At 40.9% G+C, this 72089-nt stretch overlaps 5 protein-coding genes across 10 annotated transcripts in view; 3 read left to right on the top strand and 2 right to left on the bottom strand.

Annotated features, from left to right (window-relative positions):
- The window catches only part of ttc9c (tetratricopeptide repeat domain 9C), a 24559-nt gene extending 12287 nt beyond the window's left edge, over positions 1-12272 (top strand). For all 5 annotated transcript variants that reach the window (XM_062965482.1, XM_062965480.1, XM_062965483.1 and 2 more), the window contains 2 exons: positions 8539-8721; positions 11867-12272. In XM_062965482.1, coding sequence (XP_062821552.1) covers positions 8539-8721; positions 11867-11967 — 284 coding nt within the window. In that variant the 3' untranslated portion in view covers positions 11968-12272. The remainder of the gene's footprint in view (positions 1-8538; positions 8722-11866) is intronic.
- Positions 12273-13643: 1371 nt separating this feature from the next.
- On the bottom strand, positions 13644-25758 carry LOC103281597 (uncharacterized). The gene is made up of 4 exons (XM_008123503.3): positions 25414-25758; positions 20720-20963; positions 19293-19538; positions 13644-16170 (listed from the first exon to the last, which is right to left on the bottom strand). Exons 1-4 carry the CDS (start codon positions 25741-25743, stop codon positions 14882-14884), a joined length of 2109 nt encoding a protein of 702 aa, XP_008121710.2. The 5' UTR covers positions 25744-25758; the 3' UTR covers positions 13644-14881.
- A 4573-nt stretch (positions 25759-30331) lies between these two features.
- zbtb3 (zinc finger and BTB domain containing 3) lies at positions 30332-40208 on the bottom strand. 2 transcript variants are annotated; one of them, XM_062965472.1, is made up of 2 exons: positions 40056-40208; positions 30332-35470 (listed from the first exon to the last, which is right to left on the bottom strand). In XM_062965472.1, exons 1-2 carry the CDS (start codon positions 40191-40193, stop codon positions 34130-34132), a joined length of 1479 nt encoding a protein of 492 aa, XP_062821542.1. In that variant the 5' UTR covers positions 40194-40208; the 3' UTR covers positions 30332-34129. The 2 variants fall into 2 exon arrangements, with proteins under 2 accessions (XP_062821542.1, XP_062821543.1); XM_062965473.1 differs by having other exon boundaries at positions 40052-40104.
- Positions 40209-40309: 101 nt separating this feature from the next.
- On the top strand, positions 40310-56601 carry polr2g (RNA polymerase II subunit G). Its single transcript, XM_062965486.1, has 8 exons — positions 40310-40454; positions 42480-42589; positions 50280-50439; positions 53294-53344; positions 54683-54748; positions 54938-55009; positions 56092-56125; positions 56440-56601. Exons 1-8 carry the CDS (start codon positions 40443-40445, stop codon positions 56451-56453), a joined length of 519 nt encoding a protein of 172 aa, XP_062821556.1. The 5' UTR covers positions 40310-40442; the 3' UTR covers positions 56454-56601.
- Positions 56602-60278: 3677 nt separating this feature from the next.
- cunh11orf98 (chromosome unknown C11orf98 homolog) lies at positions 60279-71236 on the top strand. Its single transcript, XM_003229429.4, has 4 exons — positions 60279-61023; positions 67877-68001; positions 69896-69993; positions 70759-71236. The coding sequence occupies exons 1-4, from the start codon at positions 60988-60990 to the stop codon at positions 70893-70895; spliced, it is 396 nt and encodes a 131-aa protein (XP_003229477.2). The 5' UTR covers positions 60279-60987; the 3' UTR covers positions 70896-71236.
- The last annotated feature ends 853 nt before the right edge of the window (positions 71237-72089 follow it).

Genomic DNA, 72089 nt, shown 5'->3' with positions numbered 1-72089 from the left:
TGTCTTGATAGATATGAATATTCTTACCTACCTATATATAGGGCTTGCAAATATTACAGGGGATGTCAAGGACAGAACGCCACAAGATTCAAAGTAACAGAGTTTATTAGATTACAGAACTCAAAAATGCCCGTAAAACACAAGGGCCAGGCAGTTTTTGCCTTTAGGAGCAAAAAGGGGCAAAAGTAAATGTTCAAAAGATAAACCGGATTAAACCGGAGTTTAATCCGGGTAAAAACAAACTGCTTGCTTCAGCCTGGGTATTAACGAAACGAAAGCCAAGGAACAAAAGATACAAAGAATGCAACTAATTGGCAGCAGATTCCTCTCTGCTGCCAACACTGTGCTTAGAGTAACTTGCGTCGCTCCCCCACACACACAGCAGACAGGATCTCCAACACGAGTAAATCAGCCAAGGATTGTAGCAGTTGAGTAGACCAGTTCCGTTCCGTAGATCAAAGCCAGAAGCAGACGTTTGTAGTTTTTCCAAGTCCAAGAAGGGGGGAAGACAAGCCGTGGTCAGTTCAGTCCGAGTTCTCAAAGCAGGAGATGGCGTCCGTCAAGAAGACGACGGAGGGTCAAGCTAATAAGAGTAAGCACAGGTTTGCACAAACAAATGCCCACACAATCCCTCCCGCCGTCTGACCCTGGATTCCAATCAACTTACGTCACAGCACAGGAAAGCACACAAGTCTTCAGGGAAGCGTCCCGCACACACACGGATCCCAAGCGTTTGCCCAGATTACCTTGCCCAACGCAATTTGCAATTGCTCTCAAGCCCCATTTTATGCCAGTTACAAATCTTCATCACTGTCAGCTGTCCTCCTTAACCCGGGCGTTTCCTCATCACTTTCCTCGTCAGAGCTGGAACACCTCTGACTACGCCCAACAGCATCTCCAGCTGTGGATCCCGTCCCATCCCTCCAGCTAAACCATGGGTCTAATCCTGAAGGTCCCCATTCATCTTCTGTCCCATCATGGCCAGTGGCACCCACTTCCTCCCTTACCCGAGTCCAATCCATCTCATCCTCCTCTGAGCTAACCAGCCCCTCCTCCATTCTCTCCGTAAACCCTTCGAAAGACTCCTCGTCAGATGGTGCTGCAAATATGTCTCGCAGTCTTTTTCTCTCTCGCTCCTCGAGAGTATCTGACTCTCGAGGAGTCTTACGCCCACGTCTGTCAGTAACAGAGCCATGAGGCTCAATCATAACACTATCCCCTCTCACAAAGGCCTCCTCCCCCGATGGCGGAGAAGTGGCAGTGATACCCTCCGCTATAGCACCACGACGACTAGAGGTATCAAGTTTCAACAGCGAACGATGAAAGACTGGATGGACCTTTAAACTAGACGGTAAACGCAAACGAAACGCAACAGAAGAAATCTTTTTAACGATAGGAAAGGGACCCAAATACCGAGGCGCAAACTTTCCCCCAGCCTGTTTAATATGTTTGGAAGATAACCACACCAAATCCCCTTCTTCCAACTCCTCCCCTGCCTGCCTGTGGCGGTCAGCCTGAGTCTTCTGCGTTGCCTTAGCTTCCAACAGTAAGCGACGGGCAACATCATGCAGTGCAGCCATTTCCGAAGAGCGGTATACAGGGTCCGAAGAGACCACATTGGTCGACGGCGCCACACCTCCCCGTGGGTGAAAACCATAAGTTAGCTCAAATGGCGTATGCTGACTAGACGTGTGCACCGCATTGTTGTAAGCAAATTCCGCCACCGGTAACCACTTTACCCAAGCCGTGGGTTGATCTAAACAAAAACAACGCAGATACTGCTCTAAGAGCCCATTAACCCGTTCCGACTGTCCATCCGTTTGCGGATGGAAAGCTGAAGACACGTTTAACTTAGTCCCCAAACACTCATGGAAGTGTTTCCAAAAGCGTGACACAAATTGCGGAGCCCTATCTGAAATAATCACCTCGGGTGCTCCGTGCAAACGATAGATGTGCTTTGTAAATAGTAAGGCCAACGTAGGGGCCGCCGGAATGGTTGAACAAGGAATAAAATGAGCCAGTTTACTAAATAAATCCACCACCACCCAAATACAAGTATAACCCCCAGACTTAGGCAAATCTGAAATAAAATCCATGGAAATGATTTGCCATGGCCTCTCCGGAACAGGTAAAGACGATAACAACCCTCTAGGGCGCCCAACAGGCGTCTTACTCTGCTGACAAACGGCGCAGCTGTCACAAAAGCGCAGAATGTCTTGCCGCATCTTTGGCCTCCTGGTGATAAGCTGTACGGTCTTGAACCTGCCAAAGTGCCCAGCCATGGGTTCGTCATGGTGGGCTCTAATCACCTCCAACCTGAGGGTCCCTACTGGTACGTAAACCTGCCCCCTACGCACCAATACCCCGTCTTGATCCTGGAGATGCGGCAGTATGGTACGGTTACCTGCAGAGAGCAGCATCAGTTGCTCCTGAGTCCACACATCATCCTTCTGAGCCTCAAGGATCTGGTCATGTAACCCAAGCTCATTATCTACAACACACAGAGAGGCAGTAGGCAAGATGGTCTGACATACTACCTGCTCATTGGTCTTAAATTCCGGCTTGCGGGATAAAGCATCGGCCCGCAAGTTTGCCTTCCCCTCCACGAACTGCACCTTGAAGTTAAACCTGGAGAAAAACAAAGCCCAGCGGATTTGACGCTGGTTTAACTTCTTTGCTGTTTGCAAGTGCTCTAAGTTCTTGTGATCAGATCTGACCACGATCTGGTGCCGTGCCCCTTCAAGCCAGTGCCGCCACACCTCAAACGCCACCTTAATCGCCAACAACTCCTTCTCCCATATGGTATAGTTCTGCTCGAAGGGTGTTAGTTGCCGCGAGTAAAATCCACAGGGACGCAAGGTCCCTGAGGAATCCTTCTGAGACAATACAGCCCCCAACGCGTAGCTAGAAGCGTCCGCTTCTACCACGAACGGTCTGTCAACATCAGGATGGGTTAGTATGTTGTCCGATTGAAAACTAGACTTTAGTTGTAGAAACGCCTCGTGAGCTTCCCGCCCCCACACAAATGGCTGTTTCTTGCGCAGAAGCTGCGTCAAAGGTACCGTGAGCTTTGCAAAATTCGGAATAAACTCCCGGTAGTAATTAGCGAAACCCAAGAACCTTTGTACATCCTTCTTAGTCTTTAGCTCCTGCCATGAGTTGACGGCGTCAACCTTATGTGGGTCCATTTTAAGTTCCCTACCTGACACTACATGACCTAGGAACTCCACTTCAGGCACATGAAAGACGCACTTGGAAGCCTTGGCGAAAAGCCCATTAGCCCGCAGTCGGTGCAGAACCTGCTTGACATGTTGACGATGTTCTTTCTCGTCCTTAGAAAAAATCAAGATATCATCCAAATAAATCACTAAAAATTGGTCAATTAGGTCCCTGAACACATCGTTCATGAACCTCTGGAATACCGCAGGAGCATTACAAAGCCCAAAAGGCATGACTCGGAACTCGTGGCATCCGAAACACGTGTTAAATGCCGTCTTCCATTCATCCCCTTCCCGTATACGGATTAAGTTATAGGCCCCCCGCAGGTCAAGCTTGGTAAAGACCTTAGCCCCTTGCACCCTTGATAACAGTTCCGAGATTAAAGGCAGCGGGTACCTATCCCGAATGGTGTATTTGTTTAGGATCCGATAATCGCAGACCAACCTAAGTTCCCCAGTCTTTTTGGCTACAAAGAATACCGGTGCCGCAGTTGGAGAACTAGATGGGCGAATAAACCCCTTGGCTAAATTTTCATCTAGAAACTCCCGCAAAGCTTGCCTTTCCGGTACAGTCAAGGCATACAGCCTCCCTGCTGGCAGTTTCGCACCTTCTGCCAACTTGATGGCGCAATCATATGGCCTGTGCGGTGGTAATTTGTCCGCTTCTCTTTTACAAAATACATCAGAGAACTCCCCATACTCAGCAGGCACTCCCTCCATATCAGAATGAGTAACATTTAGAGTGCAACAATCCTGCCTCTTTAAGATCACTTTACGTGTTGCCCAATCTACATGTGGGTTTACTACAGCTAGCCAATCCATCCCCAGGATCACATCATATCTAGGCAAGCTCGTAATATCCCACACAAACGTTCCCGTTACTCCCTGCACCTCCCACGTTACTGCTGAGGTTTCATGGTTAACCACCCCAGTCTCCAGCAGTCTCCCATCTGCTCCTTCCACCCACACGTCGCATGCCTTGCGCACTCTAGGAATGCCATGCTTCTTAGCAAACTCAATATCTACATAGGAGACCGTAGCCCCTGAGTCCAGCAGTGCCAAAGTAGAAACAAGTTCCCTTCCCCCAACAGATAATGTAATGGGTACGAAAACATGCTTCCTCCCCTCAGTTGACTGCTTGAGGAGCCCTAGTGCGTTGGACTCACGTCGCACTAGGGCTGGCCTTTTCCCGAAAGCTGGGAAGGTTTCACATTACAATTTTTGGCAAAATGCCCAGCATTCCCACAGTACAAACACAAGCCCAGCTGCCTCCTACGGCTCTTTTCCTCTGTAGACAGCTTTTTAAAGACCCCAAGCTCCATGGGCTCTTCCCCCATCACCACAGGTGCCCTGGTTACATGCATGGGTGGCGCACACATTGCTTTTGAGTGTTTACGAGCCTCGAACCTTGCGTCTAAACGCAGCACCTTAGCTACTAAGGCGTCCCAGCTTTCAGCCGGCTCCAAGCGTGCTAATTCATCCTGGAGCATATCACTTAACCCGGCAGTAAATAAAAGCATGAATGCATTTTCCCCCCAATCCAGCTGGTGGCGATACAGGTTAAACTTATTTAAGTAATCCAAAACAGTCCCCTTTCCCTGTTTCAACCGATACAGAGCCCACCCAGCGTTCTCCGTGCGGAGAGGATCCCCAAAAGTATCAGTTAACAACTTTTTGAAATTATTCAAATTGTCCTTGACTGGGTCATTTCCCAAAATTAAATTAGTGGCCCATTGTCCTGCGGGACCGGTCAACAAACTCAAAATAAAGGCCACCTTGCTAGTGTCTGTAGGAAAAGCATGAGCACTGAGCTGAGAAAAATAAAGCTCCACTTGTGCCAAAAAGGTTGGCAACTTGCACCTGGTTCCGTCAAAGCGTTCAGGAGTCAAAACATGTCCTTTCACAGCCTGAGCTGTTTGGATAACGGTAAAAGCCGTTTGCAATTGGTCTACTTTGGCCCTTAACTCATCCATCGTCTTCCTGACGGGTTTATTGCTGCAATAAACTTTTTATGGGCGTTGGGCAATCTGTCAAGGACAGAACGCCACAAGATTCAAAGTAACAGAGTTTATTAGATTACAGAACTCAAAAATGCCCGTAAAACACAAGGGCCAGGCAGTTTTTGCCTTTAGGAGCAAAAAGGGGCAAAAGTAAATGTTCAAAAGATAAACCGGATTAAACCGGAGTTTAATCCGGGTAAAAACAAACTGCTTGCTTCAGCCTGGGTATTAACGAAACGAAAGCCAAGGAACAAAAGATACAAAGAATGCAACTAATTGGCAGCAGATTCCTCTCTGCTGCCAACACTGTGCTTAGAGTAACTTGCGTCGCTCCCCCACACACACAGCAGACAGGATCTCCAACACGAGTAAATCAGCCAAGGATTGTAGCAGTTGAGTAGACCAGTTCCGTTCCGTAGATCAAAGCCAGAAGCAGACGTTTGTAGTTTTTCCAAGTCCAAGAAGGGGGGAAGACAAGCCGTGGTCAGTTCAGTCCGAGTTCTCAAAGCAGGAGATGGCGTCCGTCAAGAAGACGACGGAGGGTCAAGCTAATAAGAGTAAGCACAGGTTTGCACAAACAAATGCCCACACAATCCCTCCCGCCGTCTGACCCTGGATTCCAATCAACTTACGTCACAGCACAGGAAAGCACACAAGTCTTCAGGGAAGCGTCCCGCACACACACGGATCCCAAGCGTTTGCCCAGATTACCTTGCCCAACGCAATTTGCAATTGCTCTCAAGCCCCATTTTATGCCAGTTACAAATCTTCATCACTGTCAGCTGTCCTCCTTAACCCGGGCGTTTCCTCATCACTTTCCTCGTCAGAGCTGGAACACCTCTGACTACGCCCAACAGCATCTCCAGCTGTGGATCCCGTCCCATCCCTCCAGCTAAACCATGGGTCTAATCCTGAAGGTCCCCATTCATCTTCTGTCCCATCATGGCCAGTGGCACCCACTTCCTCCCTTACCCGAGTCCAATCCATCTCATCCTCCTCTGAGCTAACCAGCCCCTCCTCCATTCTCTCCGTAAACCCTTCGAAAGACTCCTCGTCAGATGGTGCTGCAAATATGTCTCGCAGTTTTTTTCTCTCTCGCTCCTCGAGAGTATCTGACTCTCGAGGAGTCTTACGCCCACGTCTGTCAGTAACAGAGCCATGAGGCTCAATCATAACAGGGGAAATGCACACACACACAGAGGGATTTGCAAACGTTTCAGGGGGAAATGCATATGTGAAATTAGTGTCTATAATTACAGATTTACATCTAGCTCTGCATTGTTTATACAAGCATTGAATGTTTGCCTGTTACTATGTTGGAAGCTGGCCTGGGTCCCCATGGAGAGATAGGGTGGGATCCAAATGAAGTTTTTATTATTATTATTATTATTATTATTATTATTATTATTATTATTATTATTATGTTATTGTTGATACCATATTGTTTTTGTTGCCCCTACTTTTACACTTATAGAGCTAGTTTATTGTTTTTCTTTGAAATACGCTAAATATTAAAAAACATTTAACCTACTGATGCCTCGATTAATGAAATGAAATTTTATTGGTATCTATTTTTATTTTGAAATTTACCCATAGCTGCTGCATTTCCCACCCTCGGCTTATACTCGAGTCAATAAGTTATCCCAGTTTTTTGTGGTAAAATTAGGTGCCTCGGCTTATATTCAGGTCGGCTTATACTCGAGTATATACGGTAAACTGTTTTTATGTATGCTTTTATATTGTAAGCCGCCCTGAGTCCCCTGATGGGTAAGAAGGGCGGGTAGAAGTGATGCAATCAAATCAAGTCTGTTGTCTGTTGGAGGCAAGTGTAAATGTTGCAATTGACCACCTTGATTAGAATTGAATAGCCTTGCAGCCATTCCCCCAGGCAGGAAGCAGCCAGACTTTGAAGCTGCACAACTACTAAATGCTAATCAAGGTGGCCAATGGCCATATATTTGTAGAAATGCTCTGACTCACTGCCTGCATATTATAATTTATTATGCTTTATTTTATATAATAAAAGAACATTCCTAAAATAAAAAAAGTCATACAACAGACCATAGGATAATTCTGCCTGAAATGCAGGCATTTATATTCTACCATCTAAGGAAATACATTAAAAAGTATTTTTAATGTACTAAAAAGCAAAAATATACTATTCTAGGAGTAAGAACATGATTTATTACTAGCCTTAATGAAATATAGACTTATCATAAATGCACGTTATATTATTCTTCTATATCTCTCTGTTAACCAAATGATGACATAACTGCTTGGAAATCCTGACTATTAGTATTACTACTACTACTATTATTATTATTATTATTATTATTATTATTATTATTATTATATTTTCCAACTGTTGTACTGGAACAACAATGATTGTTTAGTTTAACTTTAACAGCTTTTGACAGTTCTTTGTTAGAACATTTCCAATGTCAGCTGCTTCTAACCTAGCGATTTTACTTGAAGTGTTTAATGCCAGTGCTGATGCTTTTGTGCTTTTGCTTTTTGGTGTGTTTCTTTGCCAAGTACTTTTGCATTTTTATTTCGCCAGTAGCTGTGCCCTGCCACGCGTTGCTGTGGCCAATTGGAATTGCAGTGAGTAGACTCGCTGCTTGTAAGCCTGGGGGCAGGCGCAGATGGAGCATTCCAGTTTTTGGGTTTTTTTTAGGCCCCATGGAGGTTGGGGATGTCTAGTTTTGTTGTATGAACCTAGAGATGTGGATGATGGGTTCTGTTATCAAATTTTGAGGTTGGGGGGCCTTTAGTTCTGTTGTTTTGCCCGGTGGAGCGATGCCATTCTCCTTTTATATATATAGATTTGTTCAGATTTATTTATATACAGTAGAGTCTCACTTATCCAACGTTCTGGATTATCCAACACATTTTTGTAGTCCATGTTTTCAATACATCGTGATATTTTGGTGCTAAATTCGTAAATACAGTAATTACTACATAGCATGACTGCGTATTCAACTACTTTTTCTGTCAAATGTGTTGTATAACATGATGTTTTGGTGCTTAATTTGTAAAATCATAACCTTATTTGGTGTTTAATAGGCTTCTCCTTAATCTCTCCTTATTATCCAACATATTCGCTTATCCAACGTTCTGCCAGACCATTTATGTTGGATATTATGTCAAATGTGTTGTATAACATGATGTTTTGGTGCTTAATTTGTAAAATCATAACCTAATTTGATGGCAAAATTCACACTTGCCTCCAACAGACAACAGATAAACCTCACTTGCCTCGTTTCCTTTGAAGGTGTGTTGGTTAGTATAGTGATCTTGTGCTTTTTGTGTCCCTGTAGCCTGTCTCCTCCAGATGCAACACGTCAACTATGAGCGAGTGAAGGAGTACAGCCTCAAAGTCCTGGAAAAACAGCCGGAAAATGTGAAAGGGTTGTATCGTGCCGGAGTGGCGTTCTACCATTTGCAGGATTATGACCGGGCACGGCAGTATCTCCTGGCAGCAATGAGTAAGCAGCCCAAAGGTGAGGGAGATGCTGGACTTCTCCGTGACCGTTTTGCCCATGCTTCTTGGGGTTTCTAGACGTAGAATCATCAAATCCTAGAGATGGTGGAGGACATGGGCAGGGCTGTTGGTCACATTCACAGCACTTTGTATAACCTGCAATGTCATTGGAGGGTCATTGGTGTCTCCTGAGTAGGGGCAGTTCACCCATAAGGCAAATTAGGCATTTGCCTGTGGCACCATTTTCTTTGGGGTGCCATTTTGGAGCTCCCGCATGCGCCCCCCCACCGCCTCCTCCCAGGTAGTTTCACGGGATTGCACCGCCCACACGCATCCGTCACTCAGTCTTGGAGCAGAAAGCCCCTCCTTTGGTGCCCGTGCTAGGCCTTCCAGCTGGCGCGGACCCACCTTTGGGGACTTCGGAGATTGTGAGGTCTGTGGGATATTGGAAGCTAGGTAAGTGGGATTTATATAGCTATAGAACAGGGGTCCCCCCAAACTAAGGCCCAGGGGCCGGATGCGGCCCTCCAAAGTCATTTACCTGTCCCCCACCCTCCGTTTTATAATATAATATTTTTATATCAGTTTTAATAATATATATATACATATAATATTGATAAAAATATTATAATGTTATACAATATAATACTAATAATAATCTATATATATAAAAGGGTAATGACATTTCGGCCTAGGACAAAACAACAAAACTACACATCCCAGAAACACTAAACTTGGCAGCACAACCCCTCATCCATGCCTCTACGTTCATACAACAAAAAGAAAAGAAAAATAAAGTCCTAATTAGAGGGAGAGGTTTTTATCCAATTGCTGTCAGTTAAAAGGTTAAGCTCCGCTCACTTGGCCTCCTAGCAACCCACTCAGCCCAGGGGACAGGCAGAGTTAGGCCTCACTTAGGCCTCTTCCACACTGCCTATAAAATACAGATTATCTGACTTTAACTGGATTATATGGCAGTGTAGACTCAAGGCCCTTCTACACAGCTATATAACCCATTTATAATCTTATATTATCTGCTTTGAACTGGATTATCTTGACTCCACACTGCCATATAATCCACTTCAGTGTGCAGTCGGACACAACTGGACTTAATGTCAGGGGAAAACCTTTACCTTAACTACCACCAATTCCTCAATATTTTATTTCCCATACTTCGCCACAGCAACGCGTGGCCGGACACAGCTAGTACCATATAATATTAAATTATATGTTATATATTACATATAATATTACACTACAGCGGTATAGTTCAATGTGCTATGCTAATAATATAATATATTGTTTGTACATACAGCTGCTCTGAATCCCCTTTGGGGTGAGAAGGGTGGGATATAAATGTAGTAAATAAATGCAGTAAATAAATAAATGAATAATTTTAGACTCAGGCTCGCCCAAGGTCTGACATGACTTGAAGGCACACAACAACAACAACAACAATCCTAATTAACTTGACTATCTCATTGGCCAGAAGCAGGTCCACACTTTCCATTGAAATCCTGATAGGTTTATGTTGGTTAAAATTGTTCGTATATTCAAATATTGTATTGTTCTTTCATTGTTTTTGTTTTTTGCACTACAAATAAGACATGTGCAGCGTGCATAGAAATTTGTTCATATTTTTTTCAAATGATAATTTGGCCCCTCAACAGTCTGAAGGATTGTGGACCGGCCCGCTGCTTTAAAAGTTTGAGGACCCATGCTGTAGAAGGTCCAGGGTGGGAGAAAGAACTTGTCTTTGAAGCAGGTGTGAGTGTTGTAATCACCTTAATTAGCATTTAATGGCCCTGTAGCTTTAAGGCCTGTCTTCTTCTTCCCTGGGAGAATCTTTTTTTGGGAGGTGTTAGCTGTCCCCGATTGTTTACTGTCTGGATTTCCAGTTTTCAGAGTGTTGTTCTTTATTTATTGTCCTGATTTTAAAGTTTTTTAAATACCGGGGGCCAGATTCCCTTTCGGTGGCCTTTTAATTATCTGCCTTGATACCCTGTTTCCCCGAAAATAAGTCAGTGTCTTGTATTAATTTTTGCTCCCAAAGAAGCGCTAGGTCTTATTTTCAGGGGATGTCTTATTTTTCCACAAAGACTAATTCACATTTATGGTTGAATTTTTAAAAATAAAAATTTATTATCTACTGTACAGTAGTTGTCATCACAAAACAGCATAACCAAACTGTGAATCCTTTCAGGAATTTCTATATTTTATTGCTATGCTGTTTTAAAATTACTGTTTTAAATTTCTGTTCATATGTAAATTTATGTTGTTGTTGGGTTTATCCCTATGTAAGCTGCCCTGAGTCCCTTCTGGGAGATGGAGGTGGGATACAAGAATAAAGTTATTATATTATTATTTCTTGTTACTACCTTTATTTCCATGTACAACAATCTATGGTATGTACATTTACCGATCCTGCATGCTTCCAAACAAAAACTTTACTAGGTCTTACTTTTGAGGGAGGCCTTTTATTTAGCAATTCAGCAAAATCTCTACTAGGTCTTATTTTCTGGGGATGTCTTATTTTCAGGGAAACAGGGTATCATTCTACTCTATTTATTATTACATTTATTATTTTACTCTATTATTATTAAAAGGATACATAAGCACATTTACATTGAAGAAGATGAGAATAATGATTTAATCAGAGTTAGACCCAGAATATCAAGGTAGGATAACCCACAATATCTGCTTTGAACTGGGTTATCTAAGTCCACACTGCCCTATATCCCTGTTGAATGTTTGGTGCTAAATTCACAAATATAGTAATTCCTACATAACATTACCATGTATTGAACTGTTTTTTTCTGTTGATTTGTTGTATAACATGTTTTGGTGCTTAATTTGTAAAATCTTAATGTAATTTGATGTTTAACAGGCTTTTCCTTAAACCCTCCTTATTATCCAACACTTTTATTTTTCAGTGATTGGTGGGGGGGGGGGGGGTTGCCAAAATTCTGTTCGCCTACACTTGAAAATTACCTAGGGCCCGCCCTGCTCCTGAGTAGTGGGAACTATAAGGAGTGTGTCTGTGTAAGTGGGCACTCCAGCCATATACACACATACATATTTTCACTGTTATTATGTGTATAGATATGGAATCATACCGATTTGTCTTTGACTCTTTGTTTTCTCTTTCTGTTTCACAATGAAAGACACCAACGTGAAGCGTTACCTGCAGCTCACGGAATCCCAGCTGAGCAGCTACCACCAAAAGGAAAAACAGGTGTATATGGGGATGTTTGGCAAGAGGTGATGGGTTCTCCTTGGAAGCATCTATCGATACAACAGAGTGAGTGCCCAGTTGCTGATGCTTCTCTACGTACGTAGTTATTGGATTTGGAAGATATGCAGTGCCTTGAGAAATATGTATTTCATGACCAATGTAACTGTTAAAAATATATGAACCCGTTATCTGTTTCGGTGGAACAGATTGTGCATCGATGGTGACACCCTGAATTTCATTCTGTCCCTTTAGTGCAGATGAAGGCTGTGATCAATTTTCTGTTTTCATGCTTCCCCACCCCTTGTCGGTTCATAAAATAGCATGATAAATTTAAATTTGCACTTTGTATTTTTTTAAAAAAAGCAAGAGATGTGAGTTGCAATTCAGTTCAGCCCCTCGGGCTTTCATTGTTGGTTGCTCTTCCTCTGAATGATTTAATTTTTTTTCTTAATCCCTCCTTATTATCCAAGATTTTTGCTTATCCAATGTTTATTTTATTTATTATTTATTTGCGACATTTATATCCCGCTCTTCTCACCCCGGAAGAGACTCGGAGCGGCTTACAAATCAAATGTACATACAAGATATTATTAGCATAGCACAATATAAGCATTAAATTACTATATTGTACTATATCATTATATGGTAATATTATTAGTAGAGTCTCACTTATCCAACATAAACGGGCTGGCAGAACATTGGATAAGCAAATATGTTGGATAAGGAGGGATTAAGGAAAATACTATTAAAAATCAAATTAGGTTATGATTTTACAAATTAAGCACCAAAACATGTTATACAACAAATTTGACAGAAAAAGTAGTTCAATACGCAGTAATGCTATGTAGTAATTACTGTATTTACGAATTTAGCACCAAAATATCACGATGTATTGAAAACATTGACTACAAAAATGCGTTGGATAATCCAGAACGTTGGATAAGTGAGACTCTACTGTACTGTACATCGTGATATTTTGGTGCTAAATTCGTAAATACAGTAATTACTACGTAGCATTACTGCATACTGAACTACTTTTTCTGCCAAATTTGTTGTATAACATGATGTTTTGGTGCTTAATTTGTAAAATCATAACCTTATTTGGTGTTTAATAGGCTTCTCCTTAATCTCTCCTTATTATCCAACATATTCGCTTATCCAATGTTCTGCCAGACCATTTATGTTGGATAAGTGAGACTCTACTTTACCATTATTGCTTCTGTGCCCACTGGCTACCAGTATTTAAAAAAACCTCAAAAATCAGAATAAATAAGAAGCAACACTCTGAAAACAGAGGAGTTCCAGACATGGGAACCAGGGGCAGCTAACGACTCTGAACAAAGGATTCCCCCAGGCAGGAAGAAGCCAGGAGATGAAGCTATTCAATGCTAATCAAGGTGATTAACTACAACATTCACACTGGCCTCCAACTGACAGGAGTTCTTCTCTCACCCTGGACTTTCCACAGATATATATATAAACCTTCCTTGCTTGGTTTCCCACAGACCTCACAGCCTCTGAGGATGCCTGCCATAGATGTGGGCGAAACGTCAGGAGAGAATACTTCTAGAACATGGCCAGACAGCCCGGAAAACATACAACAACCCTATTTTTGAAAGCCCTAGTAGGCCATATGCTCAATAGTTGACAAGTTAGGAAGAATTGCCTGTGTCTACGTTTATTCTACCACAGAAGGAAAGAGGAAATGCCAGAAGAGATCTTTATTAGAAAACAAAGGTATTCCATGGTCTCGCTGTTCCTCTGAGAACTTGCCTCCACAAATTAAAATATCCCAAGAGCATCAGAGCTCAGCGTCACTATTTTGGTTCAAAACTACTAGTTATCCCAAGACTTCAGTTCATGTGACAACACAGAATGATTTACCATATATGTGAAATACAAATCCCAAATGTCAAGGTCTATTTTCCCCAAACTCCACCAGTGTTCACATTTGGGCCTATTGAGCATTGGTGCCAAGTTTGGTCCAGATCCATCATTGTTTGAGTCCGCAGTGCTCTCTGGATGTAGATGAACTACAACTCCCAAACTCAAGGTCCCACCGAACCCTTCCAGTATTTCCTGTTGGTCATGGGACTTCCGTGTGCCAAGTTTGGTTCAGTTCCATCGCTGGTGGAGGTCAGAATGTTCTTTGAGTGTAGGAGAACTATAAATCCCAGCAACGACAACTCCCAGGTGACACAATCCATTCCCTCCCAACCCCGCCAGTATTCAAATTTGGGCGTATTTGTGCTAAATTGGATCCAGTGAATGAAAATACATCCTGCATATCAGATATTACAATTCATAATAGTAGCAAAATGAGAGTTATGAAGTCGCAACGAAAATGTTAGGGTTGGGATTCACTACGACATGAGGAACCGTATTAAGGGGTCGTGGCATGAGGAAGGTTGAGAACCACTGATGTAATGGCACACAGGTAACTCAGCTGTTAGACTGAAAAAACGTAAAATAATTTTATGATTGGGGGTCATCACAACATGAGGAACCGTATTAAGGAGTTGCGGCATGAGGAAGGTTGAGAACCACTGATGTAATGGCACACAGGTAACTCAGCTGTTAGACTGAGAAACCATAAAATAATTTTATGGTTGGGGGGTCACCACAACATGAGGAACTGTATCAAGGGGTTGCGGCATTAGGAAGGTTGAGAACCACTGGTGTAATGGCACACAGGTAACTCAGCTGTTAGACTGAAAAACCGTAAAATAATTTTATGGTTGGGGGTCACCACAACATGAGGAACTGTATCAAGGGGTCGCAGCATTAGGAAGGTTGAGAACCACTGGTGTAATGGCACACAGGTAACTCAGCTGTTAGACTGAAAAACCGTAAAATAATTTTATGGTTGGGGGTCACCACAACACAAGGAACTGTATCAAGGGGTCACAGCATTAGGAAGGTTGGGAGCCACTGGTTTAGGGAATTACTTGGTGGCCCTGGAACCCCTGAGTGAGCGTGACATGGCCTTCTTGAACTCCTTAAAGGAGCGGCTGCGGTGGAGCTTGACTCTGCGGACCGGCACGTCGGTGGAGTCCGCGGTGTGGGGCCACCCGTCCCCAAGCTGCTGGAGAATCCAGTCTCCATTCAGGTTGATGGCACTTGTGGCTTCAACCTTGGCCAGGCTGGAGCTGCTGGTGGTGGCAGTAAGCGACCGCTCAAAGCCCTCCAAGAAGCAAAACGAGTTGGGAGAGTCGGAGGAGAAGGCGAGGTGGTGGGCCAGCATTGGAGGCGGGCGGAAGAGCTGTGGCCGAGGCGGAGTCCGACTGGAAATCTCCATGACGGAGGTCCATTTGGGCTTGACGGGTTTGCCCTTGCTGGACGCGTGACGCGTGGCGTTGACGTTCATTTCCGAGCTGGCGCAGGCCAGGTTCCCGGCGTGAGGGGAAAGCCGGCGACGGAGGCTCAGGCGGTTCAGCAACTCCCGCGGACTCGGCCAACTCCTCTCGGACGTCTTCTCCTGCCTCTCGGGCCTTTTCACCAACTCCCGGGACATATGTTTGCCTCGGTAGAGCTTCTCCTGCGGCAAGGAGGACGCCTTTCTGGAGGGAGTCCAGTGCGGAAGTCCTCTCTCCGAACCCACCGGGTACGGGACAAAAGTAGGCTCCGGGCACCACGGGAGAGGGTCGGGGAGAGACAGCACCGACGGTTCGTTTGCCTTCACAAGGTTCGTGACGTTGGATCGGGTGGAGACAGAGAAGTCCACAACATGAGGATCCTGCGAGCGTAAATGGGAACGGGTGGAGATGTGTCGCCGGATCTTCCACCCCGGGACCGGGGCGAGGAGCTGGACAGCGCCAAGCACAGAACTGCAGACGGACGACATGGACAGGCTCTTCTGATACGCCGCTAGAGATCCGCTGTCCGTCCTGCTGGCGATGGAACGGCACTTATAGCGCAGCACCAGCTTGGCAATATACTGATCCAGCTGCACTGTCCGCTGTTCTTGGGAGCGGGAGCCCACTCCTTTTGGGGGCTCGTCCAGGATAGCTTCCAGGGGGGGCTCGTCAAAATCTTCCTGGGATGAGCTCTGGGAGAGGCTGCTGGTGAAGAGTGGGCTCTGCAGGGCCACCGCATGCAACGGGCTCGGGTAGTGGTAGACTTCGCTGGTGTTGCGGGACACGAGGTCGGCCTTGTACTGCAGCAACTGGAGGCACGGGTTCTTTGGAAACGAGAGGGACAAGTCTCCCAGGCCCAAGAGGAACTCAAGGTCTCCTGCAATAGGGAAGGAAATAAATACATAAATAATAATAATAGAAGATTGCAGCTGCTGTAAGAAAATCGCACAGACAGACTACAAACAGAGGCACAACTATGTGGCCCAAATGATTCATTGCAACTTATGCCTCAAGTACCACCTCCCAGCAGCAAAGAACTGGTGGGATCACAAACCTGCAAAAGTATTGGGAAATGAGCAGGAGACAAGATGGAAGTAAGGGTGAGCTTGTGCAGACTCTAATAATAATAATAATAATAATAATAATAATAATAATAATAATATTACAAACAACAAATCTCGGCTATCAAATATCTAAGAATTCTCACAAAATTTCACATTTGATGTACATGGATGACCTGAAGCTATATGGGAAAACGGAAACTGAAATCCAGTCTCTGACCAACACTGTCTGAATTTTTAGCACTGATATCAACATGGAGTTTGGTTTGGACAAATGTTTGACAGTGGCATTGAAGAAGGGAAAAATCATTGAAAGTGAGGGCATAAATATGCCCAATGGCCAAACAATAAAGTGTCACCAGCCAGAGGCCTATAAATATCTGGGCATACTACAGCTGGACAACATCAAGCATGAACATGTGAAAACTGTGGTCAGCAAAGAATACACACAAAGGTTCAGAAAAATTCTCAAAAGCAAGTTCAATGGAGGCAACACCATCAAGGCCATAAACACTTGGGCCATACCTGTCATAAGATAGACTGCTGGCATTATAAATTGGACACAGGTGGAACTGGACAATTTGGACAGAAAAACAAGAAAACTCATAACCATTCATCATTCACTGCACCCTCGCAGTGATGTTGACCGGCTATATCTGCCTAGAAGATCAGGGGGCATAGGACTCTTACAAGTAAAACAAGCAGTCAAAGAAGAAGAACATGCCCTGGCAGAATATGGAAAGCAAAGGGAAGAACCTGCTTTGATTGAAGTCAAAAATCAGAAACTCCTCAAAACACAGCAGACAAAAAACCAGTACAAGAAAACCGCACTACAAACTAGAGCTGACAGCTGGCACAACAAAACACTGCATGGAAAGTTCCTTGACAAAATTGAAGGAAAAGCTGATAAGGAGAAGACCTGGCTCTGGCTCACGAATGGGACCCTGAAGAAGGAGACAGAAGGCCTGATCCTTGCAGCCCAGGAGCAAGACATCAGGACAAAGGCAATTAAGGCCAAGATTGAAAAATCAGCTGATGACCCAAAATGCAGACTGTGCAAGGAAACCGACGAAACCATTGATCATCTCCTCAGCTGCTGTAAGAAAATCGCACAGACAGACTACAAACAGAGGCACAACTATGTGGCCCAAATGATTCATTGGAACTTATGCCTCAAGTACCACCTCCCAGCAGGAAAGAACTGGTGGGATCACAAACCTGCAAAAGTATTGGAAAATGAGCATGCAAAGATACTGTGGGACTTCTGAATCCAGACTGACAAAGTTCTGGAACACAACACACCAGACATCACAGTTGTGGAAAAGAACAAGGTTTGGATCATTGATGTTGCCATCCCAGGTGACAGTCGCATAGATGAAAAACAACACGAAAAACTCAGCCGCTATCAGGACCTCAAGATTGAACTTTAAAGACTCTGGCAGAAACCAGTACAGGTGGTCCCGGTGGTGATGGGCACACTGGGTGCCGTGCCAAAAGATCTCAGCCGGCATTTGAAAACAATACACATTGACAAAATCACCATCTGCAAACTGCAAAAGGCCACCTTACTGGGATCTGCATCATCATCCGAAAATACATCACACAGTCCTAGACACTTGGGAAGTGTTCGACTTGTGATTTTGTGATACGAAATCCAGCATGTCCATCTTGTTTGCTGTGTCATACAATGTTGTTGTGTCAATAACAACAACAAACACTTTATTTACTGTATATACTCAAGTATAAGCCGGCCCGAATATAAGCCGAAGCACCTCATTTTACCACCAAAAACTGGGAAAACATTGACTCCAGTATAAGACGAGATACCAATAAAATTACATTAATTGAGGCATCAGTAGTTTAAATGTTTTTGAATCTTTACATCAAACTAATTTAAGATATGACTATTCAACTGTGATTAAATCTTTATTTTCATCTTCTTCAATGTAAATGTGCTTATGTATTCTTTTAATAATAATAGAGCGAAATAATAAATGTGATGATAATAGTAATAATAATAAATTCAGTAAAATAATAAATGTAATAATAGAGTAAAATAATAAATATATTAATAATGATATAGAGTAAAATAAATGTAAAAGTAACAACAAGAGTAAAATAATAAATGTAATAATAATAATAGAGTAAAATAATAAATGTAACAATACCAATAATAATAGAGAAAAATAATAAATATATAGTAGAGTCTCACTTATCCAACATAAACGGTCCGGCAGAATCTTCGATAAGTGAATATGTTGGATAATAAGGAGAGATTAAGAAAAAGCCTATTAAACATCAAATTAGGTTTTGATTTTTCAAATTAAGCAGCAAAACATCGTGTTATACAACAAATTTGACAGAAAAAGTAGTTCATTACACATTCATGCTATGTAGTAATTACTGTACTTACAAATTTAGCACCAAAATATCATGATATATTGAAAACATTGACTACAAAATGGAGAATCCAGAACGTTGGATAAGTGAGACTCTACTGTACCATATATACTTCAGTATAAGCCGACCTGAATATAAGTCGAGGTTTTTTTAGTCCTAAAAATGGGCTGAAAAACTAGGCTTATACTCGAGTATACCGTTTCCCCTAAAATAACATGAGAAAAATACAATACAGTACAATACAATACACACAATAAAGACAGAAGCATACAACAATTTAAAAATAATACAAGTAATAAACATAAATACACAACATACAATCCAACAATGAAAAATAAAACTAACAATACAACAGAAGGGACAGAGAGTTTAATCTATGCTGACGACTGTGCCATCACTGCCCAAGCAGAGAGCTTTGAAAAGGTCCTATGGGATCCAAAGGCAATGTACAACTGCCCAGAACACTTGTAATTTTGCTGTTGTTATGAATCAATGTAAATATCTCAGCAATGCAAAGGAGGGGTGTACCTATTCTCACCTGTTGATACTGGTCTCCTGTTGATGGCATCGGGAAGGTTCGCTGCCAAGGTGAGGTGCTGAATTTGGAGGTCCAGGAGGCGGACGGCGGCTTCGTCTGTTGAGTGCGGACGGGCAAAACCGTTCTCTCTGAATCCCGGCAGGTGAGTAATGGAGCCAGAGCCGCAGGGCAACCCCGAAGGCCCATCGCTGTGCATGGAAGCGCAGGAATCCGACAGGGAGCCCATTTCGCTGGTGTCGTAGAACCCTACGGTGGGAAAACAAGGCCAGAAGGAGATTACACACCCTGCTGTGGATATACTGTATATACTCGAGTATAAGCCGACCCGAATATAAGCCGAGGCACCTAATTTTACCACAAAAAAACTGGGAAAACATTGACTCCAGTGTAAGCCAAGAGTTGTAAATTTCAGAAATAAAAACAGAATTAGATTGAGGCATCAGTAGGTTAAATGTTTTTGAATATTTACATAAAGCTCTAATTTAAGATAAGACTGTCCAACTCTGATTAAATCATTATTCTCATCTTCTTCAATGTAAATGTGCTTATGTATCCTTTTAATAATAATAGAGTAAAATAATACATGTAATAATAATAAACAGAGTAAAATAATACATGTAGTAATAAATAGAGTAAAATAATCAATATAATAATACAGCAGAGTCTCACTTATCCAACATTTGCTTATCCAACGTTCTGGATTATCCAACGCAGTCTGTCATTTAGTCGTCAGTGTTTTTGTAGTCAATGTTTTCAATACATTGTGATGTTTTGGTACTAAATTTGTAAATACAGTAATTACTATATAGCATTACTGCGTATTGAACTACTTTTTCTGTCAAATTTGTTGTTAAACATGAGGTTTTGGTGCTTAATTTCTAAAATCATAACTTAATTTGATGTGTAATAGGCTTTTCCTTAATCCCTCATTATCCAACATATTCGCTTATCCAACGTTCTGCCGGCCCGTTTATGTTGGATAAGTGAGACTCTACTGTAAGAATAAGATCAGAGTGAAATAATAAATGTATTAATAATAATAATAATAATAATAATAATAATAATAAAATAGAGTAAAATAAATGTAATAGTAGCAACAATAATAGAGAAAAATAATAAATGTAATAATACCAATAATAAGAGAACAATAATATATATTCTCGAGTATAAGCTGACCCAAATATAAGCCAACCAGGACCCTCACCCGAGTATAAGCCGAGGGGGGCTTTTTCAGTCTTAAAAAAAGGACTGAAAAACTAGGCTTATACTCGAGTATATACAGTACCTTTTGTTGAGTTTTTGTCTAGACCAATATTAATCCACTCATAGGACAGATAAAATAAAAATATTTCTTCACTTAACAAAAAATAGAACTCGCTCCTATAAGATAGGAGTTGGAATTTTCCCCACCAATGGTTCGGACGTACCTGAGCTTGGCCTAGAATCCACCTCCGCCATCTCCTGGGCATTGTCTCCATTGATTCCGGTTTTCTTGCGGGGCAGGAGGAGCTGCTCTGTGACGATTTTCATCCCAAGGCACGCTTTGTCCACGGCATCAGCACGTCCGGCCCCAAGATTCGTCTCGGAGTGTTCCGATGTGCCAAACGAGTCTTCCGATTTGGTCCAGTCCATTTTGGCAGCGACCACCGGCAATCCGTTCCTGTCTTCTTCCTATTTGAAGGAAAACATGGAGCGCCGTTAGGAGCTGTACCTATTGATCTACTCATATTTGCATGCTTTCAAACTGCTAGGTTGGCAGAAGCTGGGGCTGACAGTGGGAGCTCGCTCCGCTCCCCGGATTCGAACCTGCAACCTTTCGGTCAGCAAATTCAGCAGCTCAGTGGTTGAACACGCTGCGCCATCAGGGGCTCCTGGTTCCACTTAAGGCGAGGGTAATTGCAAAAATGACTTAATTGGATCAAGGCTGGGATCCATATGTCCCATGGGGATTGATAGGTTTAGAAATGTCTTCCGTACAGGAACATTGGGAAAATGCATTATACTCCACCAGACACCTTAGCCAGGATTAATCTATGATTACTCAAGGGTTTTAATAAATAACAAATAGGATTAATGTAATGCATTATGAGAAACTGCAGCTAAACAGTGGTTCTCAACCTTCCTAATGTGGCGGCCCCTTCACAACATGGGGAACTGCATTAAGGGGCCACCACATTAGGAAGGTTGAGAACCCCTGATGTAATGGCACACAGGTAATTCAGCTGTTAGACTGAAAAACCATAAAATAATTTTATGTTTGTGGGTGGGGGGCATCACAACATGTGGAACTGCATTAAGGGGTCGCTACATTAAGGGGTTAAGGTTGAGAAGCACTGGCTTAAAGCGTTTTTTTAAAAATTATTATTATCACAACTCGCCCTAAAGAGAGTGAGGTTGGGCTCCAAGGCAAAGTGCCAAGCAGGAAATGGATCTGACAAACAGCAGGTGCTTTGTTTTGGTCTGAATGTAGGGGACAGGTTGACCAACACCCATCGCTCACAGGTCCAGAAAGGAAGCTGTGCATGCAATGCTTTAAGCATTCCAAACATGCTGCCCTTTAGTAAAAGAGGCTTTGCTACAAACACAATGGCAAGTGCAATATCTCCCCAGCCCAAGACCTCCTCCTCCTTCTCCTCTCTCCAGGTTGCCTTTTGCATTAATTGCCCATCTGCCACGTCGACATTTGCAATCCTCTTCCACAACACTCCGGACACCTGCCTAATCTTACTAGTTGCTGGCCATGTTCAGAAACCCATGCGTTCGGGGCGAACCAGAGCTCAAAACATCCCCTCCGATCTCGAGAAATCCCTCCCCTGCCTGAGAACTATATACAGTAGAGTCTCACTTATCCAAGGTTCTGTATTATCCAAGGCAGTCTGCCTTCATACATAGTTCATGGTAAATAGTAAATGGTATTAAAATGCTTTGAGTCTCCTTGTAGCGGGAAAAAAAGAGATATAATAATAATAATAATACAGTACAGTCTCACTTATCCAAGCTTCACTTATCCAAGGTTCTGTATTATGCAAGGCAGTCTGCCTTCATATATAAAGTAGAATCTCACTTATCCAAGCTAAACGGGCCGACAGAAGCTTGGATAAGCGAATATCTTGGATAATAAGGAGGGATTAAGGAAAAGCCTATTAAACATCAAATTAGGCTATGATTTTACAAATTAAGCACCAAAACATCATGTTTTACAACAAATTTGACAGAAAAAGCAGTTCAAAACGCAGTAATGTTATGTTGTAATTACTGTATTTACAAATTTAGCACCAAAATATCACGATATATTGAAAATGTTGACTACAAAAATGGCTTGGATAATCCAGAAACTTGGATAAGCGAGTCTTGTATAAGTGAGACTCTACTGTACTATTGATAATATTATAATGTAATACAGTATAATACAATCACTAAACTGCAATATTAGTAGTAATGTTACATGCAATATACTATAATAATATCATAACATATTGTATAAAAAGGTAAAGGTTTTCCCCTGACGTTAAGTCCAGTCGTGTCCGACTCTGGGGGTTGGTGCTCATCTCCATTTCTAAGCCGAAGAGCCGGAGTTGTCCGTAGACACCTCCAAGGTCATGTGGCCACTGGCATGACTGCATGGAGCGCCGCTGCCTTCCCGCCGGAGTGGTACTTATTGATCTACTCACATTGGCATGTTTTCAAACTGCGAGGTTGGCAGGAGCTCGGGCTAACAGCGGGCGCTCATTCCGCTCCCGGGATTTGAACCTGGGACCTTTCGGTCTGCAAGTTCAGCAGCTCAGCGCTTTAACACTCTGCGCCACCACCAGGGTGTATATTCATAATATTATATTGTAATACGATATAATACTAATAATACAATATATTATTATTATTATTATTATTATTATTATTATTATTATTATTATTATTATATTTTACTTTTTTTCGTGTCAGGAGCAACCTGAGTTGCTTCTGGAGTGAGAGAACTGGCCGTCTGCAAGGACGTTGCCCAGGGGACTCCCGGATGTTTTGATGTTTTGTGGGAGGCTTCTCTAATGTCCCCGCATGGAGCTGGAGCTGATAGAGGGAGCTCATCTGCGCTCTCCCCGGGTGGGATTCGAACCTGGCAGCCTTCAGGTCAGCAACCCAACCCTCAAGTCACAAGGCTTTTATCCCCTAGGCCACCGGAGGCATTTTACATGTAAAATTACTAATAATATTACAATATATTGATATAGTACAACGTGGTAATTTATTGCCAGCATTGTGCTATGCTAATAATATAATATTGTATGTAGATTTAATTTGTAAGCCGCTCTGAGTCCCCTTTGGGGTGAGAAGGGCGGGATATAAATATAGCAAATAAATAAATAATATATTGTATTATCATATTGTATTACATTATAATGTTATTATCAATAGTATATGTATACACAATATATTATATTACTAGCTTTGCCCGGCCACGCGTTGCTGTGGCTTATGCTTTCAGAGTGTTGTTCTTTATTTACTGTCCTGATTTTAGAGATGATATTGTTCTGTATTATTATATCACAGTAATTATTACGTATTATATTTATAATCTTATATTATCTGCTTAGAACTGGATTATGAGGGGCCCCTTCTACACAGCTGTATAAAATGCACACTGAAGTGGATTATATGGCAGTTAGGGATCAAGATAATCCAGTTCAAAGCAGATAATATAAGATTATAAATGGGTAATATAGCTGCATGGAAGGGCCTTGAGTCTACACTGCCATAAAATCCAGTTAAAATCAGGTAATCTGTATTTTATAGGCAGTGTAGAAGAGGCCTAACTCTGCCTGTCCCCTGGGCTGAGTGGGTTGCTAGGAGACCAAGGGAATGGAGCTTAGCCTTCTAACTGGCAGCAATTGGATAAAAGCAATTATTCCTCTCCCTGTAATTAGGACTTTCTTTTCCTTTTCTTTTTGTTGTATTAACCTAGAGCCGTGAATGATGGGTTGTGTTGTCAAATTTCGAGGTTGGGGGGCCTGTAGTTTTGTTGTTTTGTCCGCTGCCCTGATGCCATCACTCGTTTATATATATAGATTGTATTATTAGTATCATATCGTATTACAATATACTATATCACTATACTGCAATATTCTTAGTAATGTTACATGTAATATACAATATATAATACATATTATATTGTATTATTATTATATTGTATTATAATATTATTATCAATATGTATACACAATATATTATATTATTATATATCACTAGCTTTGCCCGGCCACGCGTTGCTGTGGCTTATGCTTTCAGAGTGTTGCTCTTTATTTACTGTCCTGATTTTAGAGATTATATTGTTCTGTATTATTATTAATCGCTTTGAATGCGATTTCCTGCTTCTTGGCAGAATGGGGTTGGACTGGATGGCCCATGAGGTCTCTTCCAACTCTACTATTCTATGATTCTATATCACAGTAATTATTACATATTATATTTATAATCTTATATTATCTGCTTAGAACTGGATTATATGAGGCCCCTTCTTCACAGCTGTATAAAATGCACACTGAAGTGGATTATATGGCAGTGTGGAGTCCAGATAATCCAGTGCAAAGCAGATAATATAAGATTCTAAATGGGTTATATAGCTGTGTGGAAGGGCCTTGAGTCTACACTGCCATATAATCCAGTGCAAATTAGATAATCTGTGGAAGAAGCCTAAGTGAGGCCTAAGTCTGCCTGTCCCCTGGGCTGAGTTGGTTGCTAGGAGACCAAGTGGACAGAGATTAGTCCTCTAACTGGCAGCAATTGGATAAAAACAATTATTGCTCTCCCTCTAATTAGGACTTTATTTTTCTTTTCTTTTTGTTGTATCAACCTAGAGGCGTGGATGATGGGTTGTGTTGACAAATTTCGAGGTTCGGGGGCCTGTAGTTTTGTTGTTTTGTTGGTCGCCGTGATGCCATCACTCATTTATATATATAGATTGTATATTATATGGGTCTACACTGGCCACCTAACGCGGTTCCAAACTGCATGATATGCCCAGAAGGGCTCTGGAAGAGAGGGAGAGTGAACTCTAAATCCTCCTCTTCGCACCAGGCCTGGGTTTGGCGCCTGTTTCTGTCTCCTCAGATCTCCCTCAGCGTTGGCCCACCTGTTGCGGTGCGTCTCCCTCCGTGAGGGCGCCCTCCACGGCGTCCCTCTGCCTCTCCCGGAGCAGGTCCAGCTCCAGGATCCCGGCCAGGCTGGCCTGGAGCCGCTCCCCGATCCGGAGCCGCTCGTGGCCGGACCAGAGCGAAGCCATGGCCACGCCGAAGCGCTTCCTTCGCGTCCGCCGCCCCGGAGTCCCTCTCCCGGCCCAGACAAAGGGAACGCGTTTGAAAGGGTCACGTGGGAGCGCCTCCGCCACGCCCACCGCGCCCCTCTCCGCCTCCTGATTGGCTCCCTGGAGGCGGAAGGGAGGAACTTTCCCCCCTAGCAACATGGGGGCCCCCCGCTCCCCCAGAAAAAGTTTGGGAAGTTCTCTTGCTGAGTTTGCCGGCCATGTTCCAGAAGCAGCATTCTCTCCTGACGTTTCGCCCACCCTCTATGGCAGGCATCCTCAGAGGTTGTGAGGCCTGGTGGAAATTAGGCAAGTGGAGTTCATATATAATTTACAATAATATATCTATCTATATATATAAATGAGTGATGGCATCAGGGCAGCGGACAAAACAACAAAACTACAGGCCCCCCAACCTCGAAATTTGACAACACAACCCATCATCCACGCCTCTAGGTTGATACAACAAAAAGAAAAGAAAAATAAAGTCCTAATTAGAGGGAGAGGAATAATTGTTTTTATCCAATTGCTGCCAGTTAGAGGGCTAATCTCTGCCCACTTGGTCTCCTAGCAACCAACTCAGCCCAGGGGACAGGCAGACTTAGGCCTCTCTTAGGCCTCTTCCACAGATTATCTAATTTGTTTTTATCCAATTGCTGCCGCTCCATGCAGTCATCCCACATGACCTTGGAGGTGTCTACGGACAACGCCGGCTCTTCGGCTTAGAAATGGAGATGAGCACCAACCCCCAGACTCAGACACGACTGCACTTAACGTCACGGGAAACCTTTACCCTTTACCTTAACTACCACCTATTCGTCAATACTTTATTTCCCATACCACCATACTTTGCCACAGCAACGCGTGGCCGGGCACAGCTAGTCTATATATATAAATGAGTGATGGCATCAGGGCGACCAACAAAACAACAAAACTATAGGCCCCCCAACCTCGAAATTTGACAACACAACCCATCATCCACGCCTCTAGGTTGATACAACAAAAAGAAAAGAAAAATAAAGTCCTAATTAGAGGTAAAGGAATAATAGTTTTTATCCAATTGCTGCCAGTTTGAAGGCTAAGCTCCGCCCACTTATTTATTTTATTTATTTATTATTTAAACTTATATGCCGCCACTCCCCTAGGGCTCGGGGTGGCTTACAAGAAGGATAAAATCTAACAATTTAAAAACATTTTAAAAATATCTTTTTAAAAAAATCTTAAAAACACTCCCCCAGGTCTCCTAGCAACCTACTCAGCCCAGGGGACAAGCAGACTTAGGCCTCACTTAGGCCTCTTCCACAGATTATCAGATCTGAACTGGATTATATGGCAGTGTAGACTCAAGGCCCTTCCACACAGCTATATAACTCATTTAGAATCTTATATTATCTGCTTTGAACTGGATTATCTTGACTCCACACTGCCATATAATCCACTTCAGTGTGCATTCTAAACATAAAGACAACCATACAATAGACATTCGATACCACCACGACCTCAACAATTTCTCACCAACACCACCAGACAACGCCACAGCAACGCGTGGCCGGGCACAGCTAGTATATATATAAAAGAGTGATGGCATCATGGCGACCCACAAAACAACAAAACTACAGGCCCCCCAACCTCGAAATTTGACAACACAACCCATCATCCACGCCTCTAGGTTGATACAACAAAAAGAAAAGAAAAATAAAGTCCTAATTAGAGGGAAAGGAATAATTGCTTTTATCCAATTGCTGCCAGTTAGAAGGCTAAGCTCCTCCAACTTGGTCTCCTAGCAACCCAATAAAAAATAATTAAAAACACTAAAAAATTAATACAATAAAATACTATAATAACAGAAAATAACTAAAACTAATACAAGAAAATAATAAAATATAATAAATAAAAAGATAACTTACAATAAAAATAATTTAAAAATACAAATTACGTCAAATAAAAATTACACAACAATTTTTAACCAATACCACCACCACTTTGCCACAGCAACGCGTGGCCGGGCACAGCTAGTAATATTATAATATATTGTATATGCAATATAATATTGTAATACAATATAATGCTAATAATACAATATCATAATAATTATTATATATTATATAGTACATGTAATATTACTAATAATATTACAATTCAATATTGATATAGTACAATATAGTAATTTATTGCCAGTATTGTGCTATGCTAATAATATATTATTGTATGTAATTTGTAAGCCTCTAAATGTATTAAATAAATATATGCAGTAGAGTCTCACTTATCCAACATTCTGGATTATCCAACGCAGTCTGCCTTTTAGTAGTCAATGTTTTTGAAGTCAATCTTTTCAAAACATTGTGATATTTTGGTGCTAAATTCATAAATACAGTAATTACTACATAGCATCACTGCGTATTGAACTACTTTTTCTGTCAAATTTGTTGATTAACATGATGTTTTGGTGCTTAATTTGTAAAATAATAACCTAATTTGATGTTTAATAGGCTTTTCCTTAATCCCTCCTTATTATCCAACGTATTTGCTTATCCAACATTCTGCCGGCTCGTTTAGCTTGGATAAGTGAGACTCTACTGTATTATTATATTATTATATTGTATTACAGTATTATCAATATTATATGTATATACAATATATTATATTATTAGCATAGAACATTTTATATCACTATATTGTACTATACCACTATACCATATTAGTAGTCATATTACATGTAATATATAATAATTTTTATATTGTATTATTAGTAATATTATATTGTATTACATTATAATATTATCTATATTATATGCATATACAATATCTATATATATAAAAGAGTGATGGCATCACGTCGACCCACAAAACAACAAAACTACAGGCCCCCCAACCTCGAAATTTGACAACACAACCCATCATCCACGCCTCTAGGTTGATACAACAAAAAGAAAAGAAAAATAAAGTCCTAATTAGAGAGTGAGGAACAATTGCTTTTATCCAATTGCTGCCAGTTAGAAGGCTAAGCTCCTCCAACTTGGTCTCCTAGTAACCCAATAAAAAATAATAAAAAAACACTAAAAAATTCATACAATAAAATACTATAATAACAGAAAATAACTAAAAGTAATACAAGAAAATAATAAAATATAATAAATAAAAAGATAACTTACAATAAAAATAATTTAAAAATACAAATTACGTCAAATAAAAATTACACAACAATTTTTAACCAATACCACCACCACTTTGCCACAGCAACGCGTGGCCGGGCACAGCTAGTAATATTATAATATATTGTATATGCAATATAATATTGTAATACAATATAATGCTAATAATACAATATCATAATAATAATTATATATTATATAGTACATGTAATATTACTAATAATATTGCAATACAATATTGATATAGTACAATATAGTAATTTATTGCCAGTATTGTGCTATGCTAATAATATATTATTGTATGTAAATTTAATTTGTAAGCCGCTAAATGTATTAAATATATGCAGTAGAGTCTCACTTATCCAACGTTCTGGATTATCCAATGCAGTCTGCCTTTTAGTAGTCAATGTTTTTGTAGTCAATCTTTTCAAAACATTGTGATATTTTGGTGCTAAATTCATAAATACAGTAATTACTGCATAGCATCACTGCGTATTGAACTACTTTTTCTGTCACATTTGTTGATTAACATGATGTTTTGGTGCTTAATTTGTAAAATAATAACCTATTTTGATGTTTAATAGGCTTTTCCTTGATCTCTTCTTATTATTTATTTATTACAATATTTATATCCCGCCCTTCTCACCCAACAGGGGACTCAGGGCGGCTTACAATAAAACAGACATATAAAAACAGTACAATACACTATAAATCAGTTAAAAAATTAACTTACATATAACATTCATAAAATGCATTTATAAAATATAGATAGGCATGTACAAGTTTAAAAGACTGGGTCTGTCAATCTGCCGGCCCATTTAGCTTGGATAAGTGAGACTCTACTGTAATACAATTTCATAATACTAATTATATGTTATATAGTACATGTAATATTACTAATAATATTACAATATAATATTGATATAGTACATATAATATATTACAGTAGAGTCTCACTCATCCAAGCTAAACGGGCCGGCAGAAGCTTGGATAAGTGAATATCTTGGATAATAAGGAGGGATTAAGGAAAAGCCTATTAAACATCAATTTAGGTTATGATTTTACAAATTAAGCACCAAAACATCGTTTTACCACAAATCTGACAGAAATCTGTCTGTAGCTTTAAACAACTCCTCCTCCGTGCATGAGGCAGGGCATTGTGGGCAAGCATACATATGCGGAGTTGTTTGTTCAGCTCCACAGTCACACAAGGTGGAGGATTCCTCCAGGTAGTGCCACCTTGCCAAGTTGTCTTTAGATCTGCCCACTCCGCATCTGAGTCTGTTCAGGGACTTCCATGTTGCCCATTCTTGGTTTGCCCCTGGAGGAAGGAAGACCCTCTTGGGGGGCCATCCAGTTAGAATTGCCAGGTTTAGCTGCCCAGAGAGACACCCTTGCTGTTGCTGGAGGAACATCAAGAGGAGTGGTGGTTCTCATGAAGCCCTTCCTTGATTTGAGTCTGGTGGGAGGAGGCTGATAGCCATGCAGTGGGTGGCTTTCACAATGTTCGACCTTTTTTCTCTCACCGTTAGCAGCAACTTCCCGTCGCACGTCAGGAGGGGCAATGCCAGCTAACTTGTAGAGTTTATCAACAGGTGTAGGTTTATTTATTTATTATTTTATTTATTTCCATCATTTATATGCCGCCCTTCTCACCCGAAGGGACTCAGGGCGGCTCACAATACAATAGAAAAATAAAACATAGCAATATAAAACAATCAATTTAAAACAATCCCATAAATACATTTAAAACAGTATAATAAAATACTTAATCCATTCGTCCACATAAACCTTGCACGTAAACCTTAGTCCGGACCGAGTTAAAGCCATCATAATTCATTCATTAAACCAGGGGTCCTCAAACTTTTTAAGCAAAGGGCCGGTCCACAATCTTTCAGACTGTTGAGGGGCCGAATTATCATTTGGGGAGGGAAAACGAACAAATTCCTATGCACACTGCATATGTCTTATTTGTAGTGCAAAACAACAACAACAATGAAAGAACAATACAATATTTAAAAATGAAAATAATTTAAACCAACATAAACCTATCAGGATTTCAATGGAAAGTGTGGGCTTGCTACTGGCCAATGAGATAGTCAAGTTAATTAGGACTGTTGTTGTTGTTGTGTGCCTTCAAGTCATTTCAGACTTTGGCTGAGCCTACGTCTAAAACTAATTATTTATTTACTGCATTTATTTATTACATTTATATCCCACCCTTCTCACCCCAAAGGAGACTCAGAGCAGCTGTATGTACATACAATATATTATATTATTAGCATAACACAATATTAACATTATATATTACTATATTGAATTATACCACTATACTATTATATAATATGTAATATATAACATATAATTAATATTAGTATATGGTATTACTATTAGTATTATATTGTATAACATAATATTATTATCAATATTATATGTATATACAATATATTATATTATTAAAACTGATATAAAATATTATATTATAAAACTGAGGGCGGGGGCCAGGTAAATGACCTTGGAGGGCCGCACCCGGCCCCCGGGCCTTAGTTTGGGGACCCCTGGTCTACACAATAGAATTACTGCAGTTTGGCATCATTTGAACTGCTGCGGCTCGTTGTAACGACTTCTGGGACGTAGTTTGTTCGGACGTCAACACTCTTTGGTAGAGAAGGCTGCAGACCTTGTAAAGATTTCAGTTTTGCACCATAGACAAATGTAACAGGTTTTTTTTTCGTATCATGAGCAAGCTGAGTTGCTTCTGGAGTGAAACAATTGGCCGTCTGCAAGGATGTTGTCCAGGGGACGCCCGGATGTTTTGATGTTTTACCATCCTTATGGGAGGCTTCTCTCATGTCCCCGTATGGAGCTGGAGCTGATAGAGGGAGCTCATCCACGCTCTCCCCGGGTGGGATTCAAACCTGGCAGCTTTCAGGGCAGCAACCCATCCTTCAAGTTACGAGGCTTTTATCCCCTAGGCCAGGGGTCCCCAAACTTTTAAAGCAGAGGGCCGGTCCACAATCCTTCAGACTGTTGAGGGGCCAAATGATCATTTGAAGAAAAAAAAATGAACAAATTCCTATGCACACTGCATATGTCTTATTTGTAGTGCAAAAACAACAACAACAACAACAAAAGAAAAATACAATATTTAAAAATAAAAACAATTTTAACCAACTCAAACCGATCAGGATTTCAATGGGAAGTGTGGACCTGCTTCTGGCCAACAAGATAGTCAAGTTAATTAGGATTATTGCTGTTGTGTGCCTTCAAGTCATTTCAGATTTTGGGCGAGCCTAAGTCAAAATTTTATTTATTTATAATTTATTTATTTGCTACATTTATATCCTGTCCTTCTCACCCTGAGCGGCTTACAATTTATATCTATATACAATATATTATATTATTAGCATAGAACAATATTAGCATTATATATTACTATATTGAATTATACCACTATATTGTAATATTATTAGTAATATTACATGTAATATATAATATATAATTAATATTATTAAATGGTATTATTATTAGTATTACATTGTATTACATTATAATATTGCTATCAATATTATATGTATATACAATATTATATTATTAAAAGTGATATAAAATATAATATTATAAAACTGAGGGCAGGGGCCAGGTAAATGAGCTTGAAGGGCCGCATCTGGCCCCCGGGCCTTGGTTTGGGGACCCCTGGTCTAAGGTGACACCAAGGTATTTAGGATGGAAACAGTGTTCGAGCTCTTGGCCTTCCCAAGTAACTTTCAGTTTCCTGTTGGCTTCGCGGTTACGTAGGTGGAAAGCACACACTTGTGTCTTGGCAGGGTTAGGCTTCAGGTGGTTCTCTTTGTAGTAGCTGGAGAGGTCTTTCAAGGCATTGGTGAGTTGCTTTTCAACTGTTTCAAAATCTTTTGCTTGTGTTGTAAGGCCAAGGTCATCAGCATATATAAAGCTCTTTGTGAGTGGAGGTTGTGGCTGATCGTTCGTGAAGATATTAAATAAGATCGGTGCAAGAACGCTGCCTTGGGGTAAACCATTCTTTTGCCTCCTCCATCTGCTTTTCTGGCCCTGAAACTCCACATAGAAGCTGCGGTTTTCTAAGAGGGTCTGGACAGTTTTTGTGAAGTCAAAGTCCCGGGTGATATGGTAGACTTTATGCAGCATTTTTCTATGTTGCACCGTGTCATAGGCTGCCGTAAGGTCCACAAAGACTGTTTCCGTAATGCAGCCTTTCTCATAGCCTTCCTCGATATGTTCAGTCAGATGAAGAATTTGGATTATATGGTAAAATTATTAGTAATATTACATTTAATATATAATATATAATTAATGTTATTATATTGTATTAGTATAATAATAATAATAATAATAATAATAATAATAATAATAATATGGCTTTAATAATTACAAAGGGGAATGGCAAAGACACATGCAGCACAAAAAAAGAGGCCACGCATAAGCGTTTAGGGCACCACTTTTAATTTCAAGCGTTGTTTCCTTGGCAGTGAGGCCGCTTTACAGAACGAAAACATTGGGAAACACACATTTCACCACAAAAGTCCCATGAATCAGAGGCTGCTGGCAAGTTTTTTCTCCGGATCGGCTCAAAAAAGGAATAGGATATGAGCAAGGGTGCGTAAAACAGAAGGAGGCAGTGCAACTTAGGTAAGGCACAGGTTCCTTTGTGTACGTGAAATAAATATATTTGGGAACACTACGTTGGTCAGTCTGCAGACACTGCTGTCATGATCTCCAATCTTTGACATCTCCGGTCGGCTGCCAGCCATAAAACGGGCCAGCCATAAAACCTCAATTACCCTCTGGTATGTGAGAACCCCTATATAAATGGGCCAAAGAGAAGGTTCTGGTATTCTGTACAATTAAACCTGTTGGAATCTACCAGCGTGTGTCTTGGTGCTGTTTCTGGTGGAAGACTGACCCACAGCACAACTGGGAGAAGAGAACCCGACACCTGCACACCAAGAGATACTGAGCAAAAATAACCATCGCAACATCCTATTACTTGTGCCCAGGTGAGCTTGGACATAAATAAATACATGGAACAGGAAAATGTTTAAAAACTTGCCTTGGTGACTTTTATGTGGCTTTGGATGTGAAGCCGCATTGTCCCGAACGAATGAATCTTTGAAGAGCCAGAGTCAAATCTAGAGCAGAGCTTTCAGACGGCGTGTCACGACACATTTGTGTACATCGGTGGCAGTGTTTAAGTGTGTCACACGGACATAATGAGTCTATGCGAGTTAAGTTAGAGAACATATAAACAAAAGATTTTCATGAGACAGCAACCCAGTGATTCCAGCCATGAAAGCCGTCGGCAATAGAAAGAATATTGTTCTCCGCTGGGAACGACTCGTAGGGGATCGATGAGAGACCTACGAGGGGTTCTCCATGTCCTGTTTGCACCGCTTGGCCGCCAGGTCCTCGTTGTGGGCCTTGCGGATGTGGCGGTAGAGGTCCCCGGACTGCGTGTAGCTCCGCATGCAGTAGCGGCACTCGTAGGGCCGCTCCCGTGTGTGGACGGTGGCGTGGCGCCGGAGCGTGTAGGAGCACGAGAAGGTCTTCCCGCAGGTCTTGCAGGTGGGCACGTCGTCGGTGAAGATGCCGAAGCCGGAGTGGGACTCGAAGTCCGGCAGGTACATCTGCTCGTGGAGGGGCGGCGTCACCACGTTCGAGAAGCCCTGTCCGCCGGGCATGGGGAGCATGTGGTACGGGAGGTGCTCTTGGGAGAGGAAGCCGCTCTCCGAGGCCACGTCATCCATCCCGGCGGGGTCTTCGAAGGCGTCCAAATGGCGCCCGCACCTTCCAGGTAACCCTGCCTCCGGGGCGGACCTGTGGAAGATACTTTCCAATCTCAACTCCGTTCCCTGTCCTTCCAGTTGCTCCGTCGCGTCCGTCTCCTCGTCGGAAATCACGATGGCCTCCACTTTGACTTTGACGGAAGGCCGGTTTGTTTCCTTCTGATAAAACACGCCTGGAGCGTGATCTGTATGAGAAGAACCTTCATTTGCTAGAGGAAAGCTATTGTGCGATATCGTTTCGGTGGAACTGCTGGGACTAGAGAAAGAAATGTCAACGATGGGTGGTGGTGGTTGTTGTTGTGGTGGAGTGATTTCCATGCCTGGCTGCGTTGTATCTGCCACGTCCAAAGTGGAGGCGGCCGCCGTTTCCTCCAAAGCGGCCTTCTCGCCTCCTTTCCGCTCCTCCTTTTTGCCGTTTTCCGGCAACGGGAAGGGCTGGGACTCGGGCATCGGAGGCTGGAGCTTGGAAGCACCCGGAGCCTCCTCTTCCCGCTTGGTGCTGTCCGCTTCGGTCGGCACGCGGGCCTGGAGCTTCTTCTTGCACACCTTGACGATGTCATTCATGTGCAGGAAACTAGCCGCCGCCAAGACGTCCTCGACCGGCATGTCGTTGAACGACAGGCTGCCTTTGTACATGAACTCCAGCAAGAGCCCGAACGCCGGGGCAGTGACGATCTCGTTGTTGATGGACACCAGGTCCCGCTTGTCCAGCCGCTCCTTGTAGAACATGTGGAAGAAGGCGGAGCAGGAGGCCAGCACGGCCCGGTGGGCGAGGAACTGGGTGCTGCCCACCAGGACGGTGCAGTCGCACAGGAAGCCGTCATGCTGCTGCTCCCACAGGCTCCGAAGCACGTTCTGGCTGTGGTTGGGGAACTCCATGCCCAGGCCTCTCTCACGCTCGCATAGCCCGGACTCCTGTGGGACACCAAGAGAAGACACTCCGTCACTTTAATATACAGTCCAAACCTAATATTATAATATACTAGCTATGCCCGGCCACGTGTTGCTGTGGCTTGTCTGGTGGTGTTGGTGAGAACTTGTTGTGGTAGTGGTGGTATTGAACGTCTGTTGTATGGTTGTCTTTATGTTTAGTATGCATTTGGTTGTTTGTGTACTGTGAAAGTGGTGAGGGTAGAGGGGGTCTATGTCCCTGTGTAGTATTGTATAGTATTTATACGTTATCCATGTGTTGGGAATGCTTGGATTGTGTCCTGCTGCATAGTAGAAAGGGTTGGGCTGGATGGCCCTTAGGGGTCTCTCCAAACTCTTGTGCCTGTCCCCTGGGCTGAGTATGTTGCTAGGAGACCAAGTGGGTGGAGCTTAGCCTTCTAACTGGCAGCAATTGGATAAAAGCAATTATTCTTCTCTCTCTAATTAGGACTTTATTTTTCTTTTCTTTTTGTTGTATCAACCTAGAGCCATGGATGATGGGTTGTGTTGTCAAATTTCGAGGTTGGGGGGCCTGTAGTTTTGTTGTTTTGTGGGTCGCCGTGATGCCATCACTCTTTTATATATATAGATATACATGTAATATTAATAATAATAGAAAGGTAAAGGTTTCCCCTGACGTTAAGTTCAGTCATGTCTGACTCTGCGGGTTGGTGCTCATCTCCATTTCTAAGCCAAAGAGCCGGCGTTGTCCATAGACACCTCCAAGGTCATGGGGCCACTGGCATGACTGCATGGAGCGCCGTTACCTTCCCGCCAGAGAGGTACCTATTGATCTACTCACATTGGCATGTTTTGGAACTGCTAGGTTGGCAGGAGCTGGAGCAACAGCAGGCGCTCACTCCGCTCCCAGGATTGGAACCTGGGACCTTTTATTTATTTATTTATTTATTTATTTACAGCATTTATATTCCGCCCTTCTCACCCCGAAGGGGACTCAGGGCGGATTACATTACACATATAGGCAAACATTCAATGCCTTTTAACACAGAACAAAGACAAGACAAATATAGGCTCCGAGCGGGCCTCGAACTCATGACCTCCTGGTCAGAGTGATTCATTGCAGTTAATTGCAGCTGGCTTGCTCTCTCGCCTGCGCCACAGCCCGGGCCTAATGCTTTTATATGATTAGCATAGCACAATACTGACAATAAATTACTATATTGTATTATATCAATATACAGTAGAGTCTCACTTATCCAAGACTCGCTTATCAAACGTTCTGGATTATCCAATGCATTTTTGTAATAATAATAATAATAATAATAATAATTTTATTTTTATACCCTGCCCCATCTCCCCGAGGGAACTCGGGGCGGCTTACATGGGGCCAAGCCCAGGCAATAAGCAATATAAAACTCAGCAATAAAAACAAATCATAAACAAATAAAATCACATATACCAATAAACAATAAGCACACTTAGATAAAAAGTGTCAATGTTTTCAATACATCGTGATATTTTGGTGCTAAATTCATAAATACAGTAATAACTACATAGCATTAATGTGTAATGAACTACTTTTTCTGTCAAATTTGTTGTATAACATGAAGTTTTGGTGCTTCATTTGTAAAATCATAACCTAATTTGATGTCTAATAGGTTATGATGATGATGATGATTATTATTATAGAATCCTAGAGTTGGAAGGGACCCCAAGAGCCATCCAGTCCAAGCCTATTCTGCCAGAGGAAGGCACCATCAAAGCCCTCCCAACAGAGGGCCATCCAGCCTCTGCTTGAAAGCTTCCCAGAGGAAGCGATTCCATCATCACCATCATTATTATTATAAAAGGTGGACATTATTATTATTATAGAATCCTAGAGTTGGAAGGGACCCCAAGGGCCATCCAGTCAAACCCTATTCTGCCATAGGAAGACACCATCAAAGCCCTCCCAGCACAAATGGATAAGCTAACAGAAAAAATAAGAGAAGGTAAAAATAAAACAGACTGGACAAACTTCATAAAATTCTTGATAAAAAGAAGAATTGACTTCACGATAGACTTATCTACAATATAAAACAGTTTAAGCTAAAAGAGACTAAGGGAAACTACCAATAATCAACTAAAGAGAAAACTCCGAGGTCAAGATGGGAAGTCAACAATTTTTTTTAATTCTTTTTTTTCTTCCTTCTAATTTTTTCTTTCTTTCTTCCCTCCCCCCTTCGTTTTTCTCTCTTCACCTACTTTCAGAACTTTCGCCTCCCTCACTATCCTATGAATATATTGTTCCACCACTTTCGATGTATTATGTTTCTTTACAAAATAAAAAATTAGCACAAAGCCCTCCCAACAGAGGGCTATCCAGCCTCTGCTTGAAAGCTTCCCAGAGGAAGCGATTCCATCATCACCATCATTATTATTATGAAAGGTGGTCATTATTATTATTATTATTATTGTGTTGTCGAAGGCTTTCATGGCCGGGATCACAGGATTGTTGTATGTTTTTCGGGCTGTATGGCAATGTTCTAGAAGTATTCTCTCCTGACGTTTCACCCACATCTATGGCAGGCATCTTCAGACATCTCACAACCTCTGAGGATGCCTGCCATAGATGTGGGCGAAACATCAGGAGAGAATACTTCTAGAACATGGCCATACAGCCCAGAAAACATACAATAACCCTATTATTGTTGTTGTTGTTGTTATTATTATAGAATCCTAGAGTTGGAAGGGACCCCAAGGACCATCCAGTCCAACCCTATTCTGCCAGAGGAAGACACCATCAAAGCCCTCCCAACAGAGGGCCATCCAGCCTCTGCTTGAAAGCTTCCCAGAGGAAGCGATTCCATCATCACCATCATTATTATTATGAAAGGTGGTTATTATTATTATTATTATTATTATTACTACTACTACTACGATAGAATCCTAGTTGGAAGGGACCCCAAGGACCATCCAGTCCAACCCTATTCTGCCATAGGAAGACACCATCAAAGCCCTCCCAACAGAGGGCCATCCAGCCTCTGCTTGAAGCTTCCCAGAGGAAGCGATTCCATCATCACCATCATTATTATTATAAAAGGTGGTTATTATCATGATTATTATTATTATTATAGAATCCTAGAGTTGGAAGGGACCCCAACGGCCATCCAGTCCAAGCCTATTCTGCCAGAGGAAGACACAATCAAAACCTCTCCCAACAGAGGGCCATCCAGCCTGCTTATCAGATATTATTATCAAAGGTTATTATTATTATTATTATTATTATTATTATTATTATTATTATTATTATTATTATTGAATCCTAGACTTGGAAGAGACCCCAGGGGCCATACAGTCCAACACTATTCGGCCATAGGAAGACACAAACAAAGCCCTCCCAACAGAGAGCCATCCAGCCTGATTATCAGATATTATTATCAAAGATTATTATTATTATTAATAATATAGAATCCTAGACTTGGAAGAGACCCCAAAAGCCATACAGTCCACCCTATTCTGCCATAGGAAGACACAATCAAAACCCTCCCAACAGAGGGGCATCCAGCCTGATTATCAGATATTATTATCAAAGGTTATTATTATTATTATTAATATAGAATCCTAGTCTTGGAAGAGACCCCAAAAGCCATACAGTCCACCCTATTCTGCCATAGGAAGACACAATCAAAACCCTCCCAACAGAGGGGCATCCAGCCTGATTATCAGAGATTATTATCAAAGGTTATTATTATTATTATTAATATAGAATCCTAGACTTGGAAGAGATCCCAAGAGCCATCAATTCCAACCTATTCTGCCATAGGAAGACACAATCAAAGCCCTCCCAACAGAGAGCCATCCAGCCTGATTATCAGATGTTGTTATCAAAGGTTATTATTATTATTATTAATATAGAATCCTAGACTTGGAAGAGACCCCAAAAGCCATACAGTCCAACCCTATTCGGCCATAGGAAGACACAAACAAAGCCCTCTCAACAGAGGGCCATCCAGCCTGATTATCAGATATTATTATCAAAGGTTATTATTATTATTATTAATATAGAATCCTAGACTTGGAAGAGACCCCAAAAGCCATACAGTCCAACCCTATTCGGCCATAGGAAGACACAAACAAAGCCCTCTCAACAGAGGGCCATCCAGCCTGATTATCAGATATTATTATCAAAGGTTATTATTATTATTATTAATATAGAATCCTAGACTTGGAAGAGATCCCAAGAGCCATCAATTCCAACCTATTCTGCCATAGGAAGACACAATCAAAGCCCTCCCAACAGAGAGCCATCCAGCCTGATTATCAGATGTTATTATCAAAGGTTATTATTATTATTATTAATATAGAATCCTAGACTTGGAAGAGACCCCAAGAGCCATCCATTCCAACCTATTCTGCCATAGGAAGACACAATCAAAGCCCTCCCAACAGAGGGCCATCTATGCAGCCTCTGCTTGAAAGCCTCCCAGAGAAGGCAAGCCCAGCTGACTCCTCCCTTCACTGTCCTTTAATCTACCTTTCTCCCACCCCAGAGTTTGCCCCTCTTCCCAATCCCACCATTATGAAGACATGAGGCGATAGGGACCCCTTTTTCCCCCCACTTACCCACCACAAAGCTGTAGGCCCCGAGGGACACGCCCCTTTCTCCTGATTGGCTGGAACCCTTTGTCACTCTCTTCTTCTCCCCGCCCACTTCGATGGAATGTTTCCTCCACCGTCTGTAGCTTGATGCGTTCTTTCTTGTCATTGGCTAGGAAATGTGGCCATCTGTTTACTGCATTCTGATTGGAGGAACTGAAACGTCACTCGCGCTGAGTCCGAAACGGCTCCAACACGATGGGATCATGGGGGAGAAAAGACAAAGAGCGCATGCGCAGCCGGAGAGGACTCAGGCCGCTGATGCTTTAAGAGGGCGGGCACTCCGGCAAGCTCAGCCAATCAGGAAGCAGCTTGTCTACAGGAAGTTGAAAAGAAGGAGGCTGAGGGAGCTGAGAAGATGTTTTATCATGTGAGTTAACGGCAGGGCCTGCATTTAAGGCATTTGGACCACTTGAGCGAATTGCATGTTTATTAGAGTGAATGAGGGTGCATCTACATTGCAGAGTTAACCCACTTTGACCCCACTTTAACTCCAATGGCTCAGTGGTATGGAATCCTGGGAGCTGTAGTTTCCCAAGGCCTTTAGTTTTTTGCTGCTAAGGCAGATAAAGTGATGCCAAGCTGCACCTGAAGGTTAATTGCTATGCTCCCATTAGAAAATGCATTAGGATGTTTACCTCACAACCTCTGAGGATGCCTGCCATAGATGTGGGCGAAACGTCAGGAGAGAATGCTGCTTCTGGACCATGGCCAGACAGCCCGGAAAATATACAACAGCCCTGAGATCCCGGCCATGAAAGGCATCGACAACACAATATCAACAATATATCTATCAATCTATATAGATATTTATTTGTTATTTATTTATTTGCGACATTTATATCCCGCCCTTCTCACCCCGAAGGGGACTCAAGGCGGTTTACAAGTATATATACATACAATATATTATATTATACGACTATATTGCAATATTGTTAGTAATACTGCATGTAATATAAATATAAAATTATAATAGTGAATTATTATTATTATTGCATTGTATTACATCATAATATTATTAATATTACATGTATATACAATATATTATAATATTACTATAGTATAATATTATTATATATTATTATATCATTAAATTGATAGATCAGTAGAGTCCCACCTATCCAAGACTGTTTTCAATATATCGTTATATTTTGGTGCTAAATTCATAAATACAGTAATTACAACATAACATTACTGTGTATTGAACTACTTTTTCTGTCAAATTTGTTGTATAACATGATGTTTTGGTGCTTAATTTGTAAAATCATAACCTAATTTAATGTTTAATAGGCTTTTCCTTAATCTCCTTATTATCCAACATATTCACTTATCCAACATTCTGCCGGCCCGTTTACGTTGGATAAGCGAGACTCTACTGTACATACAATATATTATATTATACGACTATATTGCAATATTGTTAGTAATACTGCATGTAATATAAATATAAAATTATAATAGTGAATTATTATTATTACATTGTATTACATCATAATATTATTAATATTACATGTATATACAATATATTACTATAGTATAATATGATTATATATTATTATATCATTAAATTGATAGATAGATAGAGTCCCACTTATCCAAGACTCGCTTATCCAAGGTTCTGGATTATCCAATGCATTTTTGTAGTCAATGTTTTCAAAACATCGCGATATTTTGGTGCTAAATTCGTAAATACAGTAATTACAACATAACATTACTGCGTATTGAACTATGTTTTTTGTCAAATTTGTTGTATAACATGATGTTTTGGTGCTTAATTTGTAAAATCATCACCCAATTTGATGTTTAATAGGCTTTTCCTTAATCCCTCCTTATTATCCAAGATATTCGCTTATCCAAGCTTCTGCCGGCCCGTTTAGCTTGGATAAGTGAGACTCTATTACATTTAATATATAATATATAATTAATATTATTATATTATTATTAGTATAATATTGTATTACATTATAATATTATTAACAATATTATATGTATATACCATGTATATTTATAAATTATTATAAATAACAATATATCTATCTATCTAGATAGATAGATATAAAAATATAGATTGTTTTTATTATGTGTATAGATAAATAGATAGAAGATAGGGAAGCATCAGGGGATTATCAATAAAGAGACCTTGTGGGCCCACAAGGTCTCTCTCCAATCCAACCCCATTTTGCCAAGAAGCAAGAAAATCGCATTCAAAACACCCCGACAGATGGCCATCCAGCCTCTGTTTAAAAGCCTCCAAAGAAAAGTCTCCAGCAGAATGTGACTGGCTCTTCCTTGGATCTGAATTGTACCCTGAACTAGTTGGAGTTTGCTCTGAACTGCTTTAAAACTCTTGTTATTTATTTACTGACCATCTAACCTCTATATTCTCTTCCTCTAGATATCTTTGGAGCATGAAATTTTGCTGCATCCGCGTTACTTTGGGCCGAACCTGCTCAACACCGTGAAGCAAAAGCTGTTCACCGAAGTGGAAGGGACCTGCACCGGAAAGTAAGCAAAAATGGGAATGGAGCAATATAATAATATATAATACTAATATTATGCTATACTAATAATATAATATATGTGTGTGTGTGTGTGTGTGTGTATATATATATATATAATATTGATAATATTATAATGTAATACAATATAATAATAATGCACTATTATAATTGTATGTTATATATTCTGTTATGATTGAGCCTCATGGCTCTGTTTCTGACAGACGTGGGCGTAAGACTCCTCGAGAGTCAGATACTCTCGAGGAGCGAGAGAGAAAAAGACTACGAGACATATTTGCAGCACCATCTGACGAAGAATCTTTCGAAGGGTTTACGGAAAGAATGGAGGAGGGGCTGGTTAGCTCAGAGGAGGATGAGATGGATTGGACTCGGGTAAGGGAGGAATTGGGTGCCACTGGCCATGATGGGACAGAAGATGAATGGGGACCTTCAGGATTAGACCCATGGCTTAGCTGGAGGGATGGGACGGGATCCACAGCTGGAGATGCTGTTGGGCGTAGTCAGAGGTGTTCCAGCTCTGACGAGGAAAGTGATGAGGAAACGCCCGGGTTAAGGAGGACAGCTGACAGTGATGAGGATTTGTAACTGGCATAAAATGAGGCTTGGGAGCAATTGCAAATTGCGTCGGGCAAGGTAATCTGGGCAAACGCTTGGGATTCGTGTGTGTGTGTGGGACGCTTCCCTGAAGACTTGTGTACTTTCCTGTGCTGAGACGTAAGTTGATTGGAATCCAGGGTCAGACGGCGGGAGGGATTGTGTGGGCATTTGTTTGTGCAAACCTGTGCTTACTCTTATTAGCTTGACCTTCCGTCGTCTTCTTGACGGACGCCATCTCCTGCTTTGAGAACTCGGACTGAACTGACCACGGCTTGTCTTCCCCCCTTCTTGGACTTGGAAAAACTACAAACGTCTGCTTCTGGCTTTGATCTACGGAACGGAACTGGTCTACTCTACTGCTAAAATCCCTGGCTGAGTTGTTCGTGTTGGAATCCTGTCTGCTGTGTGTGTGGGAGCGACGCAAGTTACTCTAAAAACAGTGTTGGCAGCAGAGAGGAATCTGCTGCCAATTAGTTGCATTCTTTGTATCTTTTGTTCCTTGGCTTTCGTTTTGTTTATACCCAGGCTGAAGAAAGCAGTTTGTTTTTACCCGGATTAAACTCCGGTTTAATCCGGTTTATCTTTTGAACATTTACTTTTGCCCCTTTTTGCTCCTAAAGGCAAAAATTGCCTGGCCCTTGTGTTTTACGGGCATTTTTGAGTTCTGTAATCTAATAAACTCTGTTACTTTGAATCTTGTGGCGTTCTGTCCTTGACAGATTGCCCGACGCCCATAAAAGGTTTATTGCAGCAATAAACCCGTCAGGAAGACGATGGATGAGTTAAGGGTCAAATTAGACCAATTGCAAACGGCTTTTACCGTTAGCCAAACAGCTCATGCCGTGAAAGGACATGTTTTGACTCCTGAACGCTTTGACGGAACCAGGTGCAAGTTGCCAACCTTTTTGGCACAAGTGGAGCTTTATTTTTCTCAGCTCAGTGCTCATGCTTTTCCTACAGACACTAGCAAGGTGGCCTTTATTTTGAGTTTGTTGACCGGTCCCGCAGGACAATGGGCCACTAATTTAATTTTGGGAAATGACCCAGTCAAGGACAATTTGAATAATTTCAAAAAGTTGTTAACTGATACTTTTGGGGATCCTCTCCGCACGGAGAACGCTGGGTGGGCTCTGTATCGGTTGAAACAGGGAAAGGGGACTGTTTTGGATTACTTAAATAAGTTTAACCTGTATCGCCACCAGCTGGATTGGGGGGAAAATGCATTCATGCTTTTATTTACTGCCGGGTTAAGTGATATGCTCCAGGATGAATTAGCACGCTTGGAGCCGGCTGAAAGCTGGGACGCCTTAGTAGCTAAGGTGCTGCGTTTAGACGCAAGGTTCGAGGCTCGTAAACATTCAAAAGCAATGTGTGCGCCACCCATGCATGTAACCAGGGCACCTGTGGTGATGGGGGAAGAGCCCATGGAGCTTGGGGTCTTTAAAAAGCTGTCTACAGAGGAAAAGAGCCGTAGGAGGCAGCTGGGCTTGTGTTTGTACTGTGGGAATGCTGGGCATTTTGCCAAAAATTGTAATGTGAAACCTTCCCAGCTTTCGGGAAAAGGCCAGCCCTAGTGCGACGTGAGTCCAACGCACTAGGGCTCCTCAAGCAGTCAACTGAGGGGAGGAAGCATGTTTTCGTACCCATTACATTATCTGTTGGGGGAAAGGAACTTGTTTCTACTTTGGCACTGCTGGACTCAGGAGCCACGGTCTCCTATATAGATATGGAGTTTGCTAAGAAGCATGGCATTCCTAGAGTGCGCAAGGCATGCGACGTGTGGGTGGAAGGAGCAGATGGGAGACTGCTGGAGACTGGGGTGGTTAACCAGGAAACCTCAGCAGTAACGTGGGAGGTGCAGGGAGTTACGGGAACGTTTGTGTGGGATATTACGAGCTTGCCTAGATATGATGTGATCCTGGGGATGGATTGGCTAGCTGTAGTAAACCCACAAGTAGATTGGGCAACACGTAAAGTGATCTTAAAGAGGCAGGATTGTTGCACTTTAAATGTTACTCATTCTGATATGGAGGGAGTGCCTGCTGAGTATGGGGAGTTCTCTGATGTATTTTGTAAAAGAGAAGCGGACAAATTACCACCGCACAGGCCCTATGATTGCGCCATCAAGTTGGCAGAAGGTGCGAAACTGCCAGCAGGGAGGCTGTATGCCTTGACTGTACCGGAAAGGCAGGCTTTGCGGGAGTTTCTAGATGAAAATTTAGCCAAGGGGTTTATTCGCCCCTCTAGTTCTCCAACTGCGGCACCAGTATTCTTTGTAGCCAAAAAGACTGGGGAACTTAGGCTGGTCTGCGACTATCGGATCCTAAACAAATACACCATTCGGGATAGGTACCCGCTCCCTTTAATCTCGGAACTGTTATCAAGGGTACAAGGGGCTAAGGTCTTTACCAAGCTTGACCTGCGGGGGGCCTATAACTTAATCCGTATACGGGAAGGGGATGAATGGAAGACGGCATTTAACACGTGTTTCGGATGCCACGAGTTCCGAGTCATGCCTTTTGGGCTTTGTAATGCTCCTGCGGTCTTCCAGAGGTTCATGAACGATGTGTTCAGGGACCTAATTGACCAATTTTTAGTGATTTATTTGGATGATATCTTGATTTTTTCTAAGGACGAGAAAGAACATCGTCAACATGTCAAGCAGGTTCTGCACCGACTGCGGGCTAATGGGCTTTTCGCCAAGGCTTCCAAGTGCGTCTTTCATGTGCCTGAAGTGGAGTTCCTAGGTCATGTAGTGTCAGGTAGGGAACTTAAAATGGACCCACATAAGGTTGACGCCGTCAACTCATGGCAGGAGCTGAGGACTAAGAAGGATGTACAAAGGTTCTTAGGTTTCGCTAATTACTACCGGGAGTTTATTCCGAATTTTGCAAAGCTCACGGTACCTTTGACGCAGCTTCTGCGCAAGAAACAGCCATTTGTGTGGGGGCGGGAAGCTCACGAGGCGTTTCTACAACTTAAGTCTAGTTTTCAATCGGACAACATACTAACCCATCCTGATGTTGACAAACCGTTCGTGGTAGAAGCGGACGCTTCTAGCTACGCGTTGGGGGCTGTATTGTCTCAGAAGGATTCCTCAGGGACCTTGCGTCCCTGTGGATTTTACTCGCGGCAACTAACACCCTTCGAGCAGAACTATACCATATGGGAGAAGGAGTTGTTGGCGATTAAGGTGGCGTTTGAGGTGTGGCGGCACTGGCTTGAAGGGGCACGGCACCAGATCGTGGTCAGGTCTGATCATAAGAACTTAGAGCACTTGCAAACAGCAAAGAAGTTAAACCAGCGTCAAATCCGCTGGGCTTTGTTTTTCTCCAGGTTTAACTTCAAGGTGCAGTTCGTGGAGGGGAAGGCAAACTTGCGGGCCGATGCTTTATCCCGCAAGCCAGAATTTAAGACCAATGAGCAGGTAGTATGTCAGACCATCTTGCCTACTGCCTCGCTGTGTGTTGTAGATAATGAGCTCGGGTTACATGACCAGATCCTTGAGGCTCAGAAAGATGATGTGTGGACACAGGAGCAACTGATGCTGCTCTCAGCAGGTAACCGTACCATACTGCCGCATCTCCAAGATCAAGACGGGGTATTGGTGCGTAGGGGGCAGGTTTATGTACCAGTGGGTGCCCTCAGGTTGGAGGTGATTAGAGCCCACCATGACGAACCCATGGCTGGGCACTTTGGCAGGTTCAAGACCGTACAGCTTATCACCAGGAGCTACTGGTGGCCAAAGATGCGGCAAGACATTCTGCGCTTTTGTGACAGCTGCGCCGTTTGCCAGCAGAGTAAGACGCCTGTTGGGCGCCCTAGAGGGTTGTTGTCGTCTCTACCTGTTCCGGAGAGGCCATGGCAAATCATTTCCATGGATTTTATTTCAGATTTGCCTAAGTCTGGGGGTTATACTTGTATTTGGGTGGTGGTGGATTTATTTAGTAAACTGGCTCATTTTATTCCTTGTTCAACCATTCCGGCGGCCCCTACGTTGGCCTTACTATTTACTAAGCACATCTATCGTTTGCACGGAGCACCCGAGGTGATTATTTCAGATAGGGCTCCGCAATTTGTGTCACGCTTTTGGAAACATTTCCATGAGTGCTTGGGGACTAAGTTAAACGTTTCTTCAGCCTTTCATCCGCAAACGGATGGACAGTCGGAACGGGTTAATGGGCTCTTAGAGCAGTATCTGCGTTGTTTTTGTTTAGATCAACCCACGGCTTGGGTAAAGTGGCTACCGGTGGCGGAGTTTGCTTACAACAATGCGGTGCACACGTCTAGTCAGCATACGCCGTTTGAGCTAACTTATGGCTTTCACCCACGGGGAGGTGTGGCGCCGTCGACCAATGTGGTCTCTTCGGACCCTGTGTACCGCTCTACGGAAATGGCTGCATTGCATGATGTTGCCCGTCGCTTACTGTTGGAAGCTAAGGCAACGCAGAAGACTCAGGCTGACCGCCACAGGCAGGCAGGGGAGGAGTTGGAAGAAGGGGATTTGGTGTGGTTATCTTCCAAACATATTAAACAGGCTGGGGGAAAGTTTGCGCCTCGGTATTTGGGTCCCTTTCCTATCGTTAAAAAGATTTCTTCTGTTGCGTTTCGTTTGCGTTTACCGTCTAGTTTAAAGGTCCATCCAGTCTTTCATCGTTCGCTGTTGAAACTTGATACCTCTAGTCGTCGTGGTGCTATAGCGGAGGGTATCACTGCCACTTCTCCGCCATCGGGGGAGGAGGCCTTTGTGAGAGGGGATAGTGTTATGATTGAGCCTCATGGCTCTGTTTCTGACAGACGTGGGCGTAAGACTCCTCGAGAGTCAGATACTCTCGAGGAGCGAGAGAGAAAAAGACTACGAGACATATTTGCAGCACCATCTGACGAAGAATCTTTCGAAGGGTTTACGGAAAGAATGGAGGAGGGGCTGGTTAGCTCAGAGGAGGATGAGATGGATTGGACTCGGGTAAGGGAGGAATTGGGTGCCACTGGCCATGATGGGACAGAAGATGAATGGGGACCTTCAGGATTAGACCCATGGCTTAGCTGGAGGGATGGGACGGGATCCACAGCTGGAGATGCTGTTGGGCGTAGTCAGAGGTGTTCCAGCTCTGACGAGGAAAGTGATGAGGAAACGCCCGGGTTAAGGAGGACAGCTGACAGTGATGAGGATTTGTAACTGGCATAAAATGAGGCTTGGGAGCAATTGCAAATTGCGTCGGGCAAGGTAATCTGGGCAAACGCTTGGGATTCGTGTGTGTGTGTGGGACGCTTCCCTGAAGACTTGTGTACTTTCCTGTGCTGAGACGTAAGTTGATTGGAATCCAGGGTCAGACGGCGGGAGGGATTGTGTGGGCATTTGTTTGTGCAAACCTGTGCTTACTCTTATTAGCTTGACCTTCCGTCGTCTTCTTGACGGACGCCATCTCCTGCTTTGAGAACTCGGACTGAACTGACCACGGCTTGTCTTCCCCCCTTCTTGGACTTGGAAAAACTACAAACGTCTGCTTCTGGCTTTGATCTACGGAACGGAACTGGTCTACTCTACTGCTAAAATCCCTGGCTGAGTTGTTCGTGTTGGAATCCTGTCTGCTGTGTGTGTGGGAGCGACGCAAGTTACTCTAAAAACAGTGTTGGCAGCAGAGAGGAATCTGCTGCCAATTAGTTGCATTCTTTGTATCTTTTGTTCCTTGGCTTTCGTTTTGTTTATACCCAGGCTGAAGAAAGCAGTTTGTTTTTACCCGGATTAAACTCCGGTTTAATCCGGTTTATCTTTTGAACATTTACTTTTGCCCCTTTTTGCTCCTAAAGGCAAAAATTGCCTGGCCCTTGTGTTTTACGGGCATTTTTGAGTTCTGTAATCTAATAAACTCTGTTACTTTGAATCTTGTGGCGTTCTGTCCTTGACATATTCCTTGTAATGTTACTAATAATATTGCAATATAGTGGTATAGTACAATATAGGAATATATAATGCCTATATTGTGCTATGCTAATAATATAATATATTGTATATACATATAATATTGATAATAATATTATAATGTAATGCAATATAATAATAATAATACACTATTATAATTGTATATTATATAATACATGTAATATTACATGTAAAATATTTATATGGTGCTCTTTACCCAGTCTATTTTTACAACCTCTCTGTTTTAATCCATGTTTTTATTAAGTTTTTGTCATTTATTTTTATTGGGTAATATTTAAATTTTTATAATTGTGCATGTCTATTATTGTGTTTTATATTGTTATTGCTTTTATTCGGGTTTGGCCCCATGTAAGCCGCCCTGAGTCCCCTTTAGGGAGATAGAGGCGGGTTATAAAAATAAAGTTGTTATTATTATTAACAATAATATGACTAATAATATTAAAGTATAGTGATATAGTACAATATAGTAATATATAATACTAATATTATGCTATATTAATAATGTATTGTATATACATATAATATTGATAATATTATAATGTAATACAATATAATAATACACTATTATAATTGTATATTATATATTACATGTAATATTATTAATATTGCAGTATAGTGATATAGTACAGTGTAGTAATATATAATGCCTATATTGTGCTATGTTAATAATATAATATTGTATGTATCTATAACTTGTAAGCCACCCTGAGTCCCCTTCGGAGTGGGAGGGGTGGGATATAGATATCGTAAATAAATAAATATTTACTGTTAACTGTTTTTGGATGGCCACATCCGTAATCCCTCAATACGTTGTGGATTGGGACTGATGTGAGCTGTAGTCCAGTACATCTGAATGGCATCTGTTTGGACAAATTGTTCTAATTTACATATGTTTTAAATGTTATAATGTATTTTTTATAGTTTTAATTAATGACATGTACTGTTTTTGTTTTATTATTATGTTCTTGGCATTAAATGTTGCCAACTGTTGTAAACCACTTTGAGTCCTCCCGGGAGTTAAGGGCAGGGTTTAAATGCTGGAAATAATAATAAATAATAATAATCTCCTCACCTAACCTCAGTTGATGCTTACCAATGTATATCTGACTTGTCCCCTTGACATGCTGGTTTCTAGATATGGCTTTGTCATTGCCGTGACCACGATTGACAACATTGGTGCAGGGGTGATCCAACCCGGCCGGGGTTTCGTCCTCTACCCCGTCAAGTACAAGGCCATTGTGTTCAGGCCATTTAAGGGAGAGGTGGTGGACGCTGTCGTGACTCAGGTGAACAAGGTAAGATAGCATGGGAGATTGTGGAGTTGGATCTCGCCTATTTGGTCTCTGCTGTTTCAGTTTATTTATTTACAGTATTTATATTCCGCCCTTCTCACCCCGAAGGGGACTCAGGGCGGATCACATTACACACATAAGGCAAACATTCAATGCCTTAACAAAGAACAAAGACAGAGACAAACGCAGGCTCCGAGCTGGCCTCGAACTCATGACCTCTTGGTCAGAGTGATTTGTTGCAGCTGGCTGCTCACCAGCCTGAGCCACAGCCCAGGCCACAGTTTCAGTTCTGTCTATGGCAGGAGCCTGACGTGGAAGGATTGTGTGATAGCTTATTCTTAATTTGCTACCTCTATTTTTCACTCCCTCCGTTCTCAAGCCTAATCTGGCTTCTCGGGAAATCTCCTGTTTATTTATGTATTTATTTAGACCTGGCTTTGCGAACAAGTGTTTAATGAATGAATTACGATGGCTTTAACTCGGTCCGGATTAAGGTTTACGTGCAAGGTTTATGTGGACGAATGGATTAAGTATTTTTATTGTACTGTTTTAAATGTATTTATTGGATTATTTTAAATTGATTGTTTTAATTGCTATGTTTTATTTTTGGTACTGTATACCGGCATTGAATTTGCCAGATTGTGAGCCGCCCTGAGTCCCTTTGGGTGAGAAGGGCGGCATAGAAATGATGGAAATAAATAAATAAATAAATTTACAGTATTTCTATTCCACCCTTCCTTCTCACCCCAAAGGGGACTCAGGACAGATGACAATACACATATACAGCTGAAAGAGCATTGCATCTGTCTTTATGGTGTCGTAAATTAGTTAAATTAGCCTCCCTGCATAAAATTTCTATTTGACAGATGCAACTGTCTTTCGAGCTGCATAGGTCAACAGCAAGCTAGACTATTAATGGTTGGGAACTTAATCCAACCTGGGCTTCGAACTCATGACCTCTTGGTTGGTAGTGATTTATTGCAGCAGGCTACTAACCAGCTGCGCCACAAGCCGGTCCTAGGTGCAAGATTTCTTTCTACAAATGAAGAGAATCGAATACAAGCTTATTAATGATTGCCAGTGACTGGAAAGGTGAAAAAACATTAAGTATTAAAAATTGGAAGGATAAATTGAGGGATTACGCACAGATGGCCAAGATTTCTAGTAATCTGAAACATGAAAGTCATGAAGTTTTTGAAAGAAACTGGAGGCTGGCCTTAGCATATCTGTCAGGGGAATCTAAGAAATTATAACAAGGGGAATTTATTGATCCAGAAGCACAGAGGGTTAAACAAAATGATGCATAAACTCTACATTGTTCAGTGTCGGGAGTCAAGGTGGTGGGTCGCACTGGGGGTGGGTTGAGGGGTAATTGTATGGTGGGTGGCAGGTTGTCTATGTATGTGTATGTGTATATGTTTGTAATGTGTATTATGGGTGTTTTTCGATTTTAAAAATAAAATTTATTTTAAAAAATTAAAGATTTTTTAAAAAAAAGACATTTAGTATAATGCCAAGGCAGGGGTCCTCAAACTTTTAAAGCAGAGGGCCGGTCTACAATCCTTTAGACTGTTGAGGGGCCAAATTATCATTTGAAAAAAATACGAACAAATTCCTATGCACACTGCATATGTCTTATTTGTAGTGCAAAACAACAACAGCAATGAAAAAACAATACAATATTTTAAAATGAAAACAATTTTAACCAGCATAAACCTATCAGGATTTCAATGGAAAGTGTGGGCCTGCTTCTGGCCAATGAGATAGTCTAGTTAATTAGGATTGTTGTTGTTGTGTGTCTTCAAGTCATTTCAGACTTTGGCCGAGCCTAAGTCTAAAATCATTTATTTATTTATTTACTACATTTATATCCCACCCTTCTCACCCCGAAGGGGACTCAGAGCAGCTGTATGTACATACAATATATTATATTATTAGCATAGCACAATATTAGTATTATATATTACGATATTGAACTATACCACTATACTGTAATATTATATGTAATATATAACGTACTAGCTGTGCCTGGCCACGCGTTGCTGTGGCATTGTCTGGTGGTGTTGGTGAGAAATTGTTGAGGTAGTGGTGGTATTGAATGTCTGTTGTATGGTTGTCTTTATGTTTAGTATGCTTTAGAATTATATGGCAGTGTGGATTCAAGATAATCCAGTTCAAAGCAGATAACATAAGATTCTAAATGGTTTGTATAGGTGTGTGGAAGGGCCTTGAGTCTATACTGCCATATAATCCAGTTAAAATCTGATAATCTGTGGAAGAGGCCTAAGTGAGGCCTAACTGTGCCTGTCCCCTGGGCTGAGTAGGTTGCTAGGAGACCAAGTGGGCGGAGCTTAGCCTTCAAACTGGCAGCAATTGGATAAAAACTATTCCTCTCCCTGTAATTAGGACTTTATTTTTATTTTCTTTTTGTTGTATCAACCTAGAGCCATGAATGATGGGTTGTGTTCTCAAATTTCGAGGTTGGAGGGCCAGTAGTTTTGTTGTTTTGTCCGCTGCCCTGATGCCATCACTCTTTTATATATATAGATAATTAATATTATTATGTGGTATTATTATTAGTATTATATTGTATAACATTATAATATTTTATCAATATTATATGTATATACAATATATTATATTATTAAAACTGATATAAAAATATTATATTATAAAACTGAAGGTGGGGGCCAGGTAAAGGACCTTGGAGGGCCGCATCCGGCCCCCGGGCCTTAGTTTGGGGACCCCTGTGCCAAGGTTTTAAAAAACTTTGTTTGTGTTTTCAAATACATTAAATTAAAAAAAAACAGACTTGTTTGTTAACAATCCTCTTATTCTCTCACCCTTCTCTAACCAGGTTGGACTCTTCACTGAAATTGGGCCCATGTCCTGCTTCATTTCGCGGCATGTAAGTGTTGGGATAGCAATATGCTTGAAAATATTTATGGAAAGGTTGACAGAGGAAGGAGAATGCTGTTATGCACAGCCCTGCTTCTTAAACTGTAATCAACCAATGTTTTATTTTTATACAGTAGAGCAGGGGTCCCCAAACTAAGGCCCGGGGGCCGGATGCGGCCCTCCGAGGTCATTTACCTGGCCCCCGCCCTCAGTTTTATAATATAATATATTGTATATACATATAATATTGATAATAATATTATAATGTAATACAATATAACACTAATAATAATACCATACAATAGTATTAATTATATATTACTAATAATATTACTAATAATATTACAGTATAGTGGTATAGTTCAATATAGTAATATATAATGCTAATAGTGTGCTATGCTAACAATATAACATATTGTATGTACATATAATTTGTAAGCCACTCTGAGTCCCTTTTGGGGTGAGAAGGGTGTGATACAAATGTAGTAAATAAATATAGTAAATAAATAAATAAATTTCAGACTTAGGCTCGCCCAAAGTCTGAAATGACTTGAAGGCACACAACAACAACAACAACAACAATCCTAATTAACTTGACTATCTCATTGGCCAGAAGGAGGCCCACACTTCCCATTGAAATCCTGATAAATGTATGTTGGTTTAAATTGTTTTTATTTTTAAATATTGTATTGCTCTTTTATTGTTATTTCATTGTTCTTCTTGTTGTTGTTGTTGTTGTTTTTGCACTACAAATAAGACATGTGTAGTGTGCATCGGAATTTGTTTGTATTTTTTTCAAATGATCATTTGGCCCCTCAACAGTTTGAAGGATTGTGGACTGGCCCTCTGCATAAAAAGTTTGGGGACCCCTGCAGTAGAGTCTCACTTATCTAAGCTAAACGGGCCAGCAGAACCTTGGATAAGCGAATATCTTGAATAATAAGGAGGGATTAAGGAAAAGCCTATTAAACATCAAATTAGGTTATGATTTTACAAATGAAGCACCAAAACATCATGTTATACAACAAATTTGACAGAAAAAGTAGTTCAGTGTGCAGTAATGTTATGTTGTAATTACTGTATTTAGGAATTTAGCACCAAAATATCACAATGAATTGAAAACACTGACCACAAAAATGCGTTGGATAATCCAGAGTCTTGGATAAGTGAGACTCTACTGTACCTATTTTATATGCCTTGATGTACAGGACCGGCTCCAGGTTTGTTACAAGGCACGATTTGCAGCTGGGGATTGATTTTGGAGGCTTTTGCATGCAAAGTATCTACTCTGTCGCTCATTATTTTCACTCTATAAGTCACTCACGATCTCTCCCAAATGTCTTTACAGTCTATTCCTTCTGAAATGGAATTTGACCCCAACTCCAATCCACCTTGCTACAAGACCATTGACGAAGTGAGTATATCCAGATATGTCCGCCATATGTCATGTGAGATTTAATATATTTTCTTATCGAGACAGATAAATCTCAAGAATTTGACAATATGAGCAATGACTCTCAGTCCAGAACTCAGGAACTGAATGGAACAATATTCACCTTCCCACTGAGTGCTGCTCTTGTGTTTCTGCTTTGACCCCAAACAGGACGTGGTCATCCAACAAGACGACGAGATCAGACTGAAGATCGTGGGGACCCGCGTAGACAAGAATGATATTGTGAGTTCATGTGCGCAATGGAATAAGGGGAGAGGCTGCCAGACCAGCCTGGGGCCCAAGGTTGTGCATCTCACAATCTCCCATAGATACTCAGAGAGGACGTTTATTCTTCAAATCCTATTAATTGTGATAACATGAGCCGAGAAGATGGATGTTCAATGTGTTGTCGAAGGCTTTCATGGCCGGGACCACAGGGTTGTTGTATGTCTTTCGGGCTGCGTGGCCATGTTCCAGAAGTATTCTCTCCTGACGTTTTGCCCACATCTATGGCAGGCATCCTCAGAGGTTGTGATGCATGGAGAGACTAGGCAAGGAAGGTAAATATATATCTGTGGAGAGTCCAGGGTGTGACAAGAGTCCTTTCTCAGTTGGAAGCCAGTGCTAATGTTTCAATTAATCACCCTAATTAGCATTGGAAAGGTTTGTCTCTTGCCTGGGGGGCATCCTTTGTTCAGAGTCATTAGCCGTCCTTGGGGCTCCTCTACCCTCAGAGTGTTGCTTCCCATTTACTGTTCTGATTTTTGAGTTTTTTTAACACTGGTAGCCAGATTTTGTTCATTTTCATGGTTTCCTCCTTTCTGTTGAATTGTCCACATGCTTGTGGATTTCAATGGCTTCTCTGTGTAGTCTGACCTGATAGTAGTTGGAATGGTCGAGCATTTCTGTGTTCTCAAATAATATACTGTGTCCAGGTTGGTTCATCAAGTGCTCTGCTATGGCTGATTTCTCTGGTTGAGTTAGTCTGCAGTGCCTTTCATGTTCTTTGACTCTTGTTTGGGCAATGCTGCGTTTGGTGGTCCCTATGTAGACTTGTCCACAGCTGCATAGTATCCGGTAGACTCCTGCAGAGGAGAGAGGATCCCTCTTGTCTTTCGCTGACCGTAGCGTTTGTTGGATTTTCTTTGTGGGTCTGTAGATAGTTTGTAGGTTGTGCTTCTTCATCAGTTTACCTGGATGTTGTTGTCCAGTAACATTTGGAGAGCTGCAGTTGCCTTCCTTTCAGACACTTTTGAACCAGAGTAATCAACATTAAAACGATATACATGGATGATATTTTAACTTATTCTCTCCCTGTTTTGCAGTTTGCCATTGGGTCACTCATGGATGACTACTTGGGTACGTTTCACTTTTTTCTTATCATGGCAATCGATGGGAGAATCTATCTGATGGACTATATTGATCGGATTTGTAACTGCGTCGATTTTAATATCATTGTTTTGGTTTTCTGTCTGATGACATTATTTTTGTTTACTATGTTTAAATTGCTGTATGATTTTTTTTTTTGACAATTGACTGTTTTTATACGCTTGTTGGAAACCGCCCTGAGTCCTCTCGAGGAAATGGAGCAGTAGATAAATCAAAATTTTATATTTATTATTATAATTTATTTAGCTCTGTCTTCAACACTTTCCTTTTTGCCTTTTCTCCAGGTCTTGTGAGCTAAGGAACCACTTCTTTGCCGCTGTTCCCTTTTCCTTCCCGAAACCAGATGTGATCCTTGGATGGAAGCACAAACTATGGCTGTATTTATAGAGGCTTGTCTTATTTTCCTTGTAATGATTCATTCTTCATTAAACTGTCCTCATTTTGTATTTGAGCGGTCTCATGTTTGTGTTAGGAGAGAATGCTTCTGGAACATAGCCAGACAGCCCGGAAAATTCACAGCAACCCATTATTATTACTATTATTAATTGTGTTGAGCAGCATTATATGTACTATCTACACCAATGCAGTTCAGTTACATTATTAAGTCCACACTGGCCAGACAGCAGAGAAAACCCGCAGCAACCCATTATTATTATTATTATTATTATTATTATTATTATTATTATTATTAATAATAATAATAATTGTGTTGTGCAGCATTATATGTATCTACACCAATGCAGTTCAGTTACATTATTAAGTCCACACTGGCCAGACAGCAGAGAAAACTTGCAGCCACCCATTATTATTATTATTATTATTATTATTATTATTATTATTATTAATTGCATTGAGCAGCATTATATGTACTATCTACACGAATGCAGTTCAGTTACATTATTAAGTCCACACTGGCCAGACAGCAGAAAAAACCCGCAGCAACCCATTATTACTATTATTATTATTACTAATTGCATTGAGCAGCATTATATGTATCTACACCAATGCAGTTAAGTTACATTATTAAGTCCACACTGGCCAGACAGCAGAAAAAACCTGCAGCCACCCATTATTATTATTATTATTATTATTATTATTAATAATAATAATTGCATTGAGCAGCATTATATGTATCTACACCAATGCAGTTCAGTTACATTATTAAGTCCACACTGGCCAGATAGCAAAAAAAACTCGCAGCAACCTATTATTATTATTATTATTATTATTATTATTATTAATTGCATTGAGCAGCATTATATGTACCTACACCAATGCAGTTCAGTTACATTATTAAGTCCACACTGGCCAGACAGCAGAAAAAACCTGCAGCCACCCATTATTATTATTATTATTATTATTATTATTAATAATAATAATAATAATAATAATAATAATAATAATAATAATTGCATTGAGCAGCATTATATGTGTCTACACCAATGCAGTTCAGTTACATTATTAAGTCCACACTGGCCAAACAGCAGAAAAAACTCACAGCAACCCATTATTATTATTACAGTAGAGTCTCACTTACCCAAGCCTCGCTTATCCAAGCCTCTGGATAATCCAAGCCATTTTTGTAGTCAGTGTTTTCAATATATCGTGATATTTTGGTGCTAGATTCGTAAATTACAACATAACATTACTGTGTATTGAACTGCTTTTTCTGTCAAATTTGTTGTAAAACATTATGTTTTGGTGCTTAATTTGTAAAATCATAACCTAATTTGATGTTTAATAGGCTTTTTTCTTAATCCCTCCTTATTATCCAAGATATTCGCTTATCTAAGGTTCTGCTGGCCCGTTTAACTTGGATAAGTGAGACTCTACTGTATTTTATTATTATTATTATTATTATTATTATTATTATTATTAATTGAATTGAGCAGCATTACTGTATATGTATCTACACCAATGCAGTTCAGTTACATTATTAAATCCGCACTGGTCAGAAAAGTCACAGCAATCTAGATATTGTTCTATCCAATTTTCCCTTTATTCTATCACTAGTCCCGTCACCTTGATTAGCATTGACTGGCCTTGCAGCTTCAAAGCCTGCCTGGGGGGAAGAATCATTTATCATTCAAGAGATATGCCAGGCGGATGTACGGAGCGGGTGCCGAGAATCACAGAACTGGAAGAGACTCCCAAGGGCCAGCTCCCAAGGTCACCATCAAAGCCCTCCCAACAGATGGCCATCTAGCCTCTGATTAGAAAACCTCCAGAGAAGGAGACTCCTCCAGATTTTCATGTGTGTTGAACCACACTTAGTTCCTCCTAATTGGATGGAATCTCGTTTCCTGCTGTTTGAATCCCTGGCTCCATTGTGTCCTAGTTTCCAGAGCATCCTGTTCAATTGACAAGGAAATCCACTTTTAAAATAAATAAATAAATAAATGCGATTAAATTTCAAATAAAATTCACAGTGAAAGTGTGAGAACAAGTGTGTTTTTAGGAAAGAGGGGTGAAGGAGATAGGTGAAAGGGGAAGAGAAATAAGGGAGAAAGGGAATAAAAATTTAAAAAAATGAAAATGAGAAATACTAGATACGACAAAAACAGAGGGGGAGAAAACAGAAAACACACACACACACATATATATGTACATTGACTTCCATCTCTTACACAGTTACTTTAAAAAATTGATTTCTTTTTCTTATTTCTTTTTCCCTTTAGTGTCAGCATCTTCTTGCATTCAGTCTATATCAACAAAACATCTATTTAAATTAACACCTTAATTTTCTCTTCTCTCAAATAATTTTTTATCAATTCCCAGTTTGTTTGCTTTTTTGGTATACTGTGATTATTTTTTAATAAATATGTCAGTTTATCCATATTCATTATTTCCAGCACCTTATTTAACCAGCAGCTTAACTCGGGGGTTTCTTTCTTTTTCCAATATTTGGCGTATATCATTCTTGCCACCGTAGTAAGATAATTAGAAAGAACTAACTGTGCCCGGCCACGGGTTGCTGTGGCGAAGTCTGGTGGTCTGGGAAATAAAGTATTGAGGAATTGGTGGTAGTTAAGGTCAAGGGTAAAGGTTTTCCCCAGACATTAAGTCCAGTCGTGACCGACTCTGGAGGTTGGTGCTCATCTCCATTTCTAAGCCGAAGAGCCGGCGTTGTCCGTAGACTCCTCCAAGGTCATGTGGGATGACTGCATGGAGCGGCGTTTCCTTCCCGCCGGAGCAGTACCTATTGATGCACTCACATTTGCATGTTTTCGAACTTCTGGGTTGGCAGAAGCTGGGGCTAACAGTGGGGGCTCTCTCCACTCCCCCAATTCAAACCTGCGGCCTTTCAGTCCAGAAGTTCAGCAGATTATATTGTTCTGCATTATTCTATCCCAGTAATTATTTCATATTAAAGAAGAATCTCACTTATCCAACATTCGCTTATGTTCTGGATTATCCAACGCAGTCTGCCTTTTCATAATCAATGTTTTTGTAGTCAGTGTTTTAAATTCATTGTGATATTTTAGTGGTAAATTTGTAAATACAGTACAGTAGAGTCTCACTTATCCAACATAAACGGACCGGCAGAATGTTGGATAAGCGAATATGTTGGATAATAAGGAGGGATTAAGGAAAGGCCTATTAAACATCAAATTAAGTTATGATTTCACAAATTAAGGACCAAAACATCATGTTAGACAACAAATTTGGAAGAAAAAGTAGTTCAATACACAGTAATTCTATGTAGAAATTACTGGATTTATGAATTTAGCACCAAAATATCACGATATATTGAAAGCATTGACTACAAAAATGTGTTGGATAATCCAGAACGTTGGATAAGCGAGTGTTGGATAAGTGAGACTCTACTGTAAATACTACATAGCATTACTGCGCATGGAACTACTTTTTCTGTCAAATTTGTTGTATAATATGATGTTTTGGTGCTTAATTTGTATAACGATTACCTAATTTGATGTTTAATTGGCTTTTCCTGAATCCCTTCTTATTATCCAACATATTCACTTATCCTGCCGGCCTGTTTACGTTGGATAAGTGAGACTCTACTGTATATTAATAATCTTATATTATCTGCTCAGAACTGGATTATATGAGGCCCCTTCTTCACAGCTGTATAAAATGCACACTGAAGTGGATTATATGGTAGTGCGGAGTCAAGATAATCCAGTTAAAGCAGATAATATAAGATTATAAATGGGTTATATAGCTGTGTGGAAGGGCCTTGAGTCTACACTGCCATATAATCTAGTTAAAATCAGATAATCTGTGGAAGAAGCCTAAGTGAGGCCTAAATCTGCCTGTCCCCTAACTGAAACCTGGCTGTCCCTTGGTTGCTAGGCAACCAAGTGGGCAGAGATTAGCCCTCTAAACTGGCAGCAATTGGATAAAAAAAATTATTGCTCTCCCTCTAATTAGGACTTTATTTTTCTTTTCTTTTTGTTGTATCAACATTGAGGCGTGGATGATGGGTTGTGTTGTCAAATTTTGAGGTTGGGGGGCCTGTACTTTTGTTGTTTTGTGAATTGCCGTGATGCCGTCACTCTTTTATATATATAGATGTCTTTGTTTTTATCGTTTTCAGTGTTAAGCATCCCCAGAAGAAAATATTTTGGGTACAGCTTTATTTTAATTTGCAACATCTTTGGTATTTTTTGGTGGGGAAATCCACTTTTTTTCTCGGCGTGCTCTCGGGCGCCACCAACCGGCCTTTTGTGGAAATGGTTGGGAAACGAGAGAGGCGCTCCGGCTCTGCTCATCCGCGCCCCTGCTGGCCAGTGTGAGAATTGCAACGGAGGTTTCCCATCTTCGATGCACGTGGTCCCCGAACCGGAAGCCGAAGACCAGGTGGCACGATGGCGCCCACGGGGAAAATCAACCGGCCTCGGACGGTAATTGAGACTTCATTCAGTGTCTTGTCGAAGGAAGGCTTTCATGGCCGGAATCACTGGGTTGCTGTGACTTTTCTGAGCTGACTGGCTACATCCCAGTAGCATTCTCTCCTGACGTTTCGCCCGCATCTATGGCAGGCATCCTCAGAGGTTGTGAGGGTTTATATAATATCCGTGGAATGATGTCCAGGGTGGGAGGAAGAACTCTTGTCTGTTGAAATGTTGCCCTTGGCTACCTTGATTAGCATTGAATGGCCTCGCAGCTTCAAAGCCTGGCTGCTTCCTGCCTGGTTTGAGGTGGGAGGTGTTAGCACAGCAAATAAAGAACCACGGCTCTGAAAACTGGGGGATTCCAGCAATAACAGCACCATCTATTATGACCATCCCAGAATTCAATGACAGACCAGTTATCAGACTCGAAATGCGCCAATTGTTTATTTATATGTATACTACCCTGTTTCCCTGAAAATAAGACATCCCCAAAAAATAAGGCCTAGTAGAGGTTTTGCTGAATTGCTAAATATAAGGCCTCCCCCGAAAGTAAGACCTAGCAAAGCTTTTGTTTGGAAGCATGCCTGGCGCCCGCCAAACAAAACACAATAGCATGCAGGATTGGTAAATGTACATACCAGTTGTACATGAAAATAATGGTAGTAACAAGAAATTCTTGACAGGAGTCACAGTTTGTCAGGTTTAGTTATGTTGGTTTGTGAAGACAACTACCATACAGTATAGAATAAATGTTCATTTGTTTGTTCAACAATAAATGTGAATTCTTCTTCATGGAAAAATAAGACATCCCCTGAAAATAAGACCTAGCACATCTTTGGGAGCAAAAATTAATATAAGACACTGTCTTATTTTCGGGGAAATTGTGCCCGGCCATGCGTTGCTGTGGCGTTGTCTGGTGGTGTTGGTGAGAACTTGTTGAGGTAGTGGTGGTATTGAATGTCTGTTGTATGGTTGTCTTTATGTTTAGTATGCATTTGGTTATTTGTGTACTGTGAAAGTGGTGAGGGTAGAGGGGGTCTATGTCCCTGTGTAGTATTGTATAAGGAGCCCCGGTGGCGAAGTGCGTTAAAGCACTGAGCCGGAGAACAAAGGTCCCTGGTTCAAACCCCGGGAGCGGCGTGAGCGGCTGCTGTTAGCTCCAGCTCCTGCCAACCTAACAGTTCAAAAACATGCAAATGTGAGTAGATTAATAGGTACCACTCCGGCGGGAAAGTAAGGGCGCTCCATGCAGTCATGCCGGCCACATGACCTTAGAGGTGTCTACGGACAATGCCGGCTCTTCGGCTTAGAAATGGAGATGAGCACCAGGCCCCAGAGTCAGACATGACTGGACTTAATGTCAGGGGGAAACCTTTACCTTTACCTTTAGTATTGTATAGTATTTATACGTTGTCCATGTGTTGTGAAAGCTTGGGTTGTGTCCAGCTGCATAGTAGAAAGGGTTGGGCTGGATGGCCCCTAGGAGTCTCTCCAAACTCTTGGATTCTATGCTTCTATTATTATTATTATTATTATTATTATTATTATTATTATTATTATCATCTTCTTCATCATCATTATTATGTAGAGCAGGGGTCCCCAAACTAAGGCCCGGGGGCCGGATGCGGCCCATCAAAGCCATTTATCCGGCCCCCATGGCACAAGGGCAGAAGGGGATTAGACTAAATGACCCAAGGGGTCTCTTCTTCTCTTACAACCCTTATTATTATTATTATTATTATTATTATTATTATTATTATTATTATTATTATATTTTATGACACAGCAAACAAGATAGATATGCTGGATTTCGTATCACAAAATCACATTATTATTATTATTATTATTATTATTATTATTATTATTAACATTGAGGCTGGGTGACCATCTGTCAGGGGTGCTTTGCTTGTGCTTTTGGTGCAGAAAGGCAAAAGGGGGTTGGACTTAATGGCCCAAGGGGTCTCTTCCAACCCTCTTTATTATTATTATTATTATTAATAATAATAATAATTGAGGCTGGGTGTCCATCTGTCAGTGGTGCTTTGCTTGTGCTTTTGGTGCACAAAGGCAAAAGGGGGTTGGACTTAATGGCCCAAGGGGTCTCTTCCAACCCTCTTTATTATTATTATTATTATTATTAATAATAATAATAATTGGGGCTGGGTGTCCATCTGTCAGTGGTGCTTTGCTTGTGCTTTTGGTGCACAAAGGCAAAAGGGGGTTGGACTTAATGGCCCAAGGGGTCTCTTCCAACCCTCTTTATTATTATTATTATTATTATTAATAATAATAATAATTGGGGCTGGGTGTCCATCTGTCAGTGGTGCTTTGCTTGTGCTTTTGGTGCACAAAGGCAAAAGGGGGTTGGACTTAATGGCCCAAGGGGTCTCTTCCAACCCTCATTATTATTATTATTATTAATAATAATAATAATAATAATTGAGGCTGGGTGTCCATCTGTCAGGGGTGCTTTGCTTGTGCTTTCGGTGCACAAAGGCAGAAGGAGATTGGACTCAATGGCCCAAAGGGTCTCTTCCAACCCTATTTTTTATTGCTGCTTCTGTTGTTGTTGTTGTTGTTATTTTAGTGTATGACACAGCAAACAAGATAGATATGCTGTATTTATTATTATTATTATTATTATTATTATTATTATTGTTGTTGTTGTTGTTGCTCGGTGGCCAACTATAGTCCGGCCCTCCAACGGTCCGAAGGATCATGAACTGGCCCCCTGTTTAAAAAGTTTGGGGACCCTTGATGTAGAGGCTGGATGGCCATCTGTCAGGAGCGCTTAGATTGTGTCCTCCTGCATGGTAGAAGGAAGTTGATCTGGATGACCCTTAGGGGTAACTCCAAACCTTAGGATTGTATGATGTTATCATTATTAGTAGTAGTAGTATTAGTATTGAGAGGCTGGGTGGCCATCTGTTGGGAGTGCTTGGATTGTGTCCTCCATGGCAGAATTGGGTTGTTCTGGATTACCACAGTAATTATTTCATATTACAGTAGAATCTCACTTATCCAACATTCACTTATCCAAAGTTCTGGATTATCCAACGCAGTCTGCCTTTTAGTAGTCAATGTTTTGTAGTCAGTGTTTTAAATTCATTGTGATATTTTGGTGCTAAATTTGTAAATACAGTAATTACAACATAGCATTACTGAGTATTGAACTACATTTTCTGTCAGATTTGTTGTATAACATGATATTTGGTGCTTCATTTGTATAATCATTACCTAATTTGATGTTTAATAGGCTTTTTCTGAATCTCTTCTTATTATCCAACATATTCACTTATCCAACGTTCTGCCGGCCTGTTTATGTTGGATAAGTGAGACTCTACTGTATATTTATAATCTTATATCTGCTCAGAACTGGATTATCTGAGGCCCCTTTTTCACAGCTGTATAAAATGCACACTGAAGTGAATTATCTGGCAGTGTGGACTCAAGATAATCCAGTTCAAAGCAGATAATATAAGATTATAAATGGGTAATATAGCTGTGTGGAAGGGCCTTGAGTCTTCACTGCCATTTAATCCAGTTAAAATCAGATAATCTATGGAAGAGGCCTAAGTAAGGCCTAACTGTGCCTGTCCCGTGAGCTGAGTAGGTTGCTAGGAAACCAAGTGGGCGGAGCTTAGCACTCTAACTGGCAACAATTGGATAAAAACAATTATTCCTCTCTCTCTAATTAGGACTTTATTTTTCTTTTCTTTTTGTTGTATCAACCTAGTGCCGTGGATGATGGGTTGTGTTGTCAAATTTTGAGGTTGGGGGGCCTGTACTTTTGTTGTTTTGTCCACTGCCCTGATGCCATTACTCTTTCATATATATAGATTTTTATTTATTTATTTATTTGCTACATTTATATGCCGCCCTTCTCACCCCGAAGGGGACTCAGAGCGGCTTACAAATTAAATTTACATACAATATTATATTAGCATAGTACCATACTGGCAATAAATTACTATATTGTACTGTATCAATATATTGTAATATTATTAGTAATATTAAATAACAGTTTTATTTATTTGCTACATTTATATGCCGCCCTTCTCACCCCGAAGGGGACTCAGAGCGGCTTACAAATTAAATTTACATACAATATTATATTATTAGCATAGTGCAATACTGGTAATAAATTACTATATTGTACTGTATCAATATATTGTAATATTATTAGTAATATTAAATAACAGTTTTATTTATTTGCTACATTTATATGCTGCCCTTCTCACCCCGAAGGGGACTCAGAGCGGCTTACAAATTAAATTTACATACAATATTATATTAGCATAGTACTATACTGGCAATAAATTACTATATTGTACTGTATCAATATATTGTAATATTATTAGTAATATTAAATAACAGTTTTATTTATTTGCTACATTTATATGCCGCCCTTCTCACCCCGAAGGGGACTCAGAGCGGCTTACAAATTAAATTTATATACAATATTATATTAGCATAGTACTATACTGGCAATAAATTACTATATTGTACTGTATCAATATATTGTAATATTAGTAATATTAAATTACAGTTTTATTTATTTGCTACATTTATATGCCGCCCTTCTTACCCCGAAGGGGACTCAGAGCAGCTTACAAATTAAATTTACATACAATATTATATTATTAGCATAGTGCAATACTGGTAATAAATTACTATATTGTACTGTATCAATATATTGTAATATTATAAGTAATATTACATGTAAAATATAATATACTAGCTGTGCCCGGCCACGTGTTGCTGTGGCAAAGTGGTGGTGGTATTGGTTAAAAATTGTTGTGTAATTTTTATTTGACTTTATTTGCATTTTTTATTAATTTTATTGTAAGTTATATTTTTATTTATTATATTTTATTATTTTCTTGTATTATTTTTAGTTATTTTCTGTTATTATAGTATTTTATTGTATTAATTTTTTAGTGTTTTTAATTATTTTTTATTGGGTTGCTAGGAGACCAAGTTGGAGGAGCTTAGCCTTCTAACTGGCAGTAATTGAATAAAAGCAATTATTCTCTCTAATTAGGACTATTTTTCTTTTCTTTTTGTTGTATCAACCTAGAGGCATGGATGATGGGTTGTGTTGTCAAATTTCGAGGTTGGAGGGCCCGTAGTTTTGTTGTTTTGTGGGTCGCCATGATACCATCACTCTTTTATATATATAGATAAATTAATATTATTATATTGTATTATTAGTATTATATTGTATTACAATATAATATTATGATTATATGTATATACAATATGTTATAATTATTATATATTATTGTAAATTATATTGTGTATATATATATGTATATCAATGTTTTATTTTTTATCAATGTTTAACGTATTTAATTTTAACTGATTGAATTGTCTGTAATATTTTTATATTGTGTTTTATTGTAAGCCGCCCTGAGTCCCCTATGGGTAAGAAGGGCGGGATATAAGTATTGTAAATAAATAAATAAATAAATTCCAGACAGGAAACAGTCAGGGCCAGCTAACACCTCCCAACGGAGTCCCCGGTGGCATATTGGATTAAAGCCTTGTGACTTGAAGGTTGGGTTGCTGATCTGAAAGCTGCCAGGTTCGAATCCCACCCGGGGAGAGTGCGGATGAGCTCCCTCTATCAGCTCCAGCTCCATCTGGGGACATGAGAGAAGCCTCCCACAAGGATGGTAAAAACATCCGGGCGTCCCCTGGGCAATGTCCTTGCAGACGGCCAATTCTCTCACTCCAGAAGCAACTTGCAGTTTCTCAAACAATAAACTTAGTTTAAAATAACAATAAAAAAACAACAATAAAAGCAACAATAAAAACAGACACAGCCCCGAGTTTTTCACCCATTGAAAGCTTGTCAGAAGAGCAAGGTTTTGCAGGCTTTCCGAAAGGCAAGTAGGTCTCGGGTGGTTTGAGTAATAATAATAATAATAATTAATAATAATAATAAATAATAATAATAATTTATTTTGATACCCCGCCACCATCTCTCCAGAGGGACTCGGGGCAGCTCACAGATATAAAACAAGCATACAGTGGTATCAAATACAAAAAAAAACACACAAATAAAATTAAAAGGCATAAAATAAAATCACAGTCATTATAAAACACATGATTTTTTAAAACACCCTCTGGGTATTTTGGACTTCGGCTCCCACGAGCCTGGTTGGGAAGGAAAGGATTCCCCTGGGCAGGAAGCAGCCAGGCTTTGAAGCTGCAAGGCCATTCAATGCACGGTGTAGACAAGGCATGGGCAAACCTGGGCCTTTCCTCTGGGTGTTTTGGGCTTCGGCTCCCACGAGCCTTGTTCGGTAAGGAAAGGATTCCACCAGGCAGGAAGCAGCCAGGCTTTGAAGCTGCAAGGCCATTCAATGCACAGTGTAGACAAGGCATGGGCAAACCTGGGCCTTCCCTCCGGGTGTTTTGGGCTTCGGCTCCCACGAGCCTGGTTGGGAAGGAAAGGATTCCCCCAGGCAGGAAGCAGCCAGGCTTTGAAGCTGCAAGGCCATTCATTTGCTAATCAAGGTGGCCAATTGCAACATTCACACTTTCCAAGAGACTAGAGTTCTTTCTCCCACCCTGGACATCATTCCACAGATCTATAAACCCCCACTTGCCTCGTTTCCAACAGATCTCACAACCTCTGGGGATGCCTGCCATAGATGTGGGCGAAACGTCAGGAGAGAATGCTTCTGGAACGTGGCCATACAGCCTGGAAAGCTCACAGCAACTCAAGGCTGAACCCATAGCATTGAGACAAGACAGCTCAAAGTGGCATCAAGCTGCATTGATTTCATAGTGTAGCTGCAAAAGTTGTATATTTGAAAAGCTTTTTTTTCCACCTTTGTGTGCATTTCTTTAGGAGCTGCGCAAAAACGTTTGCAAGAGGCGGCGTGTCTTGAGCAAACAGAAGAGGAAAAAACACCGGATTGTCGCAGCCGTGGCAGACAAAGACCTCATCACTTCTCACCACCTAAAGAAGCGATCGTGAGTTATCTATCTTTCTTCTTTCTTTCTTCTATATATATATTATTATCAATACTAGCTGTGCCCGGCCACGCGTTGCTGTGGCGTTGTCTGGTGGTGTTGGTGAGAACTTGTTGAGGTAGTGGTGGTATTGAATGTCTGTTGTATGGTTGTCTTTATGTTTAGTATGCATTTGGTTGTTTGTGTACTGTGAAAGTGCTGAGGGTAGTCTATGTCCCTGTGTAGTAGTGTATAGTATTTATACGTTGTGTGGAAGGGCCTTGAGTCCACACTGCCATATAATCCAGTTAAAATCTGATAATATGTATCTTATAGGCAGTGTGGAAGAGGCCTGAGGCCTAACTGCCTGTCCCCTGGGCTGAGTGGGTTGCTAGGAGACCAAGTGGGCAGAGCTTAGCCTTCTAACTGGCAGCAATTGGATAAAAAACAATTATTCCTCTCCCTCTAATTAGGGCTTTATTTTTCTTTTCTTTTTGTTGTATGAACGTAGAGGCATGGATGAGGGGTTGTGTTGCCAAGTTTAGTGTTTCTGGGATGTGTAGTTTTGTTGTTTTGTCCTAGGCCGAATTTTTTTTATCCTTTTATAGACTAGCTTTGCCCGGCCACGCGTTGCTGTGGCTTATGGGAATCCTTTGTTGGCCAGGTGGAATAGCAGTGAATAGCCTTGCAGTCTCAAAACCTGGCTGTTTTCTGGAGTAGCTGGAGCTGTTTGTTGTATGAACATAGAGGCATGGATGAGGGGTTGTGCTGCCAAGTTTAGTGTTTCTGGGATGTGTAGTTTTGTTGTTTTGTCCTAGGCCGAAATTTCATTACCCTTATATATATATAGATTATATGTATATACAATATATTATATATTTATATGTGTGTGTGTGTATAAAATTAGCATAGCATGTTGCTATGGCACAGGAGACAAGATGGAAGTAAGGGTGAGGTTGTGCAGACTCTAATAATAATAATAATAATAATAATAAGTATTAAAATATTATTAAAGTATTGGAAAATGAGCACGCAAAGATACTGTGGGACTTCCGAAACCAGACTGACAAAGTTCTGGAACACAACACACCAGACATCACAGTTGTGGAAAAGAAAAAGGTTTGGATCATTGATGTCGCCATCCCAGGTGACAGTCGCATTGACGAAAAACAACAGGAAAAACTCAGCCGCTATCAGGACCTCAAGATTGAACTTCAAAGACTCTGGCAGAAACCAGTGCAGGTGGTCCCGGTGGTGATGGGCACACCAAAAGATCTCAGCCGGCATTTGGAAACAATAGACATTGACAAAATTACTATCTGCCAGCTGCAAAAGGCCACCCTGCTGGGATCTGCGCGCATCATCCGAAAATACATCGCACAGTCCTAGACACTTGGGAAGTGTTCGACTTGCGATTTTGTGATACGAAATTCAGCATATCTATCTTGTTTACTGTGTCATAATAATAATAATAATAATAATAATTTATACACTGCCTCCATCTCCCCGAAGGGACTCGGGGCGGCTTACAAGGGTCGAACCCAGATAAAAACAGTAACAATATAAAACACATCAGATGTACAGAAACATATGCAATTATAAAACAGACATTTGCACATACAGGTAAAAATAGCAAACTTAATAACATAATTAAAACACAAGTTAAAAACAGACTGAATAAGGTGAACTGTATAAATAATAATATAAATAAATGTTTTTGGGTTTTAGAGATCGATAGCTAGTAAAAGGAAAATGAGAGCTAAGTTACACCAGGTGTTTCTCAAGTATGCGGAGGGCAATGTGTGCTCTCTCAAAATGTTGAACTACAGATCTCATGAGTGATGTAGGTTTCCATTGCATTCTATGAGTGAGCCACCAGTCATTTCTTCGATGCACTTTTTGTCTTCCTTTCCAGATCGAGCGCACGAGCCAATATTACTCTCTCTGGGAAGAAGAAGAGGAAGCTGCTGAAGCAAATCAGCCATGCCACCAAAGAAAAAATAACCATGCAGGGTAAGAAGTTGCTTCTCTTACTTTGGGAATCCAATGTATTTGAAAGGAGGCGTTTTGAGTAGTGGTGATCTAAAGAGCTGAAGCAGCTGGATGGCCATCTGTCGGGGGTGCTTTGAATGCAATTTCCTGCTTCTTGGCAGGAGGTTGGACTGGATGGCCCATGAGGTCTCTTCCAACTCTACTATTCTATGATTCTATGATTAAATCAAGAGAAGGGGGTGTAATGAAGTACGAATTTTGGTTTACAGATGTTATGTTTAATTGTGTGTTTATGTTTTAAAAGGGTAAGTATTACAGTTATTGCATCTCAGCGCTCAGAGGCTGGTTGCCGTGGAGAAGTAGGCGGAGCCAACTGCCTTTTAGTTGAAGAAGTGCAGAGTTTGAAAAAGTCAGTCAGTCTGTGCTCTGATGAGGCACAGGGAAGACTGATTCCAGGTTGATGGGATCAAGGAGACTCAATTGTTCATTTTGAGTCGGTTTTAAATAGGTTTGGTGACTTATTTAGTGTAGTCTGTGTCCTGGTAAGAGAGAAATAGATCACATATTGCAAGCAATAGCCTGCAGGCTCTGTTGCTGGCCTTGACCTTGACCCGATTATAAGCCGGGAGAGGCTTTTTCAGCTCATAAATAAGAGCTGAAAAACTTGGCTTATCTTCTATACAGTAGATTGTTTCTGTCAAATAATTAATAAAATAATTTTAAAAAATAAAGTGCATGAAAAAATGGCTGCTCAATCCCTTCTCTCTCTCTGTCTCGTTATTGCAGTTGACGCCTCACCGGCTCCAAGTACCAAAGCTCAAAATAGAAGGGAAAAGAAGAACAAGAAGGAAAAGTTAGAAGGCTGCTCTGATGTAGAAATGGTGGAAACTGAGCCCACACTGAGACCAGAAATTTCTCTGTAATGCCTTCATGTTCGGTTTCCTTGCTCTTCTTTGCTGACTGTAGCATGATGGGACTGAAAGAGTGCAAACCCAAAAAAGCCAGTGGGTTTTGGCCCTTAAACTTTGAAACAACATGGATACTACAACACTATTTCCAGCCTTAGTGATATGCATAAAAAGCACATTGATGCAGTTTGTGTGTGCGAGTGCATGTGCATATGCATGCTCACAGAGCAATAATTTCCAACACCAGAATACAAGAGAAAAGTACTCTGTATTATACAATTAAGATAATCAGATTTTTCTGTTCTTGTGTGTTTCTGAAGCCCCAAATTTTGTCTCAATAAAATGGCAAGAAACCATTCTATATCTGGGATTAGTTTTTTTTTCCTTCTGACCTGACAGGAAGGTGTTTCTAGAATACTGTAAGAATATTAGAATATTCATAACTTTTAATAATAAAAACTTTATTTTTGTATCCTGCCTCCATGTCCCCGAAGGGACTCGGGGCGACTAACATGGGGCCAAGCCCAAACAATTACAATAAAACAACACAAAATACATACAAGACACACAACAGTACCCAATAAAATGCTTATACAATAGCAAAGTAAAACAAAACATAGTAACAATGGCATAATAAAACAGAGTATTAAAACAGTACAAAATTATGCTTTCAAGCCTATAAGGCAGTGTTTTTTATTTATTTATTTATTTATTTATTAGCGACATTTATATTTTGTCCTTCTCACCCCGAAGGGGACTCAGGGCGGTTATATATATACATACAATATATTATATTATATGACTATATGGCAATATTATTAGTAATATTGCATGTAATATAAATATACAGTTATAATAGTGAATTATAATAATTATTAAATTGTATTACATAATATTACTATTAATATTACATGTATATACAATATATTATAATATTAGTATAGTATAATATATAGTATAGTGTTTCTCAACTGGGGGGTCATGAGGGGGTTTCCAAAAACCATCAGAAAACACTCAAGATGACATGAGAAATTCCAAGACGGGAAAACAATCAGGGCCAGCTAACACCTCCCAACAAAGGATTCCCCCAGGCAGGAAGCAGCCAGGCTTTGAAGCTACAAGAACCAGGACAGTAAATAAAGACCAACACTCAAGATGACATAGGAAATTCCAAGATGGGAATCAGGGCCAGCTAACACCTCCCAACAA

This window comes from Anolis carolinensis, unplaced genomic scaffold, assembly GCF_035594765.1.
Source record: "Anolis carolinensis isolate JA03-04 unplaced genomic scaffold, rAnoCar3.1.pri scaffold_14, whole genome shotgun sequence".
NCBI lineage: Eukaryota > Metazoa > Chordata > Lepidosauria > Squamata > Dactyloidae > Anolis > Anolis carolinensis.
The sequence above is the reverse complement of the archived record's forward strand: the minus strand, read 5'-3'. Positions and strand labels throughout refer to the sequence as shown.

What these genes read in the sequence shown, in the direction of transcription:
- LOC103281597 (XM_008123503.3), bottom strand. Translation starts at nt 25,743, where the DNA reads ATGTTGCTAGGGGGGAAAGTTCCTCCCTTCCGCCTCCAGGGAGCCAAT. An exon ending in GGATTCTAGGCCAAGCTCAG is followed by an intron (nt 19,539 to 20,719) that starts GTACGTCCGAAC and finishes TTCCCACCGTAG; the next exon opens with GGTTCTACGACACCAGCGAA. An exon ending in CAGGAGACCAGTATCAACAG is followed by an intron (nt 16,171 to 19,292) that starts GTGAGAATAGGT and finishes TCCCTATTGCAG; the next exon opens with GAGACCTTGAGTTCCTCTTG.
- cunh11orf98 (XM_003229429.4), top strand. Translation starts at nt 60,988, where the DNA reads ATGGCGCCCACGGGGAAAATCAACCGGCCTCGGACG. An exon ending in AAATCAACCGGCCTCGGACG is followed by an intron (nt 61,024 to 67,876) that starts GTAATTGAGACT and finishes GCATTTCTTTAG; the next exon opens with GAGCTGCGCAAAAACGTTTG. An exon ending in AGAAAAAATAACCATGCAGG is followed by an intron (nt 69,994 to 70,758) that starts GTAAGAAGTTGC and finishes TCGTTATTGCAG; the next exon opens with TTGACGCCTCACCGGCTCCA.
- polr2g (XM_062965486.1), top strand. An exon ending in TCGTGACTCAGGTGAACAAG is followed by an intron (nt 50,440 to 53,293) that starts GTAAGATAGCAT and finishes TTCTCTAACCAG; the next exon opens with GTTGGACTCTTCACTGAAAT. An exon ending in CCTGCTTCATTTCGCGGCAT is followed by an intron (nt 53,345 to 54,682) that starts GTAAGTGTTGGG and finishes ATGTCTTTACAG; the next exon opens with TCTATTCCTTCTGAAATGGA.
- zbtb3 (XM_062965472.1), bottom strand. Translation starts at nt 40,193, where the DNA reads ATGACAAGAAAGAACGCATCAAGCTACAGACGGTGGAGGAAACATTCC. An exon ending in TCGGGGCCTACAGCTTTGTG is followed by an intron (nt 35,471 to 40,055) that starts GTGGGTAAGTGG and finishes GGTGTCCCACAG; the next exon opens with GAGTCCGGGCTATGCGAGCG.